The sequence below is a fragment of the Lygodium microphyllum genome, chromosome 2, assembly GCF_053477565.2.
Source record: "Lygodium microphyllum isolate KBCC chromosome 2, Lygodium_microphyllum_v1.1.10, whole genome shotgun sequence".
Classification (NCBI taxonomy): domain Eukaryota; kingdom Viridiplantae; phylum Streptophyta; class Polypodiopsida; order Schizaeales; family Lygodiaceae; genus Lygodium; species Lygodium microphyllum.
In genome coordinates this window covers 77274581-77346669 of record NC_141136.1, presented here as the reverse complement: position 1 = coordinate 77346669, position 72089 = coordinate 77274581, and the positions used below count along the sequence as shown (strand labels likewise).

Below are 72089 nucleotides of genomic sequence, written 5' to 3'. Positions count from 1 at the left end.
GTGGGGTCAGGTACTAGGTAGAGATTACTCTACCACCTAGTCTTTCCTGATTCAACTTCATCCAATTCTTTAGAACCTCAGTTTGGGGGGGGGGGGGGGGGGGGGGGGGGGGGGGGGGGTGTTGACCCTTGACAGAGCCTTACTAGTGCTTTTGTTAGGATTACCTTTCAAGGCATATGCTTGTACAATGGTGTGGTGATGACAAGGTGATGCTTATCCCAAAAAAATTACAGATAGTCAAGTTTAGTTAAGTGGCTCACTTCAAGGCCTATGTGTCATTAATAGATATTTATTTATGTAAGGTTAACTTAAAGTCTATGTACTCAATGACTCCCACTTGTTACTTATACAAGATTTAGCATTCTACACCTAGATTCTCCTGGTGCTTTGTGCCAGTCTTCCCCCGATGCTTTGCATAGGGATTTAAAAACATGTTTCATGTGGCAAGAGGGTAGAGGGTTCATGGGAGGTTGATATAAGAAACATAATCCTTTGAAAGCTTTGGCAACTTAGACTAATATAAATTCTAATGCACAAAAGTGCAATATATGGGGACGTGGCATTCACTAATTCACATGGAGCGAAACACTATACTTCTTGAAGTCTTAGACATTTTATATAGATGATAGCACCAAGTTTCATATTAAAAAAGGTGATTAAGATTTAGTCATGTGGTCAAATCTTTATTTCTAATTTGAGAGTGGAACTTGGGAGATTCATGAATTCTCTAATATAGTATTTATGACCATTTCTCAAAGTTTCTCAAAGACAAACACATTTAATTATGATTTCTATTCACATTAAGGCTATCATGGTATGCATATTATCCTCCCACACTAAGCCCATAAATTTGACAACCCAAAAATTGTATTGGGAATTGCTTATTATTATTATTATTCACACACACACACACACAAAAAAAATGTATAATTGATTATAAATAAATAAAGAAATATATAAAATTATATACATATATATAATATATTAAATAAATATAAGTATATATATTTTATTAATAATTAATTGATGTATTAATAATTATAGTATATGTATTATTAATATCATTAGTATAAAGAATACATGTAAGAAAAGTATACATAATAATTATTAGTTAAAATAATAATATATTAATTTATATTATATAATATGGTTATTTTAAACACACACACACACACACACACACACACACACACATATATGTATGTATGTATGTATGTATGTATGTATGTATGTATGTATGTATGTATGTATGTATGTATTTATATTTATTAGTTATTATATGCATATGTTACTAATAATTAATTAATATATTAATATTAATTAATTACTATGCAATAAATTATATAAAGATACACATATAAATACATATATTATTAAATTAATATACAATTATATCATATATACTATTATTATTATTTATTATATATATATTATGTACATAAATATATAATAATTATACATATATACATACACATGTATATAGGACGTGCTTGTGTGTGTGTGGATACATGTATGAATGATACACATGCACAAATACACATTTTTTCCTTTTTGCATGTTCTTTTTTTTCCTAGGCTCTGTGTGTGTGTGTGTGTGTGGTCTTGTAAATGTGTATCATCTCTTTCTCTCTCATCATTTTTATTTTCTCCCCTTTCTCTTTCTTCCTATTGAATCTCATCTTTCTTCAACTCATATCATATATATGCATATGTATACATGTGTATATATGTGCATGCACATGTTTATATACATTGCATATATATGCATATGTATATATTTATGTGTGGATGCATGTGTTTGTATATGTGCATATGTGTATATTTGTAAACATGCATTTTATAAGTGTGTATCCATTCTCTCTACTTTGCTTTCTCTCTCTCTCTCTCTCTCTCTCTCTCTCTCTCTCTCTCTCTCTCTCTCTCTCTCTCTCTCTCTCTCTCTCTCTCTATTTTTTTTCTCTTACTCATATATATTTACAAGTATATGAGCATGTATGCATATATCCATACATGTGTGTATGTGTTTGCACATGTGTATGCACATGTATATATATGTAGTACATACATGGTTCATGTATTTTTATAGTCTATGCACATTTGTGTGTAGTTTTAGAGTATGTATACATTGCAAACATGTTCAATAAATTCAATTATTGTCACATTCCATAATTTTCAATTAAAAGAGATATTCAACTATTTTTTTAAGTTTACATGTATTTGTGGATGCTTTTAGAGTATGTACACATTGCATACACATGTTCAACTATTAAAATATAATAGCATTTTATATGTCTAATTTAAAAAGTAATTTGTGTGTGTGTGTGTGTATTCAAAGACTCATATTTCCTCTTTCTATAATCATATCCTATATTCAATTGAGAGAGAGAGAGAGAGAGAGAGAGAGAGAGAGAGAGAGAGAGAGAGAGAGAGAGAGAGAGAGAGAGAGAGAGAGAGAGAGAGAGAGAGTGTGTGTGTGTGTGTGTGTGTGTGTGTGTGTGTGTGTGATAACGAGAGATAGAGAGAGATCTATGTGTGTATGTGCATATATGCATACATGTATATGCATGTCTATAAGCTACGCAAGTACATATATACAAAGTGAGTAATAGGAGAGAATTATATCATCTATCCTTATGAAACACACATGTCAAAGTCATTGTGCATACCAATAAGATAGCCCCTCTTATCACACACATACATGTAAACATATGCATGCATACACATGTATATATACACATATATTAAGTGAAAGGTAGAGACTAAATGTAAGCACACAAGCAGAAGCAAAAGCAAAGCAAAAGCTATGGCGGATGGAGCAAGAGAGCAAGGTAGAGAGAGAGAGAGACATCATATCTAGAAACTCCAACAATCACAATGTGTGACCAGCCTTCTCTTATTCAAATCTCATTGAAATAATAAAGAATGAAGTGACTCTAATGGATGCTCACCATCTACAGTATACAAGTGTGCAAGTACTGTCAATATAATTAATACATGGGCTATTGAGGACGTGATTCTTTACCCCCAATGACCTCCCACTTAAAGGAAAATGTGTGTCTAATGAGGAGAGAACAATAAAAAAGTGACAAAGTATAAATGTATATAAAGTATAATATGATGAGGAGTAGATGTCATCTCATTCTATGCCCATTATCTTCCTAAGGAAGGCAAAACATTCCATTGAGAGACCTTTATGAAGGGAGAAACCCAAGTGGAAGCATGAGCAAGTGGAAGTAAGAGAGGTGTGAGCTATGGTGGATGGAGGAAGAGAGCAAGAGAGAGACTCAAGATGTGGGAACTCCAATAGTCACAATTTGCTTCTCCATGCATGATTTAGTTCATGCAATATTTAAACTCATTCTTCAACAATGTGATTTGCATGGAATTCGTGTACATATGATAAAGCTATCAATTGATATAGTAAGACATAATTTAGTAAAACATAGTTTAGTGCACCTTAAGAACCAAGCATTGTCAATTAAAAATAACTATGATAATAATAATTAGTGTCTAGGTAAGAAAAAATCACAATTATGCAAATTCAAATCTTCTTTAAAAAAGGAATGCTTATCGAGAATCTGAAATCAAACGCATTTGTGGTAACCTTGCTAGGCAAAATGTTGTGGCTACACATCTATCCTTCCTTTTTTTAACAATGGCTAATGCATTCCATCCTTCATCAAAAGGCTCACATACTTGGACCTAGGTGTTGAATCATGCCCCATTATGAGTTTTAATAATGCTATTTATCAGTGATGGTGAAGAGCTAAAGCTCTTAAATAGGTTTGTTAGTGTAACGTGCCACTTGAGCTGTTCCTCGCTTGAGTCTACCCCGCAGTGGAAGTTCAGGCGGCTCCCATGAGGATTGACTTGACTTTTTCTGGTCAAATCTATTACTAGTGGCTAATTAATATTAGTGGATTCTAAAGTGATGTGAGTCAATCTTTCTAGTTTCTAATGATCCATTAAGTGTGATTTTTATTCCTTCTTAGGAAAGCTTTCAGCTTACTGAGAACACCCAGTCATAGGTCTGGATCCATCCTCCCGCTTCCCTCAAGAGAGTAGTTTTAGTTATTTAATTACCTACCACTTTAGGTTCAACATATAAAATCAGCTTCCTTGAATTATCTCGTGATACAAATTCATTACACGCCTTTAATTTATGACAAAAAAATAGAGTAAAGCAATTCCTTCTTAATAGTTCCTTTCAAAAAATTGACTTTTACAATGTAATCCATTCAAAGTATTATTCTCTCCAAGTTCTTTTCCCCAACTAGTATTGGAACTTCTAAAATACAAATTGGAAATTGAAGGGTAGTTGGTAGTTCATAAGAGCCTAAGGAGTTTATGACCAGAGCCCCCTGGTATCCTCACCTCCTCTTGCCGATGACTAGAGTTCCCTACGACAAGACCTTTCCTGTCATGGTTGGTCTAAAGTCACTAACGCAAAACAAAAAAAGAAAAACCCCTTGGAGTAGGTTATATGTATATATATATATATATATTATTTATTATATATATATTATGTACATAAATATATAATAATTATACATACATACATATATACATACATATATATATTATTTATTTTATATATATATTATGTACATAAATATATAATAATTATACATATATACATACACATATATATAGGACATGCATGTGTGTGTGTGGATACATGTATGAATTATACACATGCATAAATACACATTTTTTCCTTTTTGCATGTTCTTTTTTTTCCTAGGCTATGTGTGTGTGTGTGTGTGTGTGATCTTGTAAATGTGTATCATCTCTTTCTCTCTCATCATTTTTATTTTCTCCCCTTTCTCTTTCTTCCTACTGAATCTCATCTTTCTTCAACTCATATCATATATATGCATATGTATACATGTGTATATATGTGCATGCACATGTTTATATACATTGCATATATATGCATATGTATATATTTATGTGTGGATGCATGTGTTTGTATATGTGCATATGTGTATATTTGTAAACACGCATTTTATAAGTGTGTATCCATTCTCTCTACTTTGCTTTCTCTCTCTCTCTCTCTCTCTCTCTCTCTCTCTCTCTCTCTCTCTCTCTCTCTCTCTCTCTCTCTCTCTCTCTCTCTCTCTCTCTCTCTCTCTCTCTCTCTCTCTCTCTCTTCTCTTACTCATATATATTTACAAGTATATGAGTATATATGCATATATCCATACATGTGTGTATGTGTTTGCACATGTGTATGCACATGTATATATATGTAATACATATATGGTTCATGTATTTTTATAGTCTATGCACATTTGTGTGTAGTTTTAGAGTATGTATACATTGCAAACAAGTTCAATAAATTCAATTATTGTCACATTCCATAATTTTCAATTAAAAGAGATATTCAACTATTTTTTTAAGTTTACATGTATTTGTGGATGCTTTTAGAGTATGTACACATTGCATACACATGTTCAACTATTAAAATATAATAGCATTTTATATGTCTAATTTAAAAAGTAATTTGTGTGTGTGTATGTGTATTCAAAGACTCATATTTCCTCTTTCTATAATCATATCCTATATTCAATTGAGAGAGAGAGAGAGAGAGAGAGAGAGAGAGAGAGAGAGAGAGTGTGTGTGTGTGTGTGTGTGTGTGTGTGTGTGTGTGTCAGTGTGTGTGCATGTGATCACAAGAGATAGAGAGAGATCTATGTGTGTATGTGCATATATGCATACATGTATATGCATGTCTATAAGCTACACAAGTACATATATACAAAGTGAGTAATATGAGAGAATTATATCATCTATCCTTATGAAACACACATGTCAAAGTCATTGTGCATACCAATAAGATAGCCCCTCTTATCACACACATACATGTAAGCATATACATGCATACACATGTATATATACACATATATTAAGTGAAAGGTAGAGACTAAATATAAGCACACAAGTAGAAGCAAGAGCAAAGCAAAAGCTATGGCAGATGGAGCAAGAGAGCAAGGTAGAGAGAGAGAGAAAGAGAGAGAGAGAGAGAGAGAGAGAGAGACATCGTATCTAGAAACTCCAACAATCACAATGTGTGACCAGCCTTCTCTTATTCAAATCTCATTGAAATAATAAAGAATGAAGTGACACTAATGGATGCTCACCATCTATAGTGTATAAGTGTGCAAGTATTGTCAATATAATGAATACATGGGCTATTGAGGACGTGATCCTTTACCCCCAATGACCTCCCACTTAAAGGCAAATGTGCGTCTAATGAGGAGAGAACAATAAAAAAGTGACAAAGTATAAATGTATATAAAGTATAATATGATGAGGAGTAGATGTCATCTCATCCTATGCCCATTGTCTTCCTAAGGAAGGCAAAACATTCCATTGAGAGACCTTTATGAAGGGAGAAACCCAAGTGGAAGCATGAGCAAGTGGAAGTAAGAGAGGTGTGAGCTATGGTGGATGGAGCAAGAGAGCAAGAGAGAGACTCAAGATGTGGGAACTCCAATAGTCACAATGTGTGATCGGCCTTCCCTTTATTCAAATGTCACTGAAAGAATAAAGAATGAAGTAACAGTGATGGATACCCATCACCTATAGTGTGCAAGTGCATGTACTATTAGTATAGTAATACATGGGTAGCTAGGCACATGTGCATTTACCCCCAAAAACCTCCCACTTAAAGGCGAATGTGCCTTGAGTGAAGAGGGAATAAGAGAAAAAAAGTGACAAAGTACAATGTGTACATAGAGTAATAGGATGAGGAATAGAGGTCATCTCATCCAACGCCCATCAACCTCCTAAGGAAGGTAAAACACTCTGCTAAGAGACTTTTCATGAGTAGATCTTCAGGATTTTTGTCTATTGAGATCTTGACAAGGTCAACAGAATTGTCCTCAATGGCCTCTCTGATAAAGCGGTGCCACACCTCTATGTGCTTCGTCTTCGCATGGAAGATTGGATTCTTGGCTAACTTGATAGCACTCATAGAATTTGAATGTAGTGTAGGAACCACGTCACTCATACCAAGGTTTGCCACTAGATGGCCTAACCAGGGAGCCTCCTTGCAAGCCTCAGTGTCTGCAACATAATTAGCCTTTGGTAGTAGAGAGTGTCATGCATTTTTGCATGTTGGACATCCAAGAAACAACAACCCCAACAAAGATAAACACATAGCCAGAGGTGGATTTTGTACTATCTGCATATACTGCATAATCCAAGTAAATGTATCCCATTGACTCTTGTATCTTGGGCATCATAATATATGCACATATTTGTTGTGCCCTTCAGGTACCTCATGATACCCTTGACAACATCCCAATGCCACCTGCTAGGTGTAGCCATATAGTGTGCCACAATGCCCACTGCAAAATCTATGTCAAGATGAGTGACTATCATGGCATACATCAAATTGCCCACTATTGATGCATAAGGGATCTTGGCCATCTCAGCCTTCTACTCATTAGACTGTAGATAACTGCGGACAATTGGCCTAGTTCACCTTCACATGAGAAGGAAAAAAACAACCAATAGGCTTAACATCTTGCATGTGAAACCGCTCAAGGACCTTTTGGATATACTCCTTTTGTGACAAGTAAAGAAGCCCCTTAAGAGCAGTCACACGTAATGGGCATCCCAAGAATATGTGAGGCCTATCCCATGTCTTTCATCTCAAAGCTCTTCTTAAGCTAACTTTTTAGAGCATCTAGCTCATCAGGAGCTCTCCTAGCAATCAATATGTCATCCATAGAGTGTCAAAATCAAAAGGCTGCCATTGTGAGCCTTCTTTGTGTATAAACACGGATCCACATGACAGTGTATATAGCCCTATGAATGCATAAGAGCATCAAACTTGTGGTACCATTCCCTAGGTGCTTGCTTAAGGCCATAAAGCCTCTTTCTCAATTTGCACACTAGGTGTTCCTTGCCTTTTTCCTCAAAGCCCTTAGGCAATCACATATAAATCTCCTCATGCAAGTTCCTATGTAAGAAAACTATCTTAATATCCATTTGATAAAGGTTTAGATCTAATTAAGCAACCAATTCTAGTACTAGGCATAGGGTAGTCATCTTGACTACAGGAGAAAAGACTTCCTTGAAGTCAACACCATGCTCCTATTTAAAACCCTGAGCAACCAATCTAGCCTTATAGGCAGGCTTGGGGCGTAGGTGTCCTCTTTAACTTGTACACCCACTTGCATGGCAATGCATGCTTTCCATAAGCAAAGGAACCAACTCCCACATATGATTTTTTTGTAAAGAGTCAAACTCTGGCTACATGGCTCTCTCCCAAGAGTGACTATCACCATGGCACATGGCCTCATCATAAGTGAGAGGCTCACTTGCATTTGTCACCATAACATAATCAACAAAGGGCTCAAACCGCTCAAGAGAACATATGGTAGCAGAGTATCTCAAAGCAAGCTAAGGAGCCTATGCATTCTGTCTAACATCATGGTCATGGACTATTGGAGCATCACTTGCTACTACAGGCTATCTATAGTTGGTTTTATGGGAGCACAAGGCTTCTCCTGAAAGATAACCCTAAGTATCTCAACTATCTGCTTAGGCTACTTATGCATCTTTGCCTCATGAAAAACTACATCATGACTGTAGGTGAATTTCTGAGCTTGTGGATCCCATAGAAGATAGCCCATCTCACCTCCATCCCCATAACCAAGAAAGATGCATTTCATGGACTCAGGATCCAAATATGCACTTGTCCTTGGGTATATGGAAGAAAGCCTCACAACCAAAGACACGCAAATGATCATATGAGGGAGGTTTTCTAGACCACACCTCCTTTGCAACCTAAAAGTTAATAAAACTACAAGGAGATCAGTTGATCAAGTGTATGACAATTGTCATTGCCTCAACCCAAAATTGTTGTGGTAAGCCTACTTGACTAAGCATACTACAGACCCTTTCTTATATTGTCATGTTCGTGCACTCAACCATATCATTCTAGGGTTGGGTGTAGGGATGGTCAACATACACTTAATACCCCTCTCATTGCAAAATTGCTCAAAGGCTTTAGAGACATACTCAACCCCCATTATTTGACCATAGGTATTTCAGCATATACCCAGACTGGTTCTCAACCAATGCAAGACAACATTGAAAGATAGCCAAAATAGTAGATTTCAGCTTTATAGGATATGTCAAAACCTTATGTGAATAATCATTAGTGAATGTGACAAATTACTTTACACCTCCAATGACTAATAGGGCATAGGTCCACAGACATCAAAATGAACAAGAGCCAAAGGCTCACCCATGAGAAAAGTGCCAAAATTCTTATATGTACTACGTGTCTGCTTGCCATACAAACAATGATCACATGACTCAAAACACTTATAGTCAAGGGGTGAAAGATACTACAAAAGAGTAAGTAGTTTCGTTCCCTTCAAGGACATGCACCCAAGGCAATGATGCCAAAGAGATACATGTGGAACTATAGCCACATACAAAACATGATCTATGGATCTAAATACAACTAGGGGATATAAAGTGCCAGACTTGGCACCACGTGCCAAAATAATGTTCCCACATGTGGTCTTCCAAGAAGAATCCCCAAAGGAAACAAAAACCCTCACCATCCAGTGTGCCAGTAGAGATAAGACTCTTTGTGAGAGCCGGTACATGTTGAGCATTATGCAAAGTTAACATACTATCCGAACCAAACTGTAGCCGAATATCACCAATACCAACAATCTATAGCAATGCTAAGTCATTCACCAAATGAAAAAATCCACTCATATTATGTTAGGAGTGGAACCACTCTCTATGAGGGGTCATATGGAAAAAAACCCTTGAATTCATCAACTAACAGTGAGTAAAACTAGGCAAGGCATCAGATAGTTGTGACTCATCCAAAGAAGAAGCTTCAAGTATATAATCATCATAAGAGTCATGTTGCTGCACTACATTGATCTCTTTGATCTTAACACTGGACTTAGTAGGAACAATGCTATGATCATTAGACTTGTTCTGTGCTTTCCCTTTGCCAGACACTACGGCGTGATATGTCCTGCTTTCCCACAATAATGGCATGTCAAATCAAACTTATGACCATGGAACTTAATGTGAGGATATCCATAAGACTTAGAATGAGACTTCTGTGAGTCTCTACCATGACGATCATTCCTACTCTTGCCATCATGGAGACCCCAAACAATCAAAGCATGAGAAGTATCAAAAGCATCCACATTATTCCTATTGATCTCCTCTATCAGGAGGAATGCACCCTCTACATTAGATAATTTCAGTCCACCATCCTCAGGCTTATTTGCACACATAGCAGTACAGAATGTGTCCCAAGACTCGGGAAGTATGACCAACAAGAACAAAGGTGGAAGATTGTCCTTAGAATCAATACCTTGTGATGATAACTAGTCAATGATAGCATGAAACTCACTCAAATGCTGAGAAAAAATAGTACCTTCCTTCATACGAAGCTCCATAAGTTGCTTTACCCAGTACATCTGAGAAACAAGGCTCTACTTATCATAGAGATTACAGATTTTTTGCCAAAGATCCCATGAAGTCTACCTATCTGTGACAACATTATAATAAACCTGCTTGTTGAGGGATAGGATAATCGTGGACCTACAAAGCTCATCTAAATCATCCCATACATCCTGATCTTGACCTTTAGGTTTAATGATTTTACATGTAATCGGCCTAATTTGAGATTTTTGTACCAAAACCTGCCAAATTTGGGTCTTCCAATAGCCATAATTGCCACCATCCAACTTTTCAATGTTGAAGATGGCACTGTCATTTGAATGACTAGCCATACTGCACGAAAAATGGACACAATACAAACCAAACAGGTTGCAATAATACCTGCAAACAGCCCCAAAACCATTGTCAAAACAAGCTAAAAACAAGATATACGGACCAAATAATGAGCTATCAAAAAAATATGACAAAAATAGCATCAAATGGAGGAGACTGCTCTCATAAATAATACAACATCATGTATTACAGCATGCTGAAAATGAGGTACAATATACTCTAGATGCTAGACAAGCAAACAAAGCTCAAATCCTCATGTGAGTGGCATCCAAGCATCCAAGAGTACATAGCCGGGAACATAAGATCCAATAAAAGCTTCAAGTCGGTAATGTCATAGAACTTTGAAGCATCCAATAAAGTATCTGACAATAGATGTCAAATTTCCTAAGCTCAAATCAAAGCTTAAATGCATTCAATAGCATAACCAAGCATAGAGCTTCAATGTCATGCACCAATACATCCGATTCAATGCTCAAATACCATGAAAGACCATTAGGCATAGACTATCGTTGTTTAAAGCTTGCTGTCCATTGTATCTATATTAGTAAAATGAGAGTCAAGATGGAGCAAAAGTGAGCTCAATTGAAGCCCAAAAGCATCAGGAGCATGGCTGAGCATGTGGCATCAATAATAGCCATCAATGCATCATCCCAAGTAGCCAAGAAGCATCAACAAGCAATAGGCATATGCTTTCACTGATAAAATAACCTTCAGCCTTGCTTATTACAACAATAAAAATGACAATAAAAATAAGCTAGATATGGGATCAAATCAATCCAAAAGCATTCCAATACATTGGCCAAACATTCCCCAAGTGTCTAGCATCAAATGAGCATCTCGGAAGCTCACATAAGCTAAGAGCATGACATTTCCCAGATAAATAACATTAAGCCCTATTATGACAATAGTGATATCCATGAGAAAACTGAGCTAAAAGAGTGCTCAAATTAGTCCAATAGCATCTCAAACCAATGACATATGTTCCCCAAGTATCCGGCAATAAAACATAGGTATAGAGCATCTTGAGAAGCATATACGAGCTTCAAGCATTGAAGATATGGTTGTCCTTATTTTATGAAAACATGCTGCCCTATTTGCATAGTCAATAGCTGAAGCTCAATGACTCAAAACCAATATTCAATTTTAATGGCCAATGCGGGAGGAGTGGTAAACAATGCCAAAACCTTTTTCCAATGCAGGGAGTGGTTGAGCAAGCACAAGTACTTGAAAGTAGGCATAGCTGAAAAAACGTGTATGTATTTCTAGCCCTCAATATTGAGTTGAATGTTCCCTAAAATAAGCTAAATGTAGGCTCAAGATTGCCTTGAGATAGCCCCAATAGGTCTTGAGAAGTCCTAGAGTAATGAGAGCTCAATGTGAACCTCCAGGTGGAGCTATGACTGCCAATGGTGAAACCTTGATGTAGGTAGCTTGAATGAGAGCTGAAGTAATGCCAAATCGAGCTCAAGATCAAGGAGAACATGGCTTTGATACTAGTTGAAGGGAGAAGCCCAAGTGGAAGCAAGAGAGGTGTGAGCTAAGGCGGATGGAGTAAGAGAGCAAGAGAGAGAGACTCAAGATGTGGGAACTCCAATAGTCACAATGTATGACTGGCCTTCCCTTTGTTCAAATGTCATTGAAAGAATAAAGAATGAAGTGAAAGTGATGGGTGGGCGTCGCCTGTAGGCTATAGAATGCCTAAACTTGATACTGTATTCAAAAGTTATATCCAAAATATGACAGCGCTGTCAAGCTACCATAACCATCTATGACTTCTAAAACATACTCAGTATTCACTCAAAATGGATAAAATGGTTACTCTTCAAGTTAGTAAGAACTCAACAAGGCTTACAGTAAGCGTTGGGAAGCTCCTCAATAAGTGTGGAGCAAGTTGGAACAAGAAGAAATAAGAAAATACTCAATGCATACCTCAAGAGGAAGAAACAATGACTGCCATGAAACCATGAGTTGAAGCTTTGAATCGGGGCTAAAGTAAAGGATGAAGAAGCTCCTCAAAATGTTAACTTTGATACCATTTAAAAGATAGAGTTTGAGTTGAAGCATACAAGTAGAAGAAAGAGTCAAGGAGAGAGAGAGAGAGAGAGAGAGAGAGAGTGTGTGTGTGTGTGTGTGTGTGTGTGTGCCTGTATATGAGAACTCCAATAGTCATAATGTGTGACTGGCCTTCCCTTATTCAAATGTCACTAAAAGAATAAATATTGAAGTGATAGTGATGGGCATGGCACCATTTGTAATGTATAGGTGTGTGGGTAATGTCAATGTAATGAATATACGGGCAGTTAGGCACATGCGTCTTTACTCCCAATATTAAGTGATAGAGCAGGATTGCCTCATGACAGGCATACATCCAATTTCATGGGACTCAATTGGTAGGCTTACTCTACCACACACACACACACACACACACACACACACACACACACACACACACACACACACACACACACACACACACACACACACACACACACACACACACACACACACACACACACACACACACACACACACACACACACAAAGAACCTAGAAGCAAATAAAAACTAAAGCCTTGCATACTTGGGCATGTCATGCTTTTATAGATTTTGAGGCTTGTGTCTAGATATTGATTGATGAGAAAGTGGATCAAAAGGATAATAGTTAACATGATTGTGGTACATCCACAGATTGATTCAATTACACATAGGAGGCTTTGGAACATTGTAGAAAATGGGCTTGGAAGCTAGGACCTCAATGAAGAATTCCACATCCCATACATCTTGCTGTAGCTAATTCCACTCTAGGGCAAAATAAATCCATATATTTTTCAAATAATCAATGCACTGCAAGAGCCTCTCCTTTTTATGTTTAGACTATGTATTTGCATAATATGTTTGAAAGAAAAAGTCTCTACTATGTTAATTTGCACTAGACCTGTGCTATCTGAGAGTGCTTTCTAATATTGGATTTGGTTTTAAGGCCAAACTATTTCTCAACGTTCTCTTGTTATTCAATCTTCACCTAGCACCATTCTTCGTAGCATTTGGTTGCTAAGTAGCATGCTTTTCCTACTAGGCCTTTCCACACTCCTTACAAAAGAAGGGTTAACATGGTGAGTAGTCTAACTCTTGAGCACCATGAGGGATAGAACCAGATCTAAAGAACCCAAAAATGTGACAGCCAGCTTGTCTATGCCAGCTTTTGTGATGGTTCAATTGGAGTTTTTGATGCAGAAAGTTTGAGACCGAGGTGCAGGTTGGCATCTTCAGTTTATCTGAGTCCTGCAGCAAGCAGGTGTGCTCCTTTGAAAGCCCCACTTAAAAAAAAGCAAATGTTCATGATTGCCCTACAACTCTGTCTATACATGAAACAACACAGAATGTTTGGTTTGTGATATAGTTTTGGTTTTGCAGTTCAATTTACCCTCTTGTCATTGATGCACATCCTAATGAGCCCAACCAGTTTGCTCTTGGACTGACTGATGGAGGTGTGCAAGTTGTATATGAAGCTCATGATTTCTTTGCACGGTTGGGGATAAAGCTTGCTTTAACTTTAGCCTATAACCCTGAAGGAAATGGAAAAAGTGAAAAATGGCATCCACCTATTGTGAAGGCATTGGCAAAAGCATGTGGAGAGAAGGTAAACGATGGCCATGATTGCTCCCTTATGCTTTGTGGGGGGGACAAAACAACTCATAGTGCTATTATAGGATATATGCCTACAGAATTGATATATGGTCAAAAACCTATCATGCCGATAGAAGAGATGACAGTCACATGTGGTGTGCTACCTTGGGAAGAGGAGTTGAATCGAGAGGAGTTGTTGGCCTTGCGGGTTAGATAGTTGCTAAAGTGATTGTGATACATCATTTGAGGCACTTGCTTCAAAATATGTTTAAGAAGATACTCTACCTTCGTATGAAAATCAAAGGGGCATTGGAGAGTGTCCTCTTCCAAAACTTTGACTCATTCCTATAGGTTGGTGTTTTGCTTCTCAAGGACTTGTAGTGCTCCATCAAAAGTTCCATATGATAATTGGCCAAACTGCCATGCTAGTCACCATGAGAGGGTCTGGAAAGGTTGATGGAAGTAGCTAGTTTTCATCATTAGTGAGTTGAGTTGATTCCTCCCACATTAACTCTTTTTCTTTGGCCTTCTCATCAATGAAAAAGACTTCCTCTCTCAATGAATTATAACTCCAAAGTAGAGAAGATGGATGGCCATACTACAAAAATATGATTCTAATATCTCTCATGCAAGAGATAGTTACATGAGCCCTATCAATTGGTCAAGTTGGGATGTAGTATCATGGAGTACACTAATAGTAGGACATGCATTTCTTGGAATGTTGAACATGTTTTCAAAGCTTTGATAAAATGATGGAGGAATGTATAAAGCCAAATTTGGTCATGTTTACCACTACATTCAATGTTTGTGGTCACACATGCCTTTTGGATAAGGGGTCGATATATTTTGAGAGCATGAGAACTTGCTATGTGATGAGTCCAACATTAGAGCACCACAGTTGCATGGTCAAGATGTTTACTCATGTAGGGCATTAGACATGACAGCAACATGAATCTAGGAGATGTCATTTCTTGGCCAATCTTATGATGTGGCACATCATATTTGGGTGCTTGTAAGAAATGGGTGAATTTAAAGCTTGGAAGATTGGCATTTGAACATGCAATGTTATTGGATGAAAAAAATGTAGAAGCTTATTTGTGTATGAGTAATATTTATATAGATGTTGGTAGGAAACAAGATGCAGACAATATTGAAGCTATCAGAGTGAGAAAAGAAGGGTGGAAGTAGCTTAGACTATAGTGAGGGGAATTATTCATTTTTTCTTCTATGGGGGAGACCAAACATTCATGAGTGAAAAGTAGGGTGGAAGCAGCCATGACTATAGTGAGGGACATTGCACATTTTTCCTTCTATGAGGGAAACAAAACATACATGAGACAATAGAAGTGCAAAGAAGTCATCTATTGAAGAATAGGTTGTCTATAGCTATCATCATAATGCAAAACAAGTTCATGACTATCATCTATTCATAGAGAGTGTGCTAGTTAAGTGTACCTGTGATGACGTTTGAATTCCAATAGGCCATCCCTCTTACCATTTTATTGGTTGATGATATATAATACAAAAAATTTAGTCAAACTCATGAGAAATAAATGATTAAAAGGGTAAATAGAGGTAACACTTCATGTGCACCATTAGGAAGGACCCACTAACTCTAGAATATATTGACTAAATTTCTCAATAATTAGTAGGACTCTAGTGCTAGTTTTATCACTTGATATATGCCAAGAAGTGTGGGTAGATCATGCCAATTGATTCATCAAATGCAACATCAATCAACATTTTTATCTTATTGTTTCCTATTTTGAAAGCATGAAATTTCATGCTAGGTGTTTAGTAAGACACAACAATTTATTTGATCCATCTTGATATGACATTCATAGTGGGCAGAATATGTAGCTAGGTGTATAATGACTTGTGGTGTGTTGCTAGGATACCTATGTTGTGGCTAAGGCTAAGTAGATGACTAAAGTACTCTAGACTCCCAATGAAGCTCAGATTGGTTGACTTACTTAAGTATGGGACATTAGAGTAGTAGCATGCTTGGGCTATGATTTGTGGGTTGCTTTAGCAAGATTTATGCCCCTAAACTTGACCAACATCAGGCTTGGCTTATTGGTTCATAGAAATTTATGCACTAGAGGTTTTAAGACATTAAAGAAAAGAGATAATGGTTTTTGTAGCTCTGGGAGTCATGTCATCTAGGATCTTTTATGTATGCTAAATCCATGTGTTCAAGGGTTGTTCTACATATCGTATAGACTTAGAGTTAATAGGGAAAGTTTCAAGAGTTTTGGTCCAGAATCTTGGGTGAACATTTAGATTGATTCTAAATCAATCAACAAGGCCCATGAGTTCTTGTTGACCTAAGAAAGGTCTTTTCCTTGTGATCATTCTATTTACAAGATTGTTGAGCGTAAATGAGAACTTGGTATCAAGATAATGTAAAAAGAAAAAATTATGCTGTGAGAAGGGCCTCTACAATAGTTTTATATCTAGACATCTGAGAGGGAAAGCTAGTGTAGAGCAATCCTTGACCAAAATTACAAACAAATCCTAGTTGAAGCATGCATTTCTAAGAAACCTATCTATAAGACTTGGTACACAAAAATGGATAATTGTAGCTTATAATCTAATGTCTAACTCTTTAGAATAACTCACAAAGGAATAAGCTTATCACTCAATCTATGGATCCAAATACTATCAAACTTGATAGGGCCTTTATTAGGCATTTAAAACTATTTTTGAACTTTAAAAAAGGACCAATAACTTATTATTCGTGATATTAAATTGGAGTAGATGAAGAATTGTTGCATGATCAATTCAAGAGTGATGCAAATTTGATTCAAAATCTGAATTACAAGAGTAGATGACTTGTTTTATTTCCACAGTTTTGAAGAAGCACATGAAATAATATATCATAAGCATGTAGTAATTGGAGAGTGCACATTTCAATAGTTTATATAGAGTGTTACTCTTTGCTAGAGGGTTTGAAACAAAATCGTTCTACAAAGAGATTCCTTGCTTCATAACTTTACATCTCACTTCACATGTAAAAATTTATTAAAGGGATATTTATAGAGCTAGCTTCTAAAAACAATTTATAGAAACTTGCATTTAGAGATTACTTTTCAAGGCCAACTACCCTTTTTTACACATGAAATGGTCATCATTAGTAGAAATCATGTTGCCTCTAGCATATGTATTTAATGATATTACTAGATGCATCAATATGATTTTTAGGTTTTATTTGTCTACATAAGCTTGTCCTCATATATGCTATGAAATTTTGTGTAGTAGCTTGGAAATATTTTTATAATGTGGTATATGTATTAATAAGAGGCATTTACATCATCCAAGGTGGAGATAGTTCTAACTAAGACATCTTAGTTACATTTTCTCAAAGATTTGTGGTAGGCTCTATACTTAGTGGCCTTCCTACCTAATCCTTTTAATATAGTCAAAATCTATGTCTTATAGAAGGAGTCCCTTAGTTGATTATATTTATCTATTTTTCCAAAAGTCATAGCAGTCCTACCTATTCCCTTTGATACAATCAAAATCTTTGTCTTACAAAAGAAGTCCCTTAGGTGACTATATTTATCTATTTTGCTAAAAGTCTCAGTAGTTCTATGGGCCTAGATACCCTTTATTGTTACCACCCTAATAACATTCCAAAGAGCAATCATGGCTTCATGAAGTCATCCATAGTTGCCAAAAAGGATAGTCTTGGCATTCACCTTTGCTTACAAACCTACCCTTTCAACCCACCTATTCAAGGCCTTCCAAAGGCCCCTCACCTCCACACGCTCCCAAAATAAGTGCTTTGGGGGAACAATACATCCCCCACACAACTTGTGTAATGGGGAGACATTAACAATCTTGGCAATTCTTTCCCTAGTAGGCCACTTATTCATGGCAGAATTCCAAAGGAGCAATTGAGCTATCTAGCCAAGGTGTTGGCCTAGATGGTCTTGCTTCTCATTTTCCAAGTTCTAAATCTAGTCCCGGCTTCTTCCAATAGATGCAACTGGTCTAGTAGCTTGGAAGTTGCAAGTGGTCTATCTGTGATATCCTGACTTTAATTTAAATTCATCTTTCCAACTTCTCGCAAAATGGACTTCAAGAACTCTAAAATCATTAAATAGAGAATATCTCGAGCAAAAAGACCTAAGGATCATAACCCAACATTTTCAGGATTAACAAGGAATGTAGCCACTCGTTCACAGAAGTTACTGTGTGAATGAGAGTTATGAGCCATATTAGTCATTAGTGGTCCAAAAATATTAGACTTTTGAACAAAACTAGCATATTTTTCATATTTGGGATATTATTTATTGTAAATATCCTAAAAAGCTATGGAAATTTCTAGAATAGAGTGTCATGTTTAAAGAAAAAAGTGGTTTTTTCAGCTAGTTTTGGAGATTTAGTGCAAAAAGAAGGATTGTCAAAATCGCGTGCATCGCAGTCACAGTTTACAAGTAGCAAACAACACTTCGAACAAGGAGAAGGAGTGATTTAGAAGAATTTTAAGGAGGTGTCTTGGTGTCCTGGGGTTTTATCCCCCTTTTAGAGCCAACGAAACCATCAAATTTGTGGTCTGAGCATCAGATTGTTGGTTTTGCCAAGATCCCCTCCATAAAGAACTCTTCTTAGCCACAACCCTTCCTCTCTAATTTAGCTAAAAATAAGAGGCATGGGGAGCCATTGAGAGTAGTCCAAGCAAGAGGGGAGAGGCCCTTCTCAAGAGTATAGAACAAGAGGGAGTGAGGCAAGAGAAGCATGCGCATGGGAATTTCTCATCAAGAAGATAAGGAGGATACTCCACGAGCTCTCAAATTCGATTCCTCCATCCCTTCTATCCTTTTTTTTCCTATGGAATCAAGACTCTTCTCAATTTCTCAAAATCTTTGGTGATTGTTCCCCCCCCCCCCCTCCTCGATCAATCAAAAACCTGTCAATCTAATTACCCCCAAGCTCCTTCACCAAATTCCCCATTTTTTATGGTCTCGCAATTAAATACCATGGCCTTGAAGAAGAAAGCTAAGAAGGTCACGAAGGCAGGAGTTGCCAATAACGCTGGGGACACAATTACTACAAATGAAATGACGAGTACGGGGATTACAAATGAAGCCATGAATACCATCAACCAAGCACCTGCCATGGATCTTTAGGTACTAATTTTCTTAAATAAAAGCAGCTAGCAGGCCTTTATCCCATGAATAGGCAATAGCAGCTGTATGCGAAAAATAAGATTTCATCTGATTCATGCATATAATTTCTTTGAGGAATTCTTAACTACGAATTCCAAGGGTTAACTTGGGTCTGTACAAGATGAACCTATGTGAGTACAAGGAAGGTACCGTGTCCCTAAAAGATTTAATATTTCTAATTTTTGTGTTGATCAAATGAAATCTTCGAATCACAAATGCTAATCCTCGGTATATAAGAGACCTTGAGATGCAATTGTCAAATGATACTATTAGTAATTAAACTAATCAAGATTTTCTTTTATTGCGGGCAAAGACCCACGAAAATCCAAGGGAGTTATCCTCAAGTATGAAATTCTTGCTTCAATCCAAACTAATCCCCAAGGAAGAGGGAATCCAGGAAGACTATTGGAAGGTATTGCCACTTATGCTGATTTGTCTCGAAGTTATTTTGCCACTTAGACTGATTTGTCTCAACGTTATTTTGTCACTTATAGTTATTGTGCCACTTATGCTAAATTGCCTCGATGTTAATATTTTTGGAAAGAAAATATTTGTCTTGGAAATAAACTTGTTAAGAGTTTATGTATAATGCATTGGAAATAAGATGTTTATGATTGTAAACTAGGTACTGATCTTTCCTAAAATCATCAAGCTAAAAGATGGACGACTGAGTATAAATCGCCGATCGAGGCAATAGTTTGGTGAACAAAAAACATCGACTGAGGCATTATTCCTGATGGAGCTAGACCTCCCCAAGGCCAATGCGAATAAAACCTACTCCAAGGGGTTTTTCTTTTTTTGTTTTGCGTTAGTGACTTTAGACCAACCATGACGCGAAAGGTCTTGTCGTAGGGAACTCTAGTCATCGGTAGGAGGAGGTGAGGATACTAGGGGGCTCTGGTCATAAACTCCTTAGGCTCTTATGAACTACCAACTACCCTTCAATTTCCAATTTGTGTTCTAGAAGTTCCAATACTAGTTGGGGAACAGAACTTGGAGAGAATAATACTTTGAATAGATTACATTGTAAAAGTCAATTTTTTAAAAGGAACTATTAAGAAGGAATTGCTTTACTCTATTTTTTTGTCATAAATTAAAGGCGTGTAATGAATTTGTATCAGGAGATAATTCAAGGAAGCTGATTTTATATGTTGAACCTAAAGTGGTAGGTAATTAAATAACTAAAACTACTCTCTTGAGGGAAGCGGGAGGATGGATCGAGACCTATGACTGGGTGTTCTCGGTAAGCTGAAAGCTTTCCTAAGAAGGAATAAAAATCACACTTAATGGATCATTAGAAACTAGAAAGATTGACTCACATCACTTTAGAATCCACTAATATTAATTAGCCACTAGTAATAGATTTGACCAGAAAAAGTCAAGTCAATCCTCATGGGAGCCGCCTGAACTTCCACTGCGGGGTAGACTCAAGCGAGGAATAGCTCGAGTGGCATGCTAACAAACCTATTTAAGAGCTTGAGCTCTTCACCACCACTGATAAATAGCATTATTAAAACTCATAATGGGTCATGATTCAACACCTAGGTCCAAGTATGTGAGCCTTTTGATGAAGGATGGAATGCATTAGCCATTGTTAAAAAAAGGAAGGATAGATGTGTAGCCACAACATTTTTCCTAGCAAGGTTACCACAAATGCATTTGATTTCAGATTCTCGATAAGCATTCCTTTTTTAAAGAAGATTTGAATTTGCATAATTGTGATTTTTTCTTACCTAGACACTAATTATTATTATCATAGTTATTTTTAATTGACAATGCTTGGTTCTTAAGGTGCACTAAACTATGTTTTACTAAATTATGTCTTACTATATCAATTGAGAGCTTTATCATATGTACACGAATTCCATGCAAATCACATTGTTGAAGAATGAGTTTAAATATTGCATGAACTAAATCATGCATGGAGAAGCAAATTTTGAACTTGTAGCCCAAGTTGATCAATTGTATAAGTAAATTAATGAAAGATAAAAAATGGGAAGATCCATAAATTCGAGCAAACAACTTCTACTATGATCAATGTTTCAAATTGCAAGTGGGATTTGCATCCATGAGTGACATCCTAATTGGCAAGTTGATTCATTCTAAATTGTTTTTATGAGCACGTTGTCGCAACACGTAATGTTGAAGGTCACCACAAGGGTTATAAGTAGATTACACTGAATGTTTAAAGATTCAAGAGGTACTTTACGGTCAATCACAGGGGTTTGAGAGAGAAGAATGTATGGAGGTTCAAGAGCTTAGACTCCAGAGATGGTAGAGATAAGAGAAGGGTTGAAGGTTCCAAGCCAAGTTATTGAAGATGTTAATAGAGCTTCCAACTACATGTTCTTAGCAAAGAATACAAGAGTATTATCTCATAAGTTCTAACTCAAATCAAGATTATTTTCTTAACTATACAAATTATAAAATCAAGTACAATATGTTGTCATGTATCATAAACAACTCTGCATCCCATCATTCATACATGATGCCATAGCATGAATCAACTTTGCATTATTACATTCAATGTAGACTGTTCAGGACAAAAGCTTACGAGTCAATTATAAAACTTGTAGGGAAAAGAGACTTGCTTCAAGAGGGCTTCAAATTGAGTTTCTGATAAGGATAAGTTACCACAGTCAAGAAATAAGAGAAAAATCTCCTCTTAATTCAACTCAAAGCATCTATGAATGATCTACAAACATTGCTCTTCCATAGGGGCACATAATACTTGCATATTTTTACAAGATGTCTTCTATAGAGTAAGAAATGAATTAAAAGAACACTGATGTAGCTAATTCTTTGAATATGGCTGACGATATCAGCCCCAAATCAGCTCAAATATCTTTTGGAATCTGCCTCTGATGATAGCATAAACTTCCCTTAATACGTTGTCATAGTGTTTGGTGTCGAAAGTTCACCACCATGGGGGTAAGAGAGAATAGGGTGAAGAAAGATTCAGGGAGAGGAGTAGACAGAAGAGAAGGGGTTCGAAGAAATAGAAGATGTAGAAGAATACTCATAAAAAGAAATAGAAAATGTAGAAGAATACTAGCAAAGATGAAGCGTGTCAGTTTATTTATGCATTATGAGAGAATAAAACTATTGTAGACAAAAACATGTATAAAATAATACCTTCCTCTATGCTACTCATATAACCAATCTGATCCTTCCATTGGCTCCAAAAGGGGGGCAAAATATCAGGACACCTACTGGCCAGAATTCAGCCACTCCTTCATCTCCCACTTTGGAGTGCTATTCACAGCCTGAAAATAGCGATCGCGCGTCGTGCGATTTTGCCACTCTCTCTGTTTACATAAAATCCTCTCAAATTAGTTAAAAGATGCATGATTTCTTTTACATGTTATCATAATCTAGAAGTTATCTATAGTTTTATGAATTTTTATAATAGATAGTATCTAAAATATTAAAAATTGACTAAAACTTGTCAAAAAAGCTAATATTTTTGAACCATGGACACTAACACTAATGTCTAAAATGTCATTGGCTCTCTAAATCAATAAGAAAGCCACACTCTAGATTTTTTTACACGGTGTGCGCGTAGTGGCATGACATCCATCCCCTCCTAACTTGCACATCCTCTGGCATGTGCCAAAGTCTTACGAATTTGCAGTGTCAGAAGAAGTATCTTTTGCCATGTCAATGTCTTCATCTTCTGTCTCTTCTTCTTCCTCTATGTCTTCATGCTCTTGAATTATATCCAAGTCTTCTAACTCATATGTTGAGCTTTCTCTTCGTTTGAAGAGCTTGATTCTTTTTTCAGCTACAGGTATCTTCATGCTGGTCCTATCCAATTCAGCCAATGAATATCTGGCATTGTCATGAATGACCTTTACCATATAGGGCCAAACCAACGCTTTACCATCTTCCTAGAAGCACTGTATTGATTATCTAGGCTGCTGTCATAGACAAGCACCCAATCATTTTCTTGGATAGCTCTTGGCCAAATTCAATATTGCCTATCAAATCTTCTTTTGTTTTGTGAGTATTGTTGTTTTTGACTTCTTAATAGCTACTTGAACATCTCCAAGCCTTCTTTCTAGCTGCCATATGTGCAAAGTCAGCAAGTCTTCTCTACTGATGCATTCCTCCCAAGGTAGAAGACTCCATGTGAGAATAGATTCTTTAATTGGAATAATTGGTTGTTATCCATGCATAAGTTCAGCTAGCATATAGCCAATCACTGTACTGTGAGTAGTTCGGTCAGCCCATAATGCAAAAGGTAGCATTTTAGGCCATTCTTTGATCTTTCCTCTACAAGACTTTGCTAGAGCTTTGAGAATAGGTTGATGTCCTCTCTCACTCTTTCCATTGCCTTTAGGATTGTAGGCTAATGTCAAAGCCAACTTGATACCCAATTGAGCAAAGAAGTTGTGTGCCTCATCAGTATCCAATTATCCTCTATTTGCGGTTACCTTGCCAACACAACCATATCTGCAAAATACTTCTTCAAGCAAAAAGTGACAAATAGCTTGAGTGGTCTTGGTTGTTAAAGCTTTGCCTTCAACTTAATTGGTTAGATCTTCTCTTGCAAGCACTAATTAATACTGCATATTCCATACCCTTGTAGGCATGTTTACAAGATCAATAACCCATCTATAATGTATAGACAAGGGATAAGTCGATTGTAACCCATCTCGATGCTTGACCATGGAATACATTTGACACACATAATAGGTTTCAAGAAAATGCTCTATATCTCGATACATGTTCTGCCACCAGTATTTTCCTTTGACTTTAATAAAGATTCCCCATATACCTCTATGGCCAGCCCAGAAGCTTTCATGAAATTCCTTCATTACCTGTAGTTGCAACCTTTTATTACCTAAAACTCGGATAGATGCTCCTTTCTTCTTCTTTGAGTGCTTCCATAGATGCCCATTTTTAAGAAAGAAGCCATAAGCTTTCCTCTTAATATGCTTGACTCTTTATCAGTCCAAGTCTCTTTCTTCTTCATTGTGCTCAAATATTGGCCAATCTTCTTCATAATCTAATTCAAGGAAATGAACTAGAACTTGAGAAATGCAATGAGCATGTTGGCTTCTAGTTGACCACCCTTCTTACATAGATAAATCTTTGATCCTTGTTGCTGTATGCTGATTTACAGTAGTACATTTTCATGTTCTTATTGTACTTAATATTATACCATTAAAAAAACCAGCTTCACCTGCAAGATTCAGCTTTGGGTTTGTATATGCAACAACTGAAAAAGTACTTTCAGTAGCCATGGAATGAAATTCAACAAGTATAGATTCTTCAACTTCATCTTCTTCCATTAGCTTTTCTTCATTGTCATATCTTGCATGTGACAGCATGTCAGCAATTGGATTTACCTTTCTTACAATATGCTTTAATTTGGGGTTGAGAGATTTAATATATGCAATCCATCTTAGCATAGCAATGTTGGGTGTAGAGAAATTGGCAATCATGCCCAAGAGTGGAAGACAGTCATTTATACCACTACGGAAGCACCTATAAAGTATTCGTGATCATGTCACTTTAATGCTGTTACAACTCCCCACAATTACCTTTTTACTTGTGCATACCTTATTTGACATTCATTGAGAACCTTTGCTCCAAATCGAATTGCATACCTGCTACCTTCAAGGTCTTCTTGGCCAACAGCCCATCCTATCCCAATGGAACTTGTATCCATAGTAAGGATAATGGGTTGACCATTTTAATAATCAGTCCTTTTGAGAGTGGGAGATTGACATTAACAACTTCTTTAGTTTGCATACAGTGAGAGTATGCTCTTCTCCCCCAAGAGAATCTTTGGCCTTTTCTTAATAATTAATAGAGTTTTTCTGCTGAGCAAAATGTGGTATCCATATGAGATAGAATACACATGCGCCAAGAAATCTTCTCACCTCTGAAATATTTGTGTATTTTTCTTGCATTCTACTGATGGCATCTATCTTGATTGGTGAAGGTTTACGTCCGTAGGGGCCACACAGATATTCGACTACTAGGACATCTTCTACTCCAAAAATCGACATAGCTCCAAAAAGGGTAAGATGTACCTCTTCTAGCCTTGTCAAAATCTTGTCACAATCGTGAATATGGTTAACTACAAATGTCGTGCAGCCATCTTCATCAAGCTCCTCATTCTTTTCATTGACTTCACATCCCTTAATAGGTACATCATCAAGAAATGGAAGAGTAAGTTGTGGAATAAAGTCCTTTGAGAGACTTTGTGCATGGCATTCATCATATGTGCTACAGAGTTTGTTGCACCTTGTGGTAGAGTGCATATGCGGACCAATCCAAGAAGTATCTTCATTATGGTAATGTCTCAGTTTTCTAATGAAAGCTGAAATATAGGTCGCCCATAGAATAAATTTCTCTACCTGCAAAAGCTTCAGCAAATTCGTCAACAATTGGACCCAAACCAACATTTCCGATTGTGACATGAATAACAGGTTGTAGACCTTGAATGAATCGTAAAGATCCATTTTCCTTGGGTACGGTAAACCATCAATTTGAGTAAGGTGCTGAAGAAGATTCTAAAATCTTCATTTTGATCTTCTCATTTAGAAGTTCCAATAATTTGGGTAAATGTGCCCTTGGAACAGGACTGGGCTTGAGGTTCCAAGGCACATGTGGGATTGTAAAAATGACCATAGGAGCCACAATATTTGGATCCACACAGCTTATTTCACTTGGTTGAAATGCAAAAGCTTTTCCATGTTTCATTAGCATTTACATAAAAGAGTGTTTTTCAATCGGCGAAAGGAAATAATTATCACCTATTTTGAGCTCTTTTATACTTTTAGATGTGAACTTGTGACCAATGTTGGAAGGATCACAAAGAATTGGCTGATTTGTTGCCCTATCAGCCAGCCCTTCACTTTTAGGAGGTAGTGGGATTGTCACAAGCTTGACTTTTTTATCCATTGTCTTGTATTTTGTCTCTACTTGTGCTTCATCCTTGTTGAGTAAAGTGATGTCTTCCTACTCAACAAATTCTTGAATTGTTTGATAAAAATTCAATGTACATACTTCTATGGACTAATTTTCCGTATGAACAACTGCATATATTTTAGCCAATGTGTCATAGTAATTAGTCCCAAAAAAAAGCCCGAAATATCTTCATTTTCAGCCATCATGTCATAAGTTTTCAACACCCTTTTTACATGACATAAATATTTTATTTTAGCTTTAGTCATGGCTGGAAGAGACTTATAACAACCTATACTATTGACTGTACATACATACAGATTTGCTAGAGATACAATTTATGTAGCATAAGGAGGTTTAATCTCTTTACATGACGCACTGCCATAGCCTCCTTATACAACAGTGCAGCCTGAAAACCCTTGAATTCTTGGGCATTAGGAGGCACAGGATAATCATGCAGTCGATCTCTCTTTCGATGATGGTTAACACACACAATAAGAAATTGGACAGCTCATTCATTATCCTTGCTTCAGGTTTGAGCATAGGAAGAACCATCATTAAGAGCTTTTGTTTCCAAGCGGGCTTCAAAAATGTAAGGTTGCCCAAGAATGATAGGGTAACTACAAGAGTCTTGAACAAAAAAGTGAAAATTATATTTTATGTCTCCAATAGTTACCTACACATTAAGACATGCAGTATATAACTCTCCAGAAGAGTTGTTTGCAACTCTCATTCACCAACCTGGATCAACATCTATGGGCCATTTGCCGCTTTCATAGAGACTCCTTGCCATGACGTTTATCTCAGAACCATGGTCTCAGAATGCAATACATGGTGTTTCTTTTTCTCCATCTATGGGCCATTTGCCACTTTCGTAGAGACTCCTTGCCATGACGTTTATCTCAGAACCATGGTCTCAAATTGCAATACATAGTGTTTCTTTTTCTCCAATTTTGACAACTATCTCCGTTGTTGCTCTTGTCAAGAATTGCATGGTGGGGGAACTTTCTTGAGTTGTTGCACCAAATACACACTGTATACATAAGAGGAAGCTCAGTCAAGAACACAAGAAGAGAGATGGAGGCCAAAACCTTTTCTTATTGGTTTTTTCTTCTTCCACACACTATACAATGTACACAAAGTATAGATAAGATACAACATAAAGAAAAGTGGCCTACTAAGTCAAACAGTGCATAAAAGACTACACTAATTGACTGGCGCTATGTCTTTGCCAACTGTAGGTAGGTGTAACAAACTAAATATAATAAATGAAGTCAATGGCCATGTGAGTATCATAATGATCATCAACGTGTTAAGTGTAGATGTGCGGACCCATCTAACCAGGCGGTCCATCATCAATGTCTGCACATGTTGAGCTTGTCATCTCAACACCTTAAGCTCAACTCTATCTCTACAACTCCAAGTAAGCTTCGAAACTTTCGAAGCTTCTCTGCACCCAATGCATTGGTGAAAATGTCAGCTATCTGATCCTGTGTGCTAACATATACTAAGTCAATCTTTCCTGCAAGTACCTTCTCTCACAAAGTAGTAGTGCACCTCAATGTGTTTTGTCCTAGCATGGAACACTAGATTCCTAGCTAGCTGTATGATGCTCGTGTTGTCACAATGAATGACAACTAGACCATCTCCCTACACATCCAAATCACCTAATAACTTTTGCAGCCATACCACCTTACATGCTGCCATAGCAGCACCTCTATACTCAACCTTTATACTCGATAAAGCAACTGTAGGTTTCTTTTTGCTGCTCCATGTAACTGCTGCACTACCAAGGGAAAACATGAATCCACTTGTAGATCTTCTGTCTGACATGCTACCAGCCCACCAATATGCATCTGTGTATCCAAAGACCTGTACATCCTTACATGCCTCATAAAAAAGTCCATAATATAAAGTGGACTTCACATACCTCAATATACGTCTAACTGCATCCAAATGAGGCTTTCTAGACATCTACATAAACTAACTGACAAGGCCAACAACATAGCTCAAGTCTGGCCTTGTGATAGTCATGTAAATCAAACTTCCTACTATCCTCCTGAACATAGGATCTTTTATCTCATATCCAACATCAACACTCAGCTTCATACCATACTTGCATAACATATCCAAGCCATACTGCCTTTGGGATAGCCATATGCCATTATCACATCTAATCACCTCAATACCAAGAAAGTATCTCAGCTCACCCAAATCCTTCATCTCAAAACTCTCCTTCAGGAAGTCCTTAACTTCAGCAATCCCACTGTCATTGTCACCTGCAATAATCAAGTCATCTGCATAAATGACTATGATGACCAAACCTGCATCTCCCTTTCTCACATAAAGTGAGTGATTAGCATAAGAAATAAAAAATCCTTTCATAACAAGTGCACAACAATACACCAAGCAACCTTTTTCACTGATTGCTCAATAATACATGTAATCTGCAACCTGTTTGTAGATAAACCTTATGTTTGCTTCCTGGCAAACACCTCAAAAATTATAGATTCGAAATCTATAACCTGTGCACCCACATTCGGTCAATACAACCGAAATCACAGTGTACCCTAAAACTCCTATCCGCAACCTTGTGACTCTAAAACGAGGCCTGAAACGGCCTCAAATGCCCAAATAACTGTGACAAAGTCCTAAAGGGTTTATTTGCAGAATATACAGTGCTCAGCTCGCACACCAAATCTCACAGCAATCTAAGATTTTCACTCTACCTTGCTTCCAGTGCCTCCACATGCATTATCCAAGAGAGAGAGTAGAAAAATGGGTGAGCTTATTACCTGTTGCTTGCTTTCTCAAACCTTACTTCTTCTCCTTTATTTCAACCTTCAAAATTAGCCTCTCTCAATGGTGCAGCTCTGATACCATGTCAAGAATCGCGTGGTGGGGGGACTTGCTTGAGCTGCTGCACCAAATACACACTATATACACAAGAGGAAGCTCACTCAAGAACACAAGAAAAGAGATGGAGGCCAAAATGCTTTCTGATTTCTTCTTCTTCTTCCACACACTATACAATGTACACAAAGTATAGATAAGATACAATATAAAGGAAAGTGGTCTACTAAGTCAAACAGTGCATAACAAACTACACTAATCTACTGGCACTATGTCTTTGCCAGTTGTAGGTAGGTGTAACAAACTAAATATAATAAATGATAAGTCAGTGGCCATGTGAGTATCATAATGACCACCAATGTGCTAAGTGTAGACGTTCAGACCCATCTAGCCAGGCGGTCCATCATCAATGTCCGCAGGTGTTGAGCTTGACATCTCAATAGCTCTTACCTAATGTGTATGGGAGTAGTGACTGCTTGGAATGAATCAGGCTTCTTTCTCATCATGCATGTGTTGTAGACGGCCTTCTTTTTGAGAGGTGGGCTACGCAACTGGTTTGGACCAGCCGACCATTACATTTTCAGCCTCCTTCACTTCTTTAATTTTTGCATCCATGCTTTATTTATCTTCAGCTTCAATTGCTGCAATTAACTCTTTAACTACTTCAAGATGAATTCCTTGTGCAATCAACTTCTCTTCATCCTACACAAAGACTCGAAGAGCTTGCAAAAAAGCATGCATTGTTTCTTCAACATTATCACCAACATATTATCTTTTTCTTTTGATTACATTAATAATTACATCATGAAATTCACGTTTAAAAATTCCAAGAATTTCACCTAAGGTGAACTCAATTTTACTTCCCAGAATTCGTTCTTCTAGAACTCGTTTGAGATTGGTTGCAGATTCTATGTCAAACTGCAATTTGTAGCCTGGCTACTTATCTTTCTTCTTTCCTTCAGTCTTCTAATTTGTTTCTGGCACATCTTCCATCTCTTGATCTGGGGTTATATTTTTAGCAAGCTTTGGTTGTTCAGGCGTTCTTCTAGTTACCCGTTTCGGAGGGCCAGAAGAGGAAGGCCCTGGTTCATCTTCTCTTCTTCTCTTTTCTTCAATCAAGACTTCTTTATGATTGATGTCAGCCAAATGTGCAAAGGCAAAAAAAAGAATCTATTGGTTCTTTCCAACCAGTTATTCCTCAAATGCACTAGCTGGCATTAGTCAAATCATCTTTGGCTACTTTGCTGTGTTCTAGTTGATCTAATGCATGCATCCATACTTTAGATTGCACATTAGCTTTACATGCTTTCAAATTTGATTTAGTTGGCTCAATTTGTAGCCCATAGGTAGCTGCATCAATTGTTGCGTAGGCATTCATTACAGCTAAATCTTCTAATATTTTCTTCATTCCACCATTGCCAAAATTTGGCTCCAATGGAAGACCAGTTTCAGCCCCATGATTTTTTCCGTCTTTCCAAAAGATGAGCTTTTGTGCTTCAGCCTCACAAAAGGCAGGACACTCCCTCTTATCATATTATTGGCTATCACAGCAAATACAGCGTCTCTTATAGCCTTCTCTCATGGGTCTTTGGATTGATGATTGTCCTCGTTCTTCAACTTTGATATCCAACTCACTACTATGAGGTTGTTGCAGCTAAACCTTTGTTGGGTTTCTCTACCCAATTAGTGAAACTTTTCTTTGTCATTAGGCCAGAGTCTTCTAAGAAGAATTCTTCACGTAGGGCTTTTTTGAATGTAGCCCAATCTGCATCTCGCTAAAAAAGACCATGGGTTCTTTCTTAAGACCATGCTTGGCTAGTCTGGCAAAATAGCGACTCCATGCATATTGTGGTACACCAAAGAAGAGCATTTTCTCAACATACAAGTGAATGGAAATAAAGACATTTTGACCATTAAATTGTTTTAATTCTCGCCCAACTTCCTCTAGGGCCTTGATAGCCGTGGAATCAATCTTCTCTTCATCTTGCCTTTGTTGTTGTTGTTGTAACATTTGGATTTGTTATTGCTGAGTCTACTGTAGTATTGCGCACCAACAGTTGTAGAGTATCTCCTAAAGAATCCCCCATCTTGGAGTTCTCTTACACCGACCTTCACGTCGGGTTCACCAATGTCGCAACGCGTAGGGTTGAAGGTCACCACCAAGATTTGGCAAGGAAACTTGACAAGTTAGATGGAGATGTGTATTTAAGAGATAAGTATATTAGTGAATATTTAAAGATTCAAGAGGTACTTCACGGTCAATCACAGGGGTTTGAGAGAGAAGAATGTATGGAGGTTCAAGAACTTAGAATCCAAAGACAGTAGAGATAAAAGAAGGGTTGAAGGTTTCAAGCCAAGTTCTTGAAAATGTTAATAGAGCTTCCAACTACATGTTCTCAGCAAAGATCACAAGAGTATTATCTCATAAGTTCTAACTCAAATCAAGCTTGTTTTCTTGAGTGTACAAATAATAAAATCAAGTACAATATGTTGTCATGTATCATAAACAACTCTACATCCCATCATTCATACATGATGCCATAGCATGAATCGACTTTGCATTATTACATTCAATGTAGACTGTTAGGGACAAAGGCTTACGAGTCAATTACAAGGCTTATAGGGCAAAGAGACTTGCTTCAAGAGGGCTTCAAATTGATTTCCTCATAAGGATAAGTTACCACAACCAAGAAATAAGAGAAAAATCTCCTCTTAGTTCAACTCAAAGCATCTATGAATGATTTACAAACATTGCCCTACAATAGCGGCACATAATACTTGCATATTTTGACAAGATGTCTTTTGTAGAGTTAGAAATGAATTAAAAGAACACACGTTGACATAAACTGTGGCATCTCCTCCATGCCCTCAGGATATCGAATCAGTCAATGGCGTGTACTACGTCGAAATTCAGATCGCGCTTCCTCTCGATATTTCCTAGCTTGCTGGTACCTAGCGAGCCACGTCTCCATAGAGACATGGTGCAACATACAAAAGCGATTCACTTTCTCGAGAGGAAATATCTTTTTTCTACCCCATTTCCAACCACCACATCTCCGATCAGTCTATCATCGTCATTCAGTGACCATAGCATACTGTTGTCTGAAACCACCATTGGTAGCCATTGTGAAATATGCACTAGCACCTTAGACACCAACCAAACTTCAGCCATGCTACCTTTTGGCCGAGCTCGTTGTCGCACAAGGCCTTTCAGGGTTTTCATGAAGCGCTCCAAGAAGAACATCCATCGCGTATGGACAAGTCCAGCAATCTCCACTTCATCTACAAGATACACAAGAAGGTGGATTTATATCGTGAGCATGCTGGTAGGCAGGTATTTCTCAAAGAGACAGACTGTCTCCATTGCTCCCGGCCTCGTGGATTCAATAGAGGACATCTTAATCTCCTTCTGTGAGATCCATTGCACTAAAGTCGACAACCTGTAAATTGCACCGCGTATTTCTGGAGTAAGTCATCATGCGATCACGATCGGTAGTACAAACTACCATAAACGAGAAAGCATTATGAATAAAGACTACACTCCAAATAGCAAAATACGCAGGCCACTTACAATCCATTCGTAGTACAAACGTGACATATCCTATGCCAATCATGGAATTTTAGCCCTGATAATTGGTCGTCTTTAGAAAATACAGACTTGAGAGAACGCATCATACCCATCGGAGTGCGGATAGACTTGACTATTTGCTTCACAATGCGTTCTTCTTTAGTGGAAAAAACCCAAGGAGCACGAGATAACTACAAGTGACCACATCAGCACTCGACTGTGACTAAAGCGCCTCCATCTTGCCTACCTCCTTCAAATCCATTCGTGTCCCTATAGTGTCTCTCTTTCCTATGATGTGGTCCCATAACAAGCTGCCCACGTTCTTGAAAATATACATGGGATCCAACAAGTGGTTGATCTGTAAGTGGGTCCAATATGGCAACTTGTAGAAAACTAAGAACCGTAGCATTCTATTTGGATGTGACTCCGTGTGGACCATTTTCACCTTGTACCAGCTTTGGGCATTCATACGTGCTGGAGGTCGTCTAAGAAAACCTTCCATGAGTTCATGACCCTCTGGTAAGAAAATGGCGTGTCCTTGATATACCATCTTTTTCATGGTTTGTGACCTTCAGGATTCTAACTGTGGCCCACACAATGCACATGCATGATAACCTGAGGTAACCAGACTTGTCCTAACACGTCTATCCAGTGAATACAAACTTGAATGAGCTATGATAGATATTACCAACGAGAATGGAAGCCTACTTACTTGAGCACTCTCCAAATCCCGAAAATTCATGCATCGTCCACATGAGAATGGCTCAAATATTGGCAGACTGTCAACCATCGCGCTTGCTTATATCTTGCATGGTGAACCCCTCCTCCCACAAAATCTTAAGCTCATCAACTAATGGACGAAGATACGCGTCCATATTTTTGACTTTGTAGTGGCCGGGAACGAGTAAGCTAAGGATGAAATATCCTTTCTTCGTAGAAAGCCATGAAGGGATATTGTATTTGACAAGGACTATAGGCCACACACTATAAGAAGTTGAGCGCATACTAGATGGGTTCACGCCATCCATAGTAAGACCGAGCCGAAGATTCCTTAGCTCTCAGGCAAAGCCTGGGAAGGTAGAGTCAATGTGGCTCCATGCACGTGAATCCACTGATATTCGCTGAACTCCATCTGTGGACCTATTCTGCGCATGCCACATTGTCAAGCTCGCCATGCTGGACGTACAAAACATGTGGTTTATGCGGGGGATAAGCGAAAAGTATCTAAGAACTTTTTGAGGGATGGTTTGTCCTTGCAAGTCCTATCGATACATGTGAGTACCACACTTTGGACATGTCTTCATAGACTCGTATTCTCCTCGAAATAGTATGCAATCGTTGATACATGCATGGATACTGTTGTAGTTCATGCCAAGCTTTTGTAAAACATATCGTGCATCATCATGAGACTCAGGCATGGTATTTGCAAGTGATAATATATGATACTTTGGTAACCTGAAAAAAAAATCATAAAACACCTTGAAAAAGCACAAATGTTTTTAATGATAGTGCCAAAAAGAAATCAACAAATCGTACGTACAAGGTACCTGAACAACTCGGTCACACTCACATCACTCCACCCATATTTTACTTGCACACTTAGGAGTGCAAGCAGTTTCTTCAGGCGAGATATTTGGCACCCATCATATAATGGTATGGATGCTTCCTCTCTAAGCGGATCAGAAGTCTTGACATCCATGGGCATCAATGCATCGATCATTGCCTCCATCTCAAGCTCCAAGATTGTAGGTAAGTCTGGAAGGATGCATGTCTCCTCTGGTATTGATGGTATAGATTGGGTAGTACCTTCCAAGTGGTGGATTGGCTCAGGCACTCCATCCATCGCACGCCCACGAACTCTTCTAATTGGCCGCAAAGGGTGCACTTCTCCTTGTTGGGACAATATGTCACCTCCCTAGATAGAAAATTTACCAGTCACATCCAATGTTTTTGTATATGGTATTCAATTAGCTTGCAAATACAATGCATGATTGATATATAATTTTCTTACTGTTTGCTCAAAATCTAAGATCGCCTTATCAATGATCTCAGATTAAAACTCGCAGAAGCGTCGTACGTGTTCTATAGAGAATCGACGTTTTTGTCTAATTGCCAGCTTACATTGAGAGGAAGGACATGGAACATGCTGATTAAGATACGCCTCGTGATCTTGAACATCATGACCTTCATCGTTTTCCATTTTGTCTACATTACGATAAACAATTTGTTTTTGTTATCATTCTTTTTTTCTTTCTTAAATTGTTTGAGAATGGATTTCTTCTCTTGTAACTCAGCAAAAATTAACGTATGTAAAGTCTTCACCCACCCACAAATTAACATATGTCAGAGTGTTTCCCGTCTCATGTTATTGCACTAGACCTCGCCACCACTCTCTCTTTGTTTTTTATCCATTCATTCTCTCCTCTCCTTCCATCTCTCTCTCTTTTTCTCTTTCTTTATTATGTTGTATGTTTATTCCTCTCTCTTGTTCCTTCATCCTTTTTCTCTTCCTCTCCCTCTCTCATTTCCTTTAACAAAACATCTCTCTCTCTCTCTACTACCAATTTCCTTTAACAAAACATCTCTCTCTACCACTACCACTACCACTACAAGAAACAAGAAAAGAAGAAGAAACAACAACAACAACAACTACTACTACTACTACCAAAAAAAAAATACTACTACTACTACCACTACTACAACAACAACAACAAACAAGAAAACTGAACAACAATAAACAAGAAAACAAAAAAAACTATTACTACAACAACAACAATAACAACAACAACAAACAAGAAAACCACTACTACTACTGACTACGACGACTACGACAAACCACTACCACTACCACTACCACTACCACTACCACTATAATAAACAAGAAAAGAAGAAAAAACAACAACAAAAACTACTACTACTACTACTGCTACTACTACTACTACTAATAACAAACAAGAAAAGAATAAAAAACTACTACTACTACTACTACTACTACTACTACTACTACTACTACTACTACTACTACTACTACTACTACTACTACTACTACTACTACTACTACTACTACTACTACTACTACTACTAAAAAACTACTACTACTACTACTACTACTACTACTACTACTACTACTACTACTACTACTACTACTACTACTACTACTACTACTACTACTACTACTACTACTACTACTACTACTACTACTACTACTACTACTACTACTACTACTACTACTACTACTACTACTACTACTACTACTACTACTACTACTACTACTACTACTACTACTACTACTACTACTACTACTACTACTACTACTACTACTACTACTACTACTACTACTACTACTACTACTACTACTACTACTACTACTACTACTACTACTACTACTACTACTACTACTACTACAAACAAGAAAACTAAACAACAATAAATAATAAAAGAAAAAAAACCTACTACTACTACTACTACTACTACTACTACTACTACTACTACTACTACAATAACAAACAAGAAAACTACTATTGCTACTATTAGTAGTACTAAACACCATATTGGGGAATATGGGAATTTTCCATAAGTTTGGGACACGTAGTCAAATCTTTGGATTTATCATAACTTGAACATTATGACTCCAAATCAAGCAGTCTATACCTCAATAGATTCCATGATGTTTGCCCTTTGCCTTCATATCTCCCGGCTTCTTGTAACAATCCTTTGCAATGTGTCCATATTTGCCGTAGTAATGACAGTCCTTATCTCTGTTTGACTGATCATTTGACTTCTATAGACCAAATCCACCACCTCTACCATGGGGTGATATCCCTCTGCCTCTAAAGCCACTAGATCCACATTGGCCCTGTGTATTTGTGCCATACCATGCATTCTGTTGATGCTATCCATAAGTGTTTTGAGTGTCTCCTCGACCTCGAAAAGAGCCAAAGCCTTTGCTACCTCTGCCACGCTAGCTAGAGTAAAGAAGAATGTCTCTGCTTTGAGACGTACTAGAACGTGTATTCAGCCCAAGCTTAACTTCCTCATGCAGTAGCAAATCAATCAGCTCATCCCAATCAGGGGATTCAACTCTCACAGAAATAGACGTATCAAATGCTTTATACTCTTTGCCAAGTCCATTCAATGTCATTGTAATCATATCATCCTCAGACACTGAAGATCCAATGGTGGCAAGCTGATTTGCTATGTTCTTGATCTCTATAGTGTAGGCTTGAATGCTTCTGCCAGTCCTAGACATGTTATTCAACTATTGCTTTAGTTGAATCTTTCTTGCATGTGTTATATTTCCATAATTCTTCATGAGTATGTCCCATGCATCCTTTGGAGAACTGCATCCAGTAATCTGTATAACCATAGCATATGATATACATAAGGAAAACCAATGTAACACCTTGCATGCTCTCTCAGTCCATAGCTTATGAGCCCTTTTCTGATCATTTGTCGGATTCCTTTCATGCATTTCAGGTTCAGCGTCATCACATGTACATAATTCCCAATAACCTCTACCAACCAAAAAATTCTTCATATGGAACTTTCATAAAGCAAAAAAAAAATTGTCCATCTTTTTTTCCATAATTTGAGTGATATTGTCAGTGCCTTGAGCATTTTCCATAGTTGTAGCTTAGGTATTCAGTGATGTATACAACCTGCAAGTATCTGACTCATTTTCCTATAGTTCAGGACCAGTTTCCTGCTATTTAGGACGATTTCCTGTAATTCATGACAATTTTCCTGACAACTTGCTTTCTGTAAACTGTATTCCAATAATGAAAAAACGCAATCAACTAAGCATAAACCAAGATCAAATCAGTTCAAAACATTCTATGGTAGTGGCAAAACATCCCAGCAACAAACTATGTCCATACAAGTATCAATGTTTGTATTGACATATGCAAATATCAGTACCAAATATAGCCAGACCACTGCTATAACCAGCAATATTTTCTCTGTTAAAACAAGAGTATTCGGACCTCAAAACAGCCCCAAACATCTCATTCAGTTGCCACTCTATGCAGGAGTTGATACATGTCCAACCAGTCAAAATGTATTGCATGTATGCCAAGTGAAGATGATAGGTATCCTTCCTGCAGACAATAACCAATCAATATCCTAGTATAACTAGCAACAAATCAGTCCATAATTTGGACTTTCGGCATCACAATATTTCAAAAAGCATTTACCACTCAAGTGATATGATCCAAGCATTTGTCACTAGCAAATAAGCATCACAAATGCTTCAACCCTGTAGGTATATTGTTTCCAAATTCAGGACAGCAACTAGTTCACTGTTTCCAGCTTGCAAATAAGCTCCAAAACTGAGCATTTAACACTCCAATATCATGCTCAAATGCATGATAATAAGGGCATATACATTGTTAGGATGAAAGCCACCAATGCCCTGGAATCGCTTGCTGTTTACTATAGTAAACAGCTAGTCTACACAGGTCTATGCTGAATATCTCAAAATTTGTGAAGAATTTGAAAAAACTTTCTTCTACAAAGTTGTAGACCACGTCAAAATGATGAGGAATAATGGGCCATTTCTCCAAAAACTATTTTTGTAGCAAGATATAGCTTCTGCAAAAAAACAGGTTGCAGGCACAGTCTCCTTTGATGACGTTTTTTTCAGATCTGATGTCTTGATATCAAATGGCCACTGCCAAGCCTTCAGGCTTCATGTTAGAATATCAAGCTCGTTCATGTGTGTTTGACGGACATGAGCTGGACACAGCTAGTCTGGCTAGATCAGTTAGGTACATTAAATAAGTTGGTTCTACTTCTAGTGTGAATGGTCTTTATGACCTTAGGTTGTATATGCACAAAGAGTGTGTTGAATGAATAATGAGAAGAATAGAGAGAGGAAGCATGTTGCTTCACTCCGTGTTGCTCTCTTTCCTGCATCCATGAAATCTAACATGGTATCAGAGCCATGAATGGGATCACTGGTGGAATGCACTCAAGAAGAAGACTTGAAGATTGACCTAAAGAGCTGGGAAAGGAAGAGGACTGACAGTCATTTTTCATCAATAGTCTCACAGAGGTATGTATTGTGGAGCATTGGAGTCTCATTGCTTGAAGCAGGAGCTGTGGCTTGTTGAGGAGTCTTCCAAGGACTGGTTGAGCACCAGTGAGTGCCTTATCATTATAATAATAAGCAAAATGTGCAGCAACAGAGGTCAGGCCAGTCTGCGTGTTTGCGCCTGCTGTGGCTGAAGGCATATCCCACTGCAACACAAGGCATTTGTAGCTCCTCAGGCAATCTACAACTTGCTTATACACCTTGGAAGGTGGTTGAAGGTCTTGGCATGCTATCACTTGGATGTATGCTCAGTTATGAGCTACAGATCTGATCTACAGATCTGAAATAGTAGCAGTTCAGCTGTAAACAGTGATAGGGCAGCTTGTATCTGAACTTGGTTGGAGCTTGAAGCTCTTTGACATGATTTATGGACCTCATTGGAGCCAAGGAGCATTCTGGAAGACATATGTATCAGTTCTCATGCCTTTGAGCTGAAATTTCTTGAAGGAAGTACTCAAATCTGGAAGAGTAAACAGGCTGGAAACCTATCTCAAAACAGTGGGCAGCAAGCATTAGCTTCCATTGAAGCATTACATAACACTTGGCTGGCATTTATCATATGTATGACATGGGATATGTCTACTGGAGGATTATGGATTGGGTTGAGCATCAAGGGATCATGGAATTTTAAGTCTAAGGCTAGTGATTACTGCAGTGACATTGTCTCAGTGGTTGCAAGCAATAAATGCAATCTATGAATTGGATTCATGAAGACAGGATGCCTATAGTTACCCGAAAGCTCATGTATTGAACCTAACACTTCAAAGTGAATGTCTGACATGATTTGAGGCTGTTTTGGAGCTGGATTGACTTTGGTTTACTAAGAAGTTGCTAATTGCAATTTGTAAGCAGAAAGCTTGATACTTATACCTGCTATCTATGCACTGACTTGTGCCCCATTGGTTATGCTCAGATTGCTACATGTACTAGCAGATGTCTATGAAGGTTTGGGACATGTATGACATGTATATCACTCAGTTTTGGGCTTGAAATCACTGCTGGTCACTCACAGAATTACAGGTTTCAGACTGCATATATGTACCCTGGCAGTGAGGTTGCAGGAGTTCAAATCGAAGTGAATACATAGTATTTGCACTGACTGCTTTACTCACAGGTTAAGCCACTTGGTTATGAGTTGTTTTGGACTGTCAATGGGCTGAAATACCCTGGTTTTTTACTGCAATTGATTGCAGAAAACTGTCATAAACAGTTCTGGGCTGAAGTTGAACTGTTACAAAGATCTTGGTTTGCAGGTAGTCAGGCAAGGTCTACAACATGGGAAATGCTGATAGAACTGATAATGTAACCCAAATTGTGAGAGAAAAGCTTGATAGCAACAATTGTGCAATATGGAAGTTTCGCATGGAGAACTTTCTGATAGGCAAAGGATATTGGGACTTAGTGACAGGTGTTGAGGCTGAACCTGAAGTTCCAGAAAGGAATCCTACAGCTGATCAAAGACGAGCGCATCGAGCTTGGACGGAAAGAGCTCGCAGGGTTTTACATTGGTTGTCATTATGTATCTCGGATGCTATGGTGATGCAGATCATGAACTGTAAATCCCCAGCAGATGCATGGAATATATTGGTCAAATACTATGGCACAACCACAAGTGCAAGGAAGATACAATTAAAGCAGAAATTCAATAACATGGAGAGGAAGAATAGATCCATACAAGATTATGTCATAGAGGTTAAGACCATAGCAGATCAGCTGGCATCTGTTGGTTCACAGGTTGAAGATGAGGATATGGTTGCAGTGATCTTAAATGGCTTGGGTCCAGAGTACAAGTCTTTTGACACTTCAGTGTCTGTGTGGGTTGAGATGCCTGACTTTAATGAGCTGGTTGCATTATTGATTCATGAAGAGGTGAAGCTTGGCTTAGCTACAGGGTCAAGCAGTTCAAAGAATAAGGATGCAGTTTTTTACTCGAATCAGCGTGGTCGTGGTAGCCGTGGTAGAGGCTATGGATCTGGCAGAGGAGGCCAGCAGAATGCATCCTATAGTAATAGCAATCAGCAGTCATCAAATGCAAGAGGTGGTGGAAACTTTCGAGGCAGGGGGAGATCTAACTCCTGTGGCAGAGGCTCATGGCAGCGTCAGTCAGACAATCCAAATAAGGATAAGGATTGTCACTACTGCGGAAAGTATGGCCATATTGCAAAGGACTGCTGGAAGAAGCAGGGAAACCAGAAGGGCAAGCAGCATGGACATTATGCTATGTCTAGTCAGGCAAATGACTCTGGTGATAGACTGTTTGCCATGCAATATGTCAAAGATAAGGCTGCTGAAAAATCATCTGATGATGCAGTGTGGTACATTGACTCAGGGGCGTCGAATCACATGACCCCTCACGGTGATTGGTTCACGGATATGGTGGTTGAAAAGCATGGCTATGTATGCATAGGTGATGACACGCAGCATAGCATTGAGCATAAAGGCAAAGTGCCTCTTGTGGTCCATAATGGCAGAAAGAAAAATTTGCATGATGTATTGCATGTCCCTTCAATTACGAAGAACTTGTTATCTGTTGGTCAGATGACGGAGCAGAACTTGCAGGTTAGATTCAATAAGCATGGCTACTTCATTGAAGAGTTTGGCAATGGCTGCAAGTTGATAGCTCGTGGTCACAGGAATGGCAGAATGTTTACTCTTGATGCTTCTTTGCCAGAGCTGAATTCAGCTATGTTTGCCCATGGTTCTAGCACTGTTAGGGATTTGGAAATATGGCACAAGAGAGTGGGGCATGTCAATTTGCAAAGACGGAAAATTATGCAAAAGAAACAGCTGGTTACAGGTTTACCGAAGTTTCAATATTCAAATATTGGTCATGTATGCGAGGCTTGCTAGTTCAGTAAGCAATCACGATTGCCATTTTTCAGGCATGTACGACAGAGTACACGTCCATTGCAGTTAGTGCACTCTAATGTTTGGGGGCCAGCTCATAATGTATCTATGGGAGGTTCTAGATATTATGTATCCTTCATTGACGACTACAGTCGCTATACCTGGCTTTACATATTGAAAACAAAAGATGAGGTCTTTGCTGTTTTTCAGCAATTTAAAGCACAGGTTGAGAAGGAGTTTGAATGCTACATCTCTTGCTTGAGATCTGATAGTGGTGGGGAGTATGTATCAAATGAATTTGATGATTTCTTGGCTGAAAATGGCATTCGTAGGCAGCTCACCTGCAGCTACACTCCGTAGCAAAACGGAGTAGCTGAAAGGAAGAATAGGGTTCTGATGGAAGCTGCTAGGGCTATGATGAATGAAAAGTATATGCTGCTTTACTATTGGGCAGAGGTTGTTATGACAGTCGTATACATTTTGAACAGGATTCCCACTGCAGGTATTCATGAGATGACACCATTTGAGAAGTTGTATGGCTATAAGCCGGATGTAAGTCACATGAAAGTCTTTGGCTGTCTTGCTTATGTCATATTCCAGATGAGAAAAGGAAGAAGCTGGATCCCAAAGCACATAAGTGTGTTTTCATTGGATATTCGCAGGAGAAGAAGGCATACAAATGCTATGATCCCTCTACTAGGGAGACTTTGGTAAGCAGGGATGTTATCTTTGATGAGATGGGTTCTTGGTATGTATCACCAGTTGCAGTGCCAGCGGATATGCCTTCCACTCATGCCTCTACAATTGATTTACAACAGAGCACTGCTATGACAGGACCTCGTAGTCAAACAGTATCCCCATGGACAGGGAGATTGAGGAGCTCACCGTCCACTGACACCAGTATGTCAGTGAGGGGGAGACATGATGACTTGGACAGCAAAGGAAAAGAGAAAGTTATTAAGGATGCATCTGGTATGATGACACCTGGTAGAATGACTTCTGGCTATGAGTCTGGTGATACTCTAGACAGCGAACTTGGTATTCCGACTGTCTATACGCCTGGCACAAGGCAGAGCAGGTATATTCTGCCTCATGAGAGAGGGGAATCGAGTAGTGCACCACAGCTTAGACGCTCGCAGAGGGTCAGATACCCTGTTGACAGGTTGACATACAGTGGCTACTCTGCAAAGCATTATGCTTACATGACAAAAGTGATGGAGGTCAAAGAACCAAGTACATATGCTGAAGCAGTGAAAGATGAGAATTGGTGTGTAGCCATGGATGAAGAAATGAATGCCTTGGCTGAAAATAAAACATGGGATTTAGTACCACTGCCTGAAGGGAAAAAGACCATTGGCTGCAAATGGGTCTACAAAATCAAATGCAAGTCAGATGGCAGTGTAGAGAGATACAAAGCTAGGATGGTCGCAAAGGGGTATGCCCAATAGTATGGACTTGATTATGAGGAAACATTCATCCCTGTTGCCAAGATGGCAACCATGCGCACTGTGATTGCCTTGACTGCTGCTAAAGGCTGGAAATTGCAGCAGATGAACGTTAAGAATGCATTTCTTAACGGTTACCTAGCAGAGGATGTCTATATGGTTCAGCCGGAAGGGTATGTTCACTCTGATTTTCAACATTATGTATGCAGGCTGAAAAAGGCATTGTATGGGCTGAAATAGGCTCCGAGAGCTTGGCATGCTAGGATCAGTAACTACTTGCAGAGATTGGGTTTTGCTGTTGGGAGGGCTGATCATAGCCTATTTATAAGGAAGACTGATAGTGGTTTAGTAGTGTTGGTCATATATGTTGATGATTTGATAATCACTGGTGATGATGACTTGGGCATATAGCATGTAATGAAGATGCTGAAATCTGAATTTGACATGAAAGACCTGGGAGAACTGAAGTATTTCTTAGGCATTGAGGTAGTTCCAGCTTACAATGGGTTATGGCTGATGCAGAAGCACTTTGCCATAGAGATGCTAAAGAAGTATGGCATGGCTGAATGCAAACCACTGGATACACCTCTTGATCTGAATGTCAAGATAGACATGAACACTGGGGCTGAAGTAGAGGATGTGACTATGTACATGCAGATGGTTGGCAGCTTGATTTACTTGACCATCACTAGGCCTGACTTGAGCTATGCTGTAGGGCTCATAAGTCAGTTTATGCAGAAGCCTAGAAAGGTACACTTGGATGCAGTTAGACACATTATGAGATATGTTAAGTCCACTGTAGAGTATGGGCTGTTCTATGTAAAAGGGAGGAAGGGGGAGGAAGCCATGGAAGCTGAAGATGAAGGTGAAGAGTATGTTCTTGATAATAACTGGATGCCCTAAATTGGGACTCTTATACCTTATATACCCCAATCAGTGTGACTGGGTGTCTAACCTTTAGCTCCCATGTACCGTATCCCGTTCGTTACAGAATTATGGGATATCTTACTGTATTATGTACATTGTAGCTCTTTATTCTTCATAGACTATTATAGTAGAGAAGAAGAAGAAGACGACGAAGAAAGGTTAGGGTTTTTAGCTTTCTATCTTTTGTGTGTTCTCTATGTGTTGTGTGTATTGCAAGAGCTTAAACTCCCTCTCTCTCCCCCTATCTTTTCACCTTAAAGGAGTATCCCCAAGGCTTGAACCCTAGTGGATTCAAACTTGAAAATTTGGAAACTATTCTAGTAAGAGCAAGTTCACATGGTGTTTCAGAGATGGGCATTTCTAGACATTTCCTTCGAAGCATTGGACTTTACAAACATATTCATGTGTGTTGTGAATAGAAATTGCTTTTGGAGCACTCGTCCAAAATCTCCATTCTAGAGGATTAGAAATTTTGCCTTTTAAAACCAACAATAGTTGCTCCATAGTTCATAGAGGAATTTGAACTACCAACAACATGTTTTGCCTCTTGTAAGTAGGAGATTCCCCTCAAACAGTAAAAATGGCCTATGACTAACCCGTTGAACTAGTATTATCGCTTTGCTACCAATACCATATGAAGTTGAAAGCAAATAGTGGACCCAAAATTTTTTAGCAATTTCTGCTAGAACTGGTCTCAGAGATTTATGCTCATGAGTTGCTCTAACCATTCTATCCCCATAGAGAGTGTGTGCATGTAGACGCTTTTTTTTTGGGGGGGAGAGGCGAGATCAGTCATGCTTGTAAACGAGTTATGACTTGTGAGTGAAGATTAAGAGAGGTACAGTGCAAACACAACCTAACAACTTTACATGCTTATTAAACTCTTTTTAGAAGAATGAGTGCTATTTTAGCTTATTTGAACGTCAACGAGTTGTTGCTTAATCGGTTGAGGAAAGGGTGTGCATTTCTATTCATCTACCGATTGAATCATTCCACCCAATTAGCAGCCCGCTAGCTCCATAGTACTTTCGCATGGTACCCCTTTGGGCTGATTAAACATTGGGTAACTAATGGTTAACCAACTTATCAAACTTTGAGCTTTCTAACTAACATCCCCTCATTCAAACGATCTCCAGCCATTTGTGTGAAAATATGAGCTAGAGAGTGCGTCCAGCCTATCTTCACATAATCCAGCGAATCTTCAGATAATGCATATGCAATTACATCTATTATCCAAAAAATGGATTCGTAGTGGCCAACATGCTGCAGAATCCATTGACACAGCCATCGATGCAGCTTCAATTGCAGATATGCTTCAAATTTGCCTGCGACAATGTAATCGCGCCATTGCGTGGAAGCTTGCCGGTGTCTATGGTGCTGCAGGGAAACGTTAGCCATTGATCGTTCAAAGCAGAGAGAGAGAGAGAGAGAGAGAGAGAGAGAGAGAGAGAGAGCGCGCGCTTGCTGCTCTGAACGATCGATGGCTAGGGTTTCCGTGGAGTATTCAAAGAAAAACATGCTGTCTGATCGTATTTTCAACGGTGTTAACTTTGATCTAAAGATGATGATTGGTGCTACCATCACAAATCACGCTAAACGATAACGGCCATAGAAGCTCCTCGCGATCTAACGCTGGGAGAACCAATGTGAGAAAGAGAGGTCATTACGCGAGAGAGAGAGAGAGAGAGAGAGAGAGAGAGCGCACCGCCTTTGCATTCATTGCCTAAGCAAAGGCGAAGCATATGCTTCCATCCCAAAAATAGACTATGAGGCCTTCCCTTTGGATTAGAAAAAAGAGAAAAAAGCATTCCCTCCTAGTAGGGTCAATGTATACTGTTATTATCAGCCATAGATAATGCGGATATATAAATCGAGAGGCCTGCAGTCCATGGCAAGCTTGCCCGTATTCTGTTGCTTGTCCATGCAGTCTTAACACAGTAATCACCTGATATGATTGCGAATTCTGCGAAGGCCAAGCGTTTAGCGGGAGCATTCCTTTGAGAAGTAAATGGACAGTATTTCGAGGTTGCACCTGTGCAGCCATCTCCTCCGCCAGACCTTGCAAAGCCTCTGTAATGATTCTGAGTGGATTTATGCCACTTTTTGGAGAATCATCCCTCGGCACTTCCCCCCTCCCAAGTAAGTCAGGATAACTTCTATCATTTTATAGAAAGCTTCATGGTTTGAGCTTTGAAGGTTCTGCACGTGATTAAATAGAGTCAGTTTCCACACATTGGCTTACCATCCTGCAAGTTCATCCTGCATTCGATTTCTGAGGTTTTCCCTGCGTTTTGACCTCTGGACAGGTGGGAACTTGGAGGTTACCTCGATAGATCCAAAGCCAACAAAAGAAATTGGTAAGCCAGTGTATTACTCATCTTACAAAAACCCTGATGTGGGGAAAAACGTACGTGCCTTGAATTAAGTTGGAAAAAAAAGAAGAGCATATTGGTTCTCTGGTATTTTGGAGTGTATTGCCTATGCTGATTATGGATTTGCAGGATATTGGTTTGGGAAGATGGCTATTGTGACTTTGCAAGATCAGTGATAGTTATTGATCATGATGAACAACAAGCAGTGGCACCACCTGCTAGTGGTAGCCCAGCATTAGCAGCAGCTCCTGATATTATCATGGAGAAGACAGTGCATAGCGGGATGCATCCGGAACTCTTTTTCAAAATGTCGCATGAAGTGTACAACTATGGCGAAGGGTAAACATCATCCTAGTTCTCACTCAGTTTGACCAAACTCGATGCTACATAGCATTCAACCCTTATGATTGCATCTAGAAGTGCCGATTGGTGCTATATAATCCAGGATGAGAATCTAAGGAAATATGTTGAATCATTTCCCACAGGCTTATGGGGAAGGTTGCAGCTGACAATGGTCACAAATGGATATACAAAGACCCTCCAGAGCGTGATAATCGTCTGGTGGCTTTTTGGCATAATACCATAGATCCGGTTAGTCATCTTGTTCTGTGCTACTTAGCACCTTCATCTATCCTTTTTGTTTACAAGTACTGAAAATTTGCAGGTTTTTAAGTAACATGTTCTTGGTCGCTTTTAGCATAAAGTTTCGGCATGTTTTTGGTTCTCTCTAAGCTGAATAATTGTTTAGGAGCTGTATACTTGAGCTGTGAATCTGTTTGTAAGGGCCTGAGTTTGATTGTTTCCTCTTTCCATTCCCTGAGATATATGTGATGTTGTGCATGAGAAGTTAGAGGAGGGATAGCTGTATGAAGTGGTCTAATGTCTTCCTGGAATGTGCAAATTTTAGCAACCACGGACATGGGAGGTACAATTCAAGGCTGGCGTCCAGGTACAGGAAAACTGCAAAATTCACGTTTGTTGCATTGTTATGGCTAGTCACCAGCATTAATTATGAGTATCAGTGAAGTGTTAGTAAATACTGAATTTTGCTAGCATTGTGGTTGATTAGTAGTATAAACCAGCTAGTTTAAAGTCGATTACTATGGAGAATTTAGGAGTGCCCCTTGTTATTTTCAATACAGGGTTTATTTATTGCTGATCATGTGGTGCAGACAATCGCAGTTGTTTCTGTGCGTGAGGGCCTTGTGCAGCTTGCATCCATGCAGCAGGTACATACAAATATATAAATATCACTGTTAATTTCACTGCACACATAGGAAGCATCTTTGCATTTTGAAGTCATAAGAAATGTGTTTTGAATGATGTTAGGTTCTGGAGGATGTGAACTTTGTTGCAATGGTGCAAAGGACGTTCAACAGTGCATTGCAACAGACAATGATGAGTCCAAGTCTTCTTCTACAGCAACCAACAGCAGCATATACTTTTCCTGTGCTTAATAATCCTTGTAACATTGCCACTACAGCTAATACAAATACTGTACCTACTACTCAGTATCACCATCATCAGTGGGGTACAGGAGTTAATATGATTGCTGGTGGTGGTGGTGGTGGAGGAAACTGCTTATATAACAACGCCACATTGACATCCCCTGACTCATTAGTGGATCGCAAGCTGCTGGTTAGGCATCATGATGAGATCGTAAGGGATAATCAGGATGATGATGATGATGAGGAGCCACCGTTCAGAAGAACCCTAGAACGGCGGTTGTCGTGGAATGAGACTGTCAGTGACAGCCGGAGAAGATCAGCATTATCATCCTTACGGAATGCCACTATGTCCAGTTCAGCTGTACCAATAATATCCCCTAGCCCTACAGCAAGGTTACTTGCAGAAGCTCAGCTGGGTTTAAGTGAGAATAGCCTACTAGCATGGTATAATCCTACCACCCAGCCAGCTCCCTCTATCAGTTCACCTTTCTCCACTACCAAGCCAGAGGAAACAACAATAGCACCAACATCAACTGCAGCAGCAGCATCAAATGTTATCACAACCAGTTGCTTAAAGATTGATTTACCAACGACTTCATCCTCTTCTTTGTCGTCACCGTCTTCTTCTTCTTCTTCTTCAGCTTCTAATTCTTTGTCAGCCTCAGTCCTGCCATCCATGTCCAGTCTTCAGGCTCCTCTGTCCAGATTGCCTGCAGTTACAAAAGCTTTTGCTAATTCCCCCTCTCCTACTACAAGTGCTGTTGCTGCTGCTGCCAATTGCAGTGCAGTCAGCTGCAAAACTGTACATACAAGTAGTTTCCCCACCAGTTCTCAAAATGGACATGTACTTCGTGAGCGGACACCTAACATAATTTTGAAGGGTTCCTCCTTGTTAGACCACTGCTCTCCTCTTATGAGAACTTTAAGTGCTCCTGCAACAGCTGGCTGCCGCAGTAGTAGTAATTGCCATCTCTTTACTAATTGTCATCCGATACCAGCATCATCCTTGTCAGGAAACCTTGTTGTTTATCCCTGTAGAACTGGATGTTCCCGAACTGCTGCAGTCGAGCCCACTGCTAATTCAGCTTACACTAAGGCAGCTAATACTTCCATGCTGCAGGACATAAGTAAAACAAAACCTTCAGTATCTACATCAACCATTGGCATTGATTTAGAGAGTTCATCCATACTGGGGCCTGCAGTTCCTAATTCTGCATCTGCAGCTGTTGGTACACCAATGGTTAATGTCAAGGAGAATGACTTGGCATTTATCCAGCCCAAGAGGGAAGATCACACCCAAGTGATAACCAGTACAGGACCATCGTTAGTGCTTACAGCTCCAATTGGTAGTGACAATAATCATGATGTTGGGATCAATGCTAATGGTGAGGTTGATGGTGATCATGATGTTGAAGAAGCACAACGTAAGGATGGTAGCAATATTGTACAACAGCGGTGCCAGGTTGTTGCCCACATAATTAGCGACCATACTGTCACTGTGAGTGACTCAATTAACAACACTACCGCTGGTTTCACAGATTTGGCTCTTCATACTTACTTGCAAGATATAGAAAGTGAAGAGGCAGCTGCAGATGATTGTAAACAAGGATCATTAGGCTGAATTTTTACTGTTACTACCAAAATATTGATGTTCTTGTGGTGGGAAACCCAAATGCTACTGGTATGCCCACTCATCATAGGTTCATGATAATGAAACTTTGCTTGTTGATTCATGCCATCCTTGTATTTTAGCACCACTGTTGCTAGTGTACATTTTTAAAACGTACGTTGAGTTGACGTACAAAATTTTTAATACTGTTTATCAGAAGTCATTTAAGGATAGCAACAGTCAGAGTGTGAACAGTATTAACCAGAACATTAGTAGTATGATTGTTATTACTTGCAGTGGGGGATTGAATGTGTGTACACAGACTATCTCCCTTTGGGTGTAGTCAAGATGGATGTGTCTCATTAGATCTTATGAATGCTGTGATAGGGTAGAGGAAATGAAGCAGCATATTTGTTTATGTATATTGTAATTGCTGTTTTTAATAGTTTGTGGGAAGGGGATGTGGTGGTGGTAGCTGGTGCTATTACTACTATGATTGATGGTGGTCATCAGCCTGTAGCAGAGTTGGGAGGTGGTGGTTGGCTGGTCTCACAGCGGTGATGGTGTCATAGTGCAGCAGAGAGGTGGCTGTGGTGCCACTGATGGTGGTGGTGGTTATATTGGTACCAGTGGTGATGGTGGTGGCAGTTGTCTGGTTTTATAGTGGTGCGCGGCAGGGGGGCGCTGTAATGGAGCAAAAGGGCAGGAGGAAGAGGAGTAACAATAGGTTTGTAACCATAGTATGAGTCCTTCTATATTCTGCTGCCTGAGTGTATAGAACTAGCAGCAGCAGCAGCAGCAGCAGCAAGAGTATAACAATGGCACATGGGTCTATTAGTATTAGTAGTAGTAGGTTGCTGGTGGAGTCTCTGCCAAAGTAGCAAAAGCTTCATAGAGAGAGATGCAGTAACTATGTGACTCGCTATGGAGGGGGAGAAAGAGTTCTTACAGCTATAATGGTCTCAATGGCTGTTTGTCCTTGTTGCAGTGGGTGGGGTGGCAGTGGCAGTTGGTACTGCACAAGTAAGAAGTTTTCCATAATAAAGGCTTCATGCCAGTGTTTCATGTACTCAACCTTAAGGCTCTGATAACACAAATCCAGTGGAAAAACAGGCTTATGTCTTCTCAAGTTGCAGAAACAAATCATTGAGGTTTTGGTGCTAGATTATAGATACACATTTCCTGATGCATTCTATCTATTGTAGAGACTAGACATTTATTAGAATTGCCCTATAAGGGCAAAGTTATCACAATGGTTAGAAAGGGTATTCGTTCCTAAAATTACATCCAGTTTACTTGTTTTTGATCCAATCGCTTGCAAAGGGGAGCAAAATTACTTCTAATTTACTTGCTTGAGTTTCTGATCCAATTAATTTGGAAAGGAGAGATGAAAGAAATCTTAGAGGTGCAAAAGTTAACTATGAAAGAATATTCCTTGTAAAGCAGTGGCAATATAATCGGCGTTTTTCATCTTGAAAAGCTATGGAACACCCAATTGTACTCTCTGATTGATGTGATTTCAAACAAATCTTGAACCTTGTATGTCTTTCTCGCATGAAAAAATTGTTAATAATTCTTAGCAGCCATTCATGATCATATTTTACCTCTCTCTTATGGACATCTATTGTTGCTTCTCATTAATATCTAGATCCTTGCAATTATCAAGCGTCTATAGCCCTACTTTTATAGAGTTTGTGACGTTTTGTTACCATGACTTTTGTTGAGATGGCAAGCTCAACACATCTGGACATTGATGATTGACCGCCTAGCTAGATGGGTCCGCACGTCTACACTTATCATGCTGGTGGTCATTATGATACTCACATGGCCACTAACTTATCACTTATTATATTTAGTTTTTTTATACCTACCTATAGCTGGCATAGATACAATGCCAGTCGATTAGTGCAGTTAGTTATGCACTGTTTGACTTAGTAGGCTACTTTCCTTTATGTTGTATCTTATCTATACTTTGTGTACATTGTATTGTGTGTGAAAGAATAAGAAACCAACAGGAAAATGTTTTGGCTTTCATCTCTCTTATTGTGTTTTTGAGTGAGCTTCCTCTTGTGTATACAGTGTGTGCTTGGTACAGCAGTTCAAGCAAGTCTCCCCACCACGCGATTCTTGGTATTAGAGCAGCGTCAGTGAGAGAGGGTGGTTTGGAAGGCTAAAGTGAAGGAGAAGAAGCAAGGTTTGAGGAAGCAAGCAATAGGTAAGAAGCTGTCCCATTCTTCCACTCTCTCTTGGATAGTGTTTGTGGAGGTATCAGTAGCAGGATAGAGTGGAAATCTCAAATTGTTGTGAGATTTGGTATGCAAGAAAAATACTCTTTATTCTGTAGATAAGCCCTTTACAGCTTTTTCACAGTTTTTTTGGGCATCTGAGGCCATTTCAGGCCTTGTTTTGGAGTCGCAAGGTTGCAGACAACAGTTTCAGGGTATACTGCAATTTCGGCTATATCGACCGAAAATGAGTGCACAGGTTGCAGATTGTGAATTTGCAAATTTTGAGGTGTTTACCACGAAGTAAACATAAGATTTATCTACAAAAAAGTTTCAAATTACATGTATTGTTGAGCAATCAATGAAAAAGGTTGCTTGGTGTATTGTTGTGTACCTCTTGAAAGATTACAAAAGACTTGTTTGCTGTTTTATATTATTTTTGTGATAATGGCAAAAAACAGTAAAAATCCCATTAGTGAGAAGCTTAACAAGAATAATTACCCTTCATGGAAGTTCCATGTGACGAACTTTCTCATTGGAAAGGGTCTTTATGATTTTGTTTCAAGTGAAGAAATGGAGCCAGAGCTGAGTATCCATCCAACTATAGACGAATTAAAGACATGGAAAGAATAGAATGCAAAAGAAAAAAAGGTGATGTATTGGCTATCCACAGTTATTGATAATACTATGCTAGGACATATTAGGAATGTAGAAACTTCACATATAGCTTGGACAATTTTTGAGAACATGTTAGTAAATACAAAGGCACGAAAGATTAAACTTAAGCAAGAGTTGAATACCTTGAAGAAAGAGAAAATGCATGTCAATGAGTATGTTTTGAAGGTGAGGAGCATTTCTGATGCTTTAGTAGTGATTGATGCAATGCTTGATGATGATGATTTAGTTTCATCTACTTTGGTGGTCTTAATAATGAGAAGGCTAAAAAATCATTCGTCACTTTTGTTTATATACGAAAGCCATTTTCAGATTTTGATAAGCTAGTCTCTCTCATGATTACCGAATAGATTAATATGTAGGGTGACTCATCTGAAAGAAATGGTAAACAGGTCCAAGAATTTTACTCAAGTTTGGGAAGGGGACGTGGTAGATACTCTTTGAGAGGTCGTGGTATAAGACGTTCTCGTGACAACCAACAAAATATGTTAAATAAGCAATTTGATGAAATGCAAGTTTCAGGAGGTTGAGGAAACTTTGGAGACAAGGGGAGCTCTAGAGGAAGAGGTAGATGGTAGAACAGAGATTTTAAAAATTTTGCTATTGTTTACCATTATTGTGGTAAAACATGTCATATTACATGTTAATGTTATGCTAAGAAGAATGATATTCGTAGTAGTAAATTGCAGCAAGGAAACTGTGCATCGTCTCCATGACAGAATGAAGACAAAAATGAGTATCAATTTGTTATGTAGCATATGATGAATGCAGTTACAAGTTCAAAGGGAACACATAATAATTGTATGATATGTCGATTTAGGTACATCTAAACATATGACCAGTAATGTTGAATGGTTTGTAGAGATGTAGGACTTACAAAATACAAGTTATATGTAAACGGGTGATGATTCATGCCACCCAATTTCACACATTAAAAAGGTTCCTTTGTCCTTGCGTGATGGCTAGACAAAGAGTTTGACAGATGTATTACATGTGCCATCAATCACAAAGAACTTAGTGTCTATTGACCAAATGGTAGAGTAAAGGTTGCAGGTTCGATTTAATGCAAAAGGTTATTTTGTAGACAACTTTAATGATAAGTGTAAGTTGGTTGCAAAAGGAAGTAGAGTTGACCACATGTTCACTTTAGATGCTTAAATTCTTACAATAAATGTTGCTATATATGCTAAAGGAAAAGAATTGGTTGCAGATATTGAAATATTGCATAAATATATTAGACATATAAATGTGCAAAGGCTGAAATTAATGCAGTCAAAAGGATTGGTTATAGGGTTTCCTTCTTTTAGAGTTGCAGAATTTCATAAAGCGTCTGAAGCATGTCAGTTTGATAAGTAGGCAATTGCAATGAATGTTGCCATGTATGCTAAAGGAAAATGAGTGGTTGTAGATATTGAAATATGACATAAACGTATCGGACATGCAAATGTACAAAGGCTGAAATTAATACAGTCCAAAGGATCGCTTATAGGGTTGTCTTCTTTTAAAGTTGTAGAATTTCATAAAGTGTGTGAATCATATTAGTTTGGTAAGCAGGCAAGACAACCCTTTTTGCATGATAGAGAAGTGAGAAAAAATATACTTGATGTTGTGCATACATATATTTGGGGGCCTACACAGAATGTATCTCTTAGTGGTAGTAAATACTTTGTCACATTTATTGATGATTGTTCAAGGAAGCTATGGGTATATTTCATGAAGGAAAAGAGCGATGTATTTGAGTACTTCAAATCTTTCAAGGTAGTTGTTGAAACATAAATAGGCTTAAAAGTTAAGTGTTTGAGATAAGATGGAGGGGGAGAGTACCTCTCTAATGAGTTTAGTGGCTTCTTGAGGTCTCAGGGATAAAGAGGCAATTTACTTACAAGTATATCCCACAACAAAATGGGGTTGTAGAAAGAAAAAATAGGCATATTGCGAAAGTTGCACGTCATTGATGGTTGAAAAGAATGTCCTTTTTTTTTTGTTTGAAGTTGTTCATACTGCTGTCTATATTATGAACATAACTTCCATAGCTGCAGTTCATGGGATGACCCCTGAAGAATGATTTATAGGTAAGAAGTCCAATGTATCACACTTGAAAGTATTTGGTTGTATTGTACATGTTTAGTGTTATAACCTTGTCATAGGTGAGTTCAGAGTGAGCAAAAATGTTATTTTTGATGAGATGAGTAGTTAATATGCACTTGTCGGTGATGTATTAATTGATGATAATGATCACAATAGCTATGTGCAAAAAGAAAAGCTAGAATTAGGAGTCTTAGTGGACCAAAAACATCATCTGGTACTACACCTAAAGTGAGCCTTTGGTCTAGGGAAGACTAAGGAGTAGTCCCACATCTTTTGGTGGATCTAGAAGTGTTGCAAGCAAAGATAAAGGAAATAAGAAAGTGTTGGATGGTAATGACACATCTACTAGTCATTTGGAATTTGATGAAGATTCTAGTGGTTTAGAGAGTTTAGATGATGAGCTTGGTATTCCTTTAATAACAGGACAACAGGTGTACAGAGAGCATATAGTAATGTAAAGGCTCCACTGAGTGATCCAGTGGTATGCAAGTCTAGCAGGGTCAGATATCCTGTTAAAAGATTTGGTTTTGAAGATTATGTAGCTCGTTACTATGCCTATATGGTGAAGGTAATTGAGGATGTTGAGCCCACTTCTTTTGAGAATGCTATTGGTCATGCTCATTGGGATGCAATAACAATGAATGAGGAGATGGCTGGATTAGAAGCCAATAAGACTTGGGATTTGATACCCTTTCCTAAGGGCAAGAAAGCTATTGGCTATAAGTGGGTTTACAAAGTCAAGCATAATGCACTTGGTTCAGTTAGCAGGTATAAGGATAGGTTGGTTGCAAAAGGCTATGCTCAAATATATGGTATAGATTATGAAGAGACATTTATTCTAGTTGCTAGGATGGAAAACGTTAGATGTGTGATTGCCTTGGCAACAACCAAAGGTTGGAGTTTGCAACAAATGGATGTTAAGAATGCCTTCTTGCATGGTGAATTGCTAGAAGAGGTGTATATGGAGAAGCCAATAGGTTATGAGGATTTAGAGTATCCCATATATGTATGCAGATTAAAGAAGGTGCTCTAGGGGCTAAAGCAAGCACCTAGAGCATGGTTTGACAAGATCGGAGAGTATCTTGTCAATATTGGCTTTTGTATTTCTAATGTGATTACTCACTTTATGTGAGAAGGAGAGATGCAGGTTTCGTCATCATAGTCATCTATGTGGATGACTTGATTATTATAGGTGATAGTGACAATGAGATTATTGAAGTTAAGAACTTCTTGAAGAAGAATTTTGAGATAAAGGATTTGGGTGAGCTGAGATAATTTATTGGTATTGAGGTGATCAGATGTGATGATGGTATATGGCTATCCCAAAGGGAGTAAGGCTTGGATATGTTATCCAAGTATGGTATGATAGTATGTAAGCCTTTTTCAATACCATTGGAGTAAAATGTGAATTTGAGTGCTAACATTGGGGATGAGATAGAAGACCCTACTATGTTCAGAAGGATAGTAGGAAGTTTGATTTACATGACTATCATAAGGTCAGACTTGAGCTATGCTATTGGCCTTGTTAGTTAGTTTATGCAGATGCTTAGAAAGCTTCATTTGGATGCAGTTAGACGTACATTGAGATATATGAAGTCCACTTTGTATTATTGAATTTTTTATAATGTAGGTAAGGATATACAATTTTTTGGATACACATATGGCAAATTAGGTGAGACAAAAGATCTATGAGTGGATTCATGTTTTCCCTTGGTAACAGTTACATGGAGTAGCCAAAAGCAACCTACAGTTGCTTTATCGAGTACAGAGGCTGAGTATAGAGATGTTGCTATGGCACCACGTGAAGTGGTATGGTTGCAAAAGTTATTAGGTGATTTGGATGTGTAGGGAGATGGTCCAGTTGTCATTCATTGTGACAACATAAGCAACATACAACTAGCTGGGAACTCCCTGTTCCATGCTAGGACAAAACACATTGAGATGCACTACCACTTTGTGAGAGAGAAGGTCCTTGTAGGAGAGATTTCTTGGTATATGTCAGCACACATGATTAGAAAGCTGACATTTTCACAAAGGCATTGGGTGCAGAGAAGCTTCGAAAGTTTCAAAGCTTACTTGGAGTTACAGAGATATAGTTGAGCTTGAGGGGGAGCATTAAGATGGTAAGCTCAACATGTGCAGACATTGATGATGGATTGCTTGGCTAGATGGATTTGCATGTCTACACTTAGCACTTTAGTAGTCATTATGATACTCACATTGCCACTGACTTGTCACTTATTATATTTAGTTTGTTACACCTACCTACAACTGGCATAGATATAGTGCTAGTCAACTAGTGTAGTCAGTTATGTATTGTTTGACATAGTAGGCCACTTTCCTTTATGTTGTATCTTATCTATCCTTTGTGTACATTGTATGGTTTGTGAAAGAAGAAGAAGAAACTAGCAAGAAAACGTTTTGGTCTCCATCTCTCTTCTTGTATTCTTGAGTGAGCTTCCTCTTGTGTATACAGTATGTGCTTGGTATGGCAGCTCAAGCAAGTCCCTCCACCACATGATTCTTGACACTTTGGACATTTTATCAATAAAAAAACAATATATTTATATGAATCAAGATATTTATATAGTCTTAGGATGATGTAGTAGATCAAGCCACAAACCCTGAAACCCTTTGAAAGTAGTTAGAAGGCAACTATGAAACATTGAGAGTACTTTCTCAAAATCTTGAGAAAGCTAAGATTTTAGATGTATAATAAAAAACTATAATTTTTCTCCCTCAAACCTTCAGAGACCTCCCCAAACCTGCAACATCAATATACCAACACTGCTTATCATGGAAATTCCAAACTTTCAGAGGCCTTGAACTTGCAACAGCTCCCAAGCCTCCTAAAACTCAGATTCCATGGCCTTCTCTTTCCAACAACACAATTGGTCACTCTTTTTTAGTAAAGGAGTTTTAATTTATGGATTGAAAATTTGAGAGAGAGAGAGAGAGAGAGAGAGAGAGAGAGAGAGAGAGAGAGAGAGAGAGAGAGAGAGAGAGAGAGAGAGAGAGAGAGAGAGAGAGAGAGAGAGAGAGAGAGAGAGAGAGAGAGAGAATTAGAGAGAAGAAAGCAAGAAAATTATACGTGTGTGTGTGTAAAATCTTGATTGTACATTAAGGAAATTCCAAACCTTTAGAGGCCTCTCTGAACTTACATCTCCCAGCTCTTCCAAAATTTGCATTCCCTTCCCCTCCTTATGTGACAAGATAGTTGGTTACCCTTTTTTAAAGTAAAGGTATATGCACACATGCGCGCGTGTGTGTGCATGTGTCCACACACACACACACACACACACACACACACACACACACACACACACACAAAATAGGCTATACATGTTGCATATGAAATACAATGTATGCATAATGCATTTTGATAAAGCCACTATATATCAACTTGTTAACTAGATGCCTTACTAGTACTTTTCGATCTTCTCCACTGAGGTGCACTAGATGGTGTCTCAATCGTTCTTGCATGTGGTGGTATATACTTTCCTACAAATTTTATGCCTAGAGTTCTAATGTGAGGTATCCCAAACTCATCATCCGTATACTCATCTTTTGAACTCTCACCCATAGAAACCTTTTGCTATTTCTTTTGTGCACTCCTCAACCTGCCACTCTATGGACTGTAACTTCACTACTTTTCTCATTGTCTTGAGATGACCAGACATGTCTTCAATACCTTGATTTCCTTGAGTATTGTTTGTAATTTTCTTCCCATAACTATCACCATTACTGCTCTCATAAGCATCTATCTCTAGTGTAGCTTTAGGTCTATACCATGACTCATACTCATTGAACCTTACATCCTTGCTTATGTTGATCTAGTGACATGACCATATCATTTATAACATTTCTTCTCATTTGGATAGAACATGAAAATAGCATACACAACCAAATACACTAAAATATACAATTTTAGGTGTTCTTCCATGCATCTTCTCATATGCTTATATGTGATGAGTCAATAGTGTAAGAGTCTTGTTCATAATATGAAATAGAGTATGTATTGCCTTAGCCCAATAAGTCAAAGGCATATGCATTTGATTCATCATAAATCTTGCAAGTTTGACAATGATCTTATGTTTTCTTTCTGCAATATCATTATGTAGTGGTGTATATCTACATGTACCCAATCTCTTATCACATAATCTCTTGAATAGCCAGAAAACTCAATTGACATGTATTCACCTCTATTATCCGATCTCAAGCGCTTTATGTAACTTCCAAAATGTTTTTATATGGGGGGTATTGTAGTGGAGCAAAAGGGGCAGGAGAAAGAGGAGTAACAATAAGATTGTAATCGTAGTATGAGTCCTTTTATATTCTACTACTTGAGTTTATAGAACTTTGGTGACTTGCTCCTAATCTCGTAATCGAACCTCTACAAAGTGATTAACCACTTTGCTAAACAGTTAGGAGGCTACAACTTGTTCATCGATAGTCTAAGTCCTTCTAACTTTGTAAAAAATACCACCTTCTTATAGAGAATATAGTGCCTAAATTTCTTTTCACAAAAACTGTTGAGAAATGTGCAATCACATCCACCGAAGCCTCTTTGTTTGGAGCAAACAAGGCAAAGAAACATACTGCAAATAAAGCCTTAGACTAGGTCATGTATCCATGGTTAAAACCACGGTTGGTGATTACCATGGTCCCTTTCCACTTTTCTCCACCTACCAATACCATCTACTGTAAGCCTATAAAATGCACTCATCCCCACACTCATTCAGTCAATCATTCTCATTAGTTGTATTTGCATTATGCTTGGATAATATCAATTGTTCTTCTTTGTCAATGCTTATGCTTCATTATGATTGTCTATCTACTCTTCAGTGATCCTCCATAGCATGCATTCTCAGTATTTTAACATGGTATCAGAGTAGGTTTTAGTTAGTGAGTCACTAATTGAGCCATTCTAGTTTGTATTTCTGGCTCCCTCCACTTTTCCATGAATCTCTCACCTACCTCCATAGCTATCCACCTTTAGTGGAGGACATGAATCTCTCTTCCCATGCCATTTTTGCTCGTACTTCCTTCTGGGCAAACCTTCCTTGACTCTAGGCACTCCTCCTTATTGCTCTTCAAATCCCAACATTTGACTCTATGCTCCATCATTGTGCCTTTACTTAGTCGCTGGTCAAATTTGCGCCTCTACCGTTCGTACGGTTCATTTCACATGCACACATCGTGATGCTAACGAGCATCATAGGGTTTTGATAGCCTATATCTTAAGCTTCATTTCTATAAAGAAAGTTTTGAAAATGATCAAGTATTCAGTTCACAGGAACTGAAAACGAGGCTGCCCCCAAAAACCCTAATGCAGACTCCATAACCATCAATCTCAAAGCTCAATTTTTTCTTCATTTTCTTACTTCCTTTGGCTTAGTAATGCCATTGACTCTTTGATCTACTACAACACTGATTTCCCAACTAAGTTACCACTTCAAATCAACAAGAAGAAGATTCAACATCAAGTGCCAACTACATTGTATCTCTTAATACTAGTGTTGATTAACACTAATCCTCCTGTGTCCTTTGACACTCTCAAATTCAACACTTATGTTGGACTATTCTTAGTTTTGTTTTTTGCAACTCCAGCATCAAATTAAGGAGGGGAAGACTCGGATTTGGATTTGCAAGATCTTAAAGATTCCAAGTTCAAGGGCATAACAATCATCTAGTATCTCTTGATACTAATCACCTATTGCTTCTTAGCACTTGTGCTCAATTGAAATTTGAATTTTTTGGAGCTAATTTTCTGCTAATCTTGTAATTTCAAAAAGCGCAAGGACACACCGACATCCCGATTCAATGATGTTGGATTCCATACATGGCCAAACTGATCCTAATGAAGAAAGGCTTGTGGTGGTCAATCACAAGTGGTCAAGAGAAGAAACCAAGGGAAGCTGCACTTTCAATCGTATGGGATAAAAATGATGATAAGGCTCAAGCTATTATCAAGCTCAAACTTGATGACAGCTATATTCATCATGTTGATGATTATGAAACCTCTTATGCGACATGGGACCGATTAGAAACCCTATTTGGGGCTTATTCGAAATCCTCAAAAAATGGTTTACTAATTGAATGTTTTAGGCTCAACATGCAAAGTAATACCTCACTTGCAACTCATTTGAATTATATGGAAAACTTGTTGACACAACTTGCAGGAATTGGAGTGCTTCTCAAAAGTCTTCCACTTGAGTTTGATAATGTGTCTACCACATTAATCAACATGCCAAAGCCGAAACTTGTGGACATCAAAGCCTCTCTCCTGGAAGAGGAAAAGAGGATCAAGAACAAGGGAGAAACAAGCATCCCAAGAAGAGACTAACAACTCCTCTATGTGAAAGGGAAGAAGAGCGTAGTCTGTGATTTTTGTAAGAAAATTGGGCATATTGAGAAATTTTGCTATGCTAAGAAAAGGTCTCAATGAGCATATCTTGCTATAGTCAAAGAAGATGAAGACAACATTGAAGAAGAAGGAGAAGAAGAACCCCAAGAACAAAAGGATAGGACTCACCCGTTCCTCTTTTGTGGCTTATTTTTTGATAGACTTTAAAGTTTAACATGTGGACTTGCCTAATATTTCCACCATAAGCTCCTATACTCCTCATGTAACCTTTGCACACTATAGCCTCTACACACTTAGTGAGGCCTTGTAACAGCCTCTAGCTTTGTATGGTTGTCTTTGTTTCTTCCATGTCTACACTTAGCAAGGTTCTACTCATGACAACCTCTGTAGACTCGGTGTCTTTTCCAGTTATGATTGAGGAGGGGTGTTGAGAAACATGCAATCACATCCACCAAAGCCTCTTTGTTTGGAACAAACAAGGAAAAGAAACATACTGCAAATAAAGCCTTAGACTAGGTCATGTATGCATGGTTTATTAAAACCACAGTTGGTAATTACCATGGTCCCTTTCCACTTTTCTCCACCTACCAATACCACCTATTGTAAGGCTATAAAAGGCACTCATCCCCACACTCATTCAGTCAGTCATTCTCATCAATTGTACTTGAATTATGCTTGGATAATATTAGTTGTTCTTCTTTGTCAATGCTTATGATTCATTATGATTGTCTATCTGCTCTTCAATGATTCTCCATAGCATGCATTCTCGGTATTTTAACAAAAACCATTCCAAGGTAGAATTTCTCCATATAAGTACAGTTGACTTTTAGATATCCGTGATTCTCAACTTGCAAAGGCTATTGGATGATACCACTTCTCTTCCCAAATTTGGACTAAACAACAGTAGTTGATACTATGCATTGTTGTTGCTGAATATATATAAAAGACCTCACCTCTTTTGGGTACTTTTAGGATTGATACTTTCACCAATCCTTGCTTTGATACTTGACAGGCTTTGCCCCAATAAAACAGATAGTTAAAAGATAATAAGTCCATCAATGGCAATGTTCTTTCTACCAATGCATTGATAAATCTCTGATAATATCACACTGATGACAAAAAGCTATGTACCTCTTTTGGAGTGCATGGCGGGCTCATAGCAACTATAACATTTATCTTTTCTTCAGGGTTAGTTGCAATACCAACTGAGCTAAGCACATGGTTGAGTAACAACCCATAGGGCACCCCAAAGATGCACTTTCATGGATTAAGAGCAATGCATAACTATTTGCAACACTCAAAACATTTCCTTAAAATAATAAGTTGTCTTTCCCTTGTGGTGAGACTGCCCCTAGATCACTGATGAAGAATTTTAACTCCTCGGGGGAGATGTTACCAAAAGTCTTATCAGCTACATGTTGCCAAAAACCAGGTGCATTGCATAACCCAAAGGCCATCACATGATATGCAAAGGTACTAAAGACAATGATAAATGCCATTTTCAGCTTATCTTCCTCCACAATTGCCATTTGGTTGTATCCAACAAAGCAATTCATAAATGAATAGATTTTCCTACCTACTAATTGGTCTAAAATCTGATCAATAAATGATAATGGGTAGTAATCCTTAATTGTCTACTTGTTAATTTCTTTGAAGTCTACACAAAGCTGAATCAAATTATTCTTTTTCTTCCTAATAACAATTGATGAACACCATTCTATGTGTTGAACTGGAAATATTAGGCTAGCTTTTTCAACTCCTCAAATAGCTCGTCCCTTAGTTTGAAAGGTGTATGCCTTAATTTTTGTCGCACCATAAGGTGGATACCTTCCTTTAGGGTAATGGTATGAATAGCTAGGCTAGAGGAATACCTCTTAGCTCATCATAACTCCAAGCAAAGATGTCACGGAATTCATGAATCAAGGACATAGTCTAACCCTAATTTGATTGGCCATGAATCATTCATCGTACCAAGGTCTAACTCAATTACGTCCGCATCTCTTATCCTCTCTTGAGACTCTATTGGCTCATTCAAAGTTACTTGATAGATATCCTCTGTAGTGGACCCCTTGTTGGATTTTTCACTTAATGACGTCTCACTACTAGCTACATCCTCTAGTGTATCTATCTTTGTAGAGGATAAAAGAACTCTCTCACTTTGAGGAGATTCAAAGTAGGCATCTACTACTACACGTCTAGCACCTCTACTACCAAAGATCAATCGACCAATGAGTATATCAACCTGATAGTCCACTTGTAAGATCCATGGTCTGCCTAGCAATACTTGATAGCTAGGTTTCCCTATGAACTTGATAACCCTAAATTCGAGAATGCATTTCACATTTGCAATAGTCATGTGGACTTTAGTAATGCACCCTTTAGGTTGTCTTAAACTATCATCAGCCATTTTTGGAGAATCATGGAGGCATCTTTTTTTATTTCTAAACCTAGCCTCTCCATCAATTCTAAACTCATAATGTTGGGGGAGGATCCTATGTCTACAATAGCATGATCCACTAATATTCCATCAATATATGCTACTACCCTTGGGGAATGCTTCTCAGCATGCTCAAACCGATCATCTCCTACTTGTGCTATTCCCAAGGGATCCACAATATACCTCATACAAAGAATCTTCTGAAACTTAATCAACTGCAGGGGGTTTACATCTAGTTTAACTTCTCAAAAAGAACTCACTAAATCAAATTCATGATAGTTAGCAATAGATCTCTTCTCCCACTAGACCATTCTTTCCTTTGTGTCTTTGAACTAGCTTTGGTGCCTCTTTCTTGGGTTTTGCCTTCTTCTTTGGCAATTCCTTATCCTTCTTGGTGTCAACCTTACCATCAACAGCTTTTAGAGGTCTTCCTTCCATGTCAGGATTAAGGACTTGCATCCCCTTACTATCTTGCATAGGGTTTTCCTTGATAGGTTTTCCCTTGACTTTGTCACTGTCTCTACCCTTTTGACCTCTTGTAAGAACCCGTAGGTTAGAAGCTTTCATGCTATTGACACAAATAGCTTCAATAAGGATGACTCCACTGCCACTAGGCACCTTCACTCCCTCATCTTGCTGGGGATTATTCCCTTGCGCTTAATGGTTGACTGGACTTGGCTCTTTACTTCCTTGCTAGAGAGAGCTAATTTTGCTCCAACAGGTACTAGCTAAGTGGCCACACTTTCCACATATGTCACATTTAACATTTGGACAATTCCTAGGGAAATGTTGGCCACCACACCACTTGCAGTTGAATCTTGAGGGGCCACCCTCTTTAGGGTGTCGACTCCCCATCAAATTCTGTTGGAGTGCGCGGGTAGCGGAAGCGTGAAGATTTGCAGCAGAGAAGTGAGCAAGTGAGTGAGAGTGAGAGACAGAGAGAGTACGAGCTGATTTGGGTGTACGAACAAATGTGTTGGTACACAAAGAATAAAATGTATTTATACTTAGGGCCCGTAAGGGTGCATTCACATGTACAACATAACAATACACGTGTAAAATACACGGAGGTGAATAAAGGACCTTTACATCCCAACAACCTCCCACTTAAAGGTCCGGAGTGAACCTTTAACCAACTCCCACTAGTCGTATGCAATGCTCATGCTGAGCCTTGCCTAGACTTTTAGTGAGAACATCTATAGGGTTGTCCTGTGTTTTGATCTTGGTCAATGTGATTAGACCATCTTCCAGAATTTCTCTGATAAAGTGATATCGCACATCAATATTCTTTGTGCGTGAATGATGCATGGCATTTTTAGCCAGATACACAGCACTCTGGCTATCACATCCCAACATTGGAGTACTCATAGACACACGAAGATCCTCTGTGAGTCTGCTCAACCATATAGCTTCCTTAGAAGCTTCAGTAGCTGATATGTATTCAGCTTTAGTAGTATTCAGTGCTACGATGTTCTGCAACCTGGAGCACTAAGAGACGGCCCCTCCAGCAACTGTAAAGACATACCCGCTAGTGGACCTGCGAGTGTCTAAGTCACCTGCCATGTCTGCATCACAATAACCCTGCAGATCAAGTGCACCCTGCCCATAGCAAATACATTTTCTTTGTGTACTCTTTAGATATCTAAGAATACACTTGACAGCCTCCCAATGTGGTTTGCCAGGATTTGACATAAACCTGCTGACAACTCCCACTGCATGAGCAATGTCTAGGCGAGTAGCCACCATAGCATACATAAGAGAGCCACAAGTTGATGCATAAGGGACTCCCTTCATGCATTGGCTTCCATGTCATCTTTTGGGCTGTTGGCTTTACTAAGCTTAAGGTATGGAGGTAAGGGTACTCCGAGAGGGTTAGCTTCACCCATGTTAAATCTGTCTAGTACCTTTTCAATGTACTTTTCTTGAGATAAGAACAACAATTTTTGCGTTCTATCCCTACGAATCCTCATGCCCAATATATGCTCCGCATTTCCCAAATCTTTTATGGAAAAAGATGATTTCAGCTGATCTTTGAGAGCATCCAAGCTAGTCTTTCTCTTCCCAGCTAGCAACATATCATCCACATACAAAACAAGTATGATAGGGCTGCCATCTGTATCATTTTTCTGTCAAGATTGTGGGAGAGAAGGAAGGAGTCTCGCTTGAAGCTTTCTTGCTTGCACAATGGGGGAAGACACACAAGGGTGGAGGCTGAAAACAGTTTTCCTCTTATTAGTTGTGTAAGCCAAAAGAACTCTAGTACAAAGAAAATAGAAGAACCCTAGATATGGGTCTCAAACCAAACTCAACTAACTAAGGTGGCATACTAACTGAGCCACGAACTAGAGTAGATAAGGATAGCTATCATGTAGCTATTATTCAGGGGCGGTGTACCAACCGCATCTGCAACTGACAAGTCGGTGACATAAATACACAACGGTCACCCTGGCGTATCACGAGTGGAGCTCGATATCTCAACACTCCCCCTCGAGCTCAATCCCAATTCCTACACACCAAGCAGGTCTCTGAACTTGCGCAGCTTCTCTGCGCCCAATGCCTTCGTGAATATGTCAGCTACCTGATCCTCTGTGCTGACATAAACTAGATCAATAAGACCTAGTAAAACCCTCTCCCGCACATAGTGATAATGCACCTCAATGTGCTTTGTTCTAGCATGATAGACTGGGTTATTTGCCAAGTGTATACTACTCATGTTGTCACAATAAATGACAACTGGCCCATCTGTAGACTGATGCATATCATAAAGTAGCTTATGCAACCAAGCTACCTCACATGCAGCCATTGCTGCACCCCTGTACTCAGCCTCTGTGCTGGACAAGGCAACTGTAGGCTGTTTCTTGCTGCTCCAAGTGACTGCAGCACTCCCAAAAGAGAACACATATCCACTGGTAGATCGTCTATCAGAAATGCTACCAGCCCAATCAGCATCAGTGTATCCATGCAGCTGTATCTGAACCCCAGTCTCATAAAATAGTCCATACTGCAATGTGGACTTCACATACCTGAGTATGCGTCTAGACGCATCCAAATGCGATTTCCTTGGAGCCTGCATAAACTGACTTACCAATCCAACAGCATAGCTCAAATCTGGCCTGGTAATAGTCATATAAATCAAGCTTCCTACTATGCGTCTGTACATAGTAGGGTCTTCCAGAAGCTCACCTGCATCTGCGCTCAGCTTCACATTCTGCTCCAAAGGAACTGAAATAGGCTTACAGCCTGTCATCCCATATTTGGACAGCATGTCCAATCCATACTGCCTCTGCAAGAGCTGTATCCCACTTGGTGATCTAATCACCTCAATGCCCAAGAAATAACGCAGCTCTCCCAAATCCTTCATCTCAAACTTTTGCTTCAATAGCATTTTCACATGAAGGATATCTTCATCACTGTCACCTGTCATAATCAAATCATCAACATAAATGACAAGCAGCATAATACCTTTCTCTGTCTTTCTCACATAAAGTGAGAAATCTGCCTTGGAAATCTGAAAGCCAATAGTGACAAGATACTGTCGTATCTTGTCAGACCATGCTCTAGGTGCTTGCTTCAAGCCATACAGGGCTTTCTTCAACCTGCAAACAAACTCAGGATGAACAGCATGCACATAACCTGGTGGCTGCTCCATATAGACCTCTTCTTGCAAATCACCATGCAAGAAGGCATTCTTTACATCCATCTGATGTAAAGACCATCCCTTTGATGCAGCCATAGCAATGACTGCTCTTACGGTTGCCATCCTTGCAACCGGACTGAATGTTTCTTCATAGTCAATGCCATATGTTTGTGCATACCCCTTGACTACTAATCTTGCCTTGTATCTGTTCACAGAACCATCAGCATTGTGCTTCACCTTATAAACCCACTTACAGCCAATTGCATTCTTACCTTTAGGCAAAGGTACCAATTCCCATGTAGCATTTGCTTCCAAGGCATCCATTTCTTCATCCATGGCTTTCTCCCATTTTTCTTTTCCCATGGCTTCCTCAAAAGAAGTGGGTTCTGGTTCCTGTATCACTTTGACCATATATGCATAGTGAATGGCTGTAAATCCATCATATTTCAGCCTATCCACAGGATACCTAGCTCTCGTAGACCTGCGCAAAGTAGGTTCACTCCCAGGTGCTCTCAAAACATCCCTGGTCTTCCTTACTCCAGGTGTAACAATAGAAGGAATACCCAACTCATCATCAATGCTCTGCTCTGAGCCACTGGATTCCCCATCCACATAAGAGTGACCTGCATTCACATCAAACATGGGCTGATCAACCTTCTCTTTTCCTTTTCGTGATACCTGCATACCACTATCTGCATTGCTTTGAGAAGATTCTCCTGATCTCAATCTGCCTGTCCATGGCGAAGAATGTGAACCACTGCTAGAGGACGCTCCAGGTCCACTAATATTTTGTGACTGCTGCTGTGAATTCTGTGCAGCATTACCATTTTGTGCATCTACATCATCAATCACATTTACTGGTTTATACCAGCTACTCATCTCATCAAAAACAACATCTCTGCTCACTGTAAACTTACGAGTAGAAGGGTTATAGCATCTATACCCTTTTTGCTGCAGAGAGTAACCAATAAAGATGCACTTCTCAGCTTTTGGATCCAACTTGGATCTCAGCTCATCTGGCACATGTACATAGGCAATGCAACCAAAAATTTTCAGATGAGAAATATCTGGTTTCCTACCAGTATACCTCTCCTCTGGAGTCATTCCATGTATTGCTGCAGTGGGAGTCCTGTTCATTATGTAGACTGCTGTAGCAACTGCTTCAGCCCAATATAAATCTGGCAGGTCTTTTTCATTGAGCATGGCACGAGACACCTCTCCAATATGTCTGTTTTTTCTTTCTGCAATTCCATTTTGTTGTGGGGTATAACTACATGAATATTGCTGCTTTATGCCATGCTCCTGCAGGAACCTTGCAAACTCATTTGAGAGGTACTCTCCCCCTCCATCTGACCTTAGGCATTTTATCTGCAGGCCTGTTTCTTTTTCAACCATAGCTTTAAGAGTTTTGAAATGCCCAAAAACTTCACTTTTCTTTTTCATAAAATACACCCAAACTTTTCTGCTATAGTCATCAATAAAAGTGACAAAATAATGACAGCCTCCAAGAGATGCAGCTTTAGTAGTCCACACATCAGAGTGGATTAATTCCAATGGCTTCTCACTCTCTTGAACATGTCTAGGAAATGGTTTCCTTGCCTGTTTTCCAAACTGACAGGCTTCACATACCTTATGCATTTCTGCAACCTTGAATTTGGGCAATCCTGCAACAATATTTTGGGCCTGCATTGATTTAAGTCGCTGTACATTAACATGACCAATGCGTTTATGCCAGATATCAATATCTGCAACTACACCGGTCCCATGTGCAAACATTGCTGCACTCAATTCAGACATGTCTGCATCCAACGTAAACATTCTGCCCTTCTTCTTTCCTTTTGCTATCAAGCGACCTTTATTTTTCATATCCTCAACAAAGCATCCATGAGGATTAAATCTGACCTGCAAGCCCTGTTCAACCATTTGACCAACAGAAACCAGATTCTTGGTGATATTCGGGACATGAAATACATCGGACAGGTATTTCTTTTTCCCATCCTGCATAGACAAGGGAATTTTTCCAATCTGCACAATAGGATGTGCAGTATCATCACCAGTCTCCACAAATCCTGGTTTTTCCATTTTCCTTGCATCCTCCATCCATTCTGCATGACCTGTCATGTGGTTTGATGCACCTGAGTCAACATACCATACATCATTGCTTTCTTCTGCACTTGTCACAGAATTGTTCATGTGCTGCACCATGAACAAATGCTCATTTCTGTCATCACCCTGTCTGTTAGAAGATGCATAATTCCCTTGTTGCAGTTTTCCATTCATGATGTCATTCTGCTTTTTATAGCAGTCTTTAGCCATATGACCCATTTTACCACAATAGTAGCATTCAACATTACTGTTTGCATTTTGACCTCTTTGCCATCCACCACGACCTCTTTGGCTCCCCCTGCCTCTAGAGTTACCACGTCCTCCTCCATAGGACTGGTTTTCTTGAGTTTGCTGCATATTCTGATTTCTACCACGGCCTCCAAATCGGCCTCCTCTACCTCTGCCTCTACCTCTTCCAGCATTTGAGTAGAAGACAGCTTCTTTTGAAGTTCCTCCTGAAGAAGATGCACCACCATTTCTCTGCTCCTCAGAAATTAGAAGAGCAATCAACTCCTCAAAATCAGGAAATCTTTCACGAACTGAAATGGATGTCCGAAACTGTGCATAATCCTTTCCTAGACCATTCAAGGTCACGGAAACTAAATCATCATCTTCCACTGGCGACCCAATGGAAGCAAGTGCATCTGCAATCTTCTTCACCTTCATGTGGTAGTCGTTGATGCTCATATTTTCTCTTTGCACATTGTGCAACTCTTGCTTGAGCTGCATTTTCCTGGCTTGCGTATTTGTGCTATACATTTTTGACAAAGTATCCCATGCCTCCTTTGGCGTACTTGCATCCTGAATATGCACAATCATAGAGTCTGAAATGCTGATAGACAGCCAATACATAACTTTCCTGGCTCTCTCATGCCATGTTTTAAATGCCTGCATTTGTTGTTGATTGGGAACATCAGGAAGAACTGGTTCTTCTTCATTTCCTGCAACAAATTCCCAATATCCTTTTCCCATAAGGAAATTCGTCATTCTAAACTTCCATGCCTGGAAGTTGTTCTTGTCAAGCTTTTCAGTGACAATCTGTGAAAGAGAATCAGACGCCATTACAGAATACTGCAAGAAATTCTGTCACTGCAAAAAACACAGCTTCACCCTCACAAGGGCAAATCTGCAAAACTGGCGAAAGTGGTATTTGACCACACAGTCACTTCCTAGTGACGATTTTGCATAAACAGGAACCAAGGATGATTCTGAAACTCCCAATGTCTCTGTGCACAAGCATACGATGCAATTTCTACAGTAACTTTTCACCGACCTGTAGAACAGTGGTCGCACAGCATAAAACTGAGCCTTTTCCTGAGTGCGTGCAGAAAACTTCCGTCTGCAAAACAGGCCCCGAAATGGCCCCAAATAAAAAAAACAAGGTCGCCAAGGGCTAAAGCCCTCTCCCGCAGCATATACTGCCCTCTTGCTTCACCGCGAAGGGCGTCTCAACCTGAGACAATGCACTCCTGCAATTTCCGACTGTGCTACCTGCAGAGATCTGCTCCCAAAACAGAAAATGAAAGCAACACTGCTCCTCTTACCAGAACACCGCGAGCTTGGCTTGCTTTCTTGAGCTCCTTACCACGAACAAGGCTCTGATACCATGTCAAGATTGTGGGAGAGAAGGAAGGAGTCTCGCTTGAAGCTTTCTTGCTTGCACAATGGGGGAAGACACACAAGGGTGGAGGCTGAAAACAGTTTTCCTCTTATTAGTTGTGTAAGCCAAAAGAACTCTAGTACAAAGAAAATAGAAGAACCCTAGATATGGGTCTCAAACCAAACTCAACTAACTAAGGTGGCATACTAACTGAGCCACGAACTAGAGTAGATAAGGATAGCTATCATGTAGCTATTATTCAGGGGCGGTGTACCAACCGCATCTGCAACTGACAAGTCGGTGACATAAATACACAACGGTCACCCTGGCGTATCACGAGTGGAGCTCGATATCTCAACATTTTCATATACAAACAATGATCTGCATGGCTGCGTGTAAACCCATGAGAGAGCATAAAAGTGTCAAACTTTTTGTACCACTGCCATTGTGCTTGTTTCAGCCCATATAAGCTGCGTTTTAGTTTACACACCAACTGCTCTTTTCCAGGAACTACAAAACCCTTGGGCTGTTTCATGTAGATCTCCTCATCAATGTCACCATGCAGAAAAGCTGTTTTCACATCCATTTGGTACAGCTCTAAATCCAATACAACAGTGAGAGCAAAAAGCACACGTAGTGTGGTCATCTTCACGACAGGTGAGAAGACCCCCTGGAAGTCAATCCCTTCCTTCTGTGCATACCCTTTGGCAACCAATCTTGCCTTGTACTTGGGTTTCCCATCAACTGTCTTTACTTTGTAAACCCATTTGTTTGGAAGAGGCTTTCTTTCTTTGGGCAACGACACAAGATCCCAAGTATCATTAGCATACAAGATTTAATCTCTTCATGCATAGCTAGCTCCCACTTATTGCTGAATTTGCATGACTTGGCCTCTTTATATGTCAGAGGCTCACCCTCATCAATAAGCATCACATAATGCAAAGAGGGTTCATACCTATGTGGCTGCCTTCTTAGGCGTGTAGACATGTGTACCCAATGATCTACATTCTCAAGAATCGGATCTACATCTGGAGGCATGTTATTTTCAGCATTTATTGGCTGCTGTAAGCCATTTTCATTATGCTGTTCATGCTGTACAACACCTTCATTTTCATTTCCAGCACCTGCATTTTCATAATCAGCAAGTCTATCTTGCTGTCCATGACCTCCCTGTGCTTCTATTTGCTGTCCATCATCATCTGGCTCAAAGATAACCGGCTGATCATCAGTTTTAGCTTGTGGTACAGCACCATGAGGCTCATCATTTGAAGTAATAGGTGGCT

The 72089-nt window shown here is 38.9% G+C and overlaps 1 protein-coding gene across 2 annotated transcripts; it reads left to right on the top strand.

The window, feature by feature from the left end:
• Positions 1-45404: 45404 nt before the first annotated feature.
• LOC148039915 (uncharacterized) lies at positions 45405-49829 on the top strand. 2 transcript variants are annotated; one of them, XM_087695158.1, is made up of 7 exons: positions 45405-46381; positions 46549-46599; positions 46744-46953; positions 47100-47205; positions 47522-47563; positions 47787-47843; positions 47944-49829. In XM_087695158.1, the coding sequence occupies exons 1-7, from the start codon at positions 46251-46253 to the stop codon at positions 49681-49683; spliced, it is 2337 nt and encodes a 778-aa protein (XP_087551284.1). In that variant the 5' UTR covers positions 45405-46250; the 3' UTR covers positions 49684-49829. The 2 variants fall into 2 exon arrangements, with proteins under 2 accessions (XP_087551284.1, XP_087551276.1); XM_087695150.1 differs by having other exon boundaries at positions 47757-47843.
• Positions 49830-72089: the final 22260 nt, after the last annotated feature.

Bases quoted from the DNA above. Each gene is read 5' to 3' on its own strand.
- LOC148039915 (XM_087695150.1), top strand. From the start codon at position 46,251: ATGGACAGTATTTCGAGGTTGCACCTGTGCAGCCATCTCCTCCGCCAG. The intron at 46,382-46,548 runs GTAAGTCAGGAT...ACCTCTGGACAG, and splicing joins CGGCACTTCCCCCCTCCCAA to GTGGGAACTTGGAGGTTACC. The intron at 47,564-47,756 runs GTACAGGAAAAC...TTTTCAATACAG, and splicing joins AATTCAAGGCTGGCGTCCAG to GGTTTATTTATTGCTGATCA.